Source organism: Papaver somniferum, chromosome 1, assembly GCF_003573695.1.
Source record: "Papaver somniferum cultivar HN1 chromosome 1, ASM357369v1, whole genome shotgun sequence".
Classification (NCBI taxonomy): domain Eukaryota; kingdom Viridiplantae; phylum Streptophyta; class Magnoliopsida; order Ranunculales; family Papaveraceae; genus Papaver; species Papaver somniferum.
In genome coordinates, this window is record NC_039358.1 from 129,327,081 (window position 1) to 129,398,896 (window position 71,816).

At 36.7% G+C, this 71,816-nt stretch overlaps 5 protein-coding genes and 1 long non-coding RNA gene across 10 annotated transcripts; 5 read left to right on the top strand and 1 right to left on the bottom strand.

The window, feature by feature from the left end:
• Window positions 1–18,507: 18,507 nt before the first annotated feature.
• LOC113300333 (serine decarboxylase 1-like) lies at window positions 18,508–22,267 on the top strand. Of its 2 annotated transcripts, XM_026549554.1 has the most exons (6): window positions 18,508–18,643; window positions 18,843–19,258; window positions 20,246–20,477; window positions 20,573–20,766; window positions 20,933–21,069; window positions 21,597–22,163. In XM_026549554.1, exons 2-6 carry the CDS (start codon window positions 18,943–18,945, stop codon window positions 22,161–22,163), a joined length of 1,446 nt encoding a protein of 481 aa, XP_026405339.1. In that variant the 5' UTR covers window positions 18,508–18,643; window positions 18,843–18,942. The 2 variants fall into 2 exon arrangements, with proteins under 2 accessions (XP_026405339.1, XP_026405348.1); XM_026549563.1 differs by lacking the exon at window positions 18,508–18,643 and having other exon boundaries at window positions 18,943–19,258; window positions 21,597–22,267.
• Window positions 22,268–22,835: 568 nt separating this feature from the next.
• LOC113332738 lies at window positions 22,836–26,972 on the top strand. 2 transcript variants are annotated; one of them, XR_003351702.1, is made up of 10 exons: window positions 22,836–22,992; window positions 23,068–23,124; window positions 23,274–23,331; window positions 24,268–24,313; window positions 24,517–25,113; window positions 25,211–25,429; window positions 25,817–25,942; window positions 26,170–26,284; window positions 26,437–26,528; window positions 26,662–26,972. It is a non-coding gene; the product is annotated as an uncharacterized LOC113332738 (long non-coding RNA). The 2 variants fall into 2 exon arrangements; XR_003351703.1 differs by having other exon boundaries at window positions 23,068–23,106.
• Window positions 26,973–28,398: 1,426 nt separating this feature from the next.
• On the top strand, window positions 28,399–30,133 carry LOC113300342 (actin-1-like). Its single transcript, XM_026549570.1, has 4 exons — window positions 28,399–28,642; window positions 28,730–29,408; window positions 29,652–29,848; window positions 30,064–30,133. Exons 1-2 carry the CDS (start codon window positions 28,583–28,585, stop codon window positions 29,132–29,134), a joined length of 465 nt encoding a protein of 154 aa, XP_026405355.1. The 5' UTR covers window positions 28,399–28,582; the 3' UTR covers window positions 29,135–29,408; window positions 29,652–29,848; window positions 30,064–30,133.
• A 1,314-nt stretch (window positions 30,134–31,447) lies between these two features.
• On the top strand, window positions 31,448–34,263 carry LOC113300351 (actin-like). The gene is made up of 5 exons (XM_026549573.1): window positions 31,448–31,604; window positions 32,332–32,400; window positions 32,493–32,886; window positions 32,979–33,592; window positions 33,729–34,263. The coding sequence occupies exons 2-5, from the start codon at window positions 32,341–32,343 to the stop codon at window positions 33,792–33,794; spliced, it is 1,134 nt and encodes a 377-aa protein (XP_026405358.1). The 5' UTR covers window positions 31,448–31,604; window positions 32,332–32,340; the 3' UTR covers window positions 33,795–34,263.
• A 786-nt stretch (window positions 34,264–35,049) lies between these two features.
• LOC113300356 (protein WHAT'S THIS FACTOR 1 homolog) lies at window positions 35,050–38,321 on the top strand. 3 transcript variants are annotated; one of them, XR_003335755.1, is made up of 3 exons: window positions 35,050–36,490; window positions 36,892–36,969; window positions 38,185–38,321. XR_003335755.1 is itself a non-coding variant. In XM_026549580.1 (2 exons), the coding sequence occupies exon 1, from the start codon at window positions 35,193–35,195 to the stop codon at window positions 36,477–36,479; it is 1,287 nt and encodes a 428-aa protein (XP_026405365.1). In that variant the 5' UTR covers window positions 35,050–35,192; the 3' UTR covers window positions 36,480–36,490; window positions 36,892–37,303. The 3 variants fall into 3 exon arrangements, 1 of the variants encoding a protein (XP_026405365.1); XR_003335748.1 differs by having other exon boundaries at window positions 36,892–36,973; window positions 38,173–38,290; XM_026549580.1 differs by lacking the exon at window positions 38,185–38,321 and having other exon boundaries at window positions 36,892–37,303.
• On the bottom strand, window positions 38,179–38,955 carry LOC113300367 (RING-H2 finger protein ATL78-like). Its single transcript, XM_026549591.1, has one exon. The coding sequence runs from the start codon at window positions 38,900–38,902 to the stop codon at window positions 38,192–38,194; it is 711 nt and encodes a 236-aa protein (XP_026405376.1). The 5' UTR covers window positions 38,903–38,955; the 3' UTR covers window positions 38,179–38,191.
• Window positions 38,956–71,816: the final 32,861 nt, after the last annotated feature.

Below are 71,816 nucleotides of genomic sequence, written 5' to 3' on the forward strand. Positions count from 1 at the left end.
ACAAAGGGGATTTGGACAAAAACATCGCGATTCTCATGACCCAAATACACGTGGGTTCTTTTTCACCGAGAAACTCTCACATGAATCTACTGTATAGGGACACCGTAAAGATACGACTTGATTTTGAATCTTTATTGGACCCATTAGGAAAGAATCTACAAGGAGCCCACTGTTGATAATCTTTTTCAAATTCATCATATCTGCCACTAGGGGTCGATATAAAATAGATATCGATAAAATTAAAGGATAGCCAACTGCAACGGCCGACATACTGCACTTTGACGAAACTAGACTAGAGTCACTAGACTATACCCTATAGTTATGGGTCCGGATCATGGGACGTCTCAATTTGACACTATATATGAACACATGATAAGGGCCCTAAATTGACAATAATCCAATGGCTAATAACATGTTTTGGAGTCCACGAGTCTAGCCGAGTCGAAACAATGGAATTTCTTGTTTGGTCCTAGGTCCATATAGTTATTTATAGTAGGATCCAACCGGAATTTTTTTTATCCGGAGGTCCAAAATTAATTAAAACATGGAAATGTCCATAATGCCCATTACTACCAAACGTGTGTGTCTACACTGCTTACAAATTTGAGTACATATCTGGTACACTGCTTAAAAATTCGAGTACATATTTGCTACACTGCTTACAAATTTGAGTACATATCTATCTGAGTACATATCTGTCGTACTGCTTACAAATCAAATTATATATCTGAATGCTTACAAATTCGAGTACATATTTGCTGCACTGCTTCCAGGTAGAGTACAAATCTGTAAGAATCAATGATAAATAAATTAGAAAACGTATTATATCACATACATTGTAGGATCATACAATGTAGCAACCCAACCTTCTATGTTCCTCCAAATCCATTTGCAGCACACCTTCTTTCAAACACACGTCACAACCAATTTGTAACTTCATCAAGACCACCACCAATTTCACAAGCTTGCAAATCTGAACCAACAACAACTCCTGTTCCTATCATTCAAAATCTGTCATTTCTTGCAATAAGTTCTGAATTGCAGCTCCAGATCATCTCCATATCCAATTCCAGTACTGAATCAAACGTAACAAAGAGCATCTATTTCAGTATTTCATATACGTACTGAATCAAACATAACAAGGAGCACTTCCTATCAGTATGCGATATATGTACTGAAGATTCATGAACTACAAATCAACAGTATGACAACAACAGGTGACAGATCTATGAAAAATAAGAGAATCGAAAGACATATTACAGTATTTCACATAAGTACTGAAGGGTAAGACTAAAAAAGGAGCAAAAACAAAGCAAATAGCACTTCCTATCAGTATTATACATACATACTCATGGATCGAACCAAAAAAATTGGAAAAACTTCAAATAAAACAAAATTAGAAGAGTTTTGTATCAGTACGCCATATATGTACTGTCAATTCATACACGAAAAACAACTGTAACAAACCTAAAAAATGTTATAATGTTGAACCAATGATAAATCACAAATAACCGCTACAGTTTTAGTTACCTGTAACCCTGGGAAAACAGCATTGTTAATCGCAGATTCCATATCAACCCAAAGAACAGGATCTTTCTTGAAGAAAATCATGCCACCTCTGGGACCTCGTAATGACTGCAAATTGAAACAGAAGACATAGTAAACAACAAGACCCTTGAATCTAAACCAATAAAAACAAATGCTGCTTGTGTTGGTGTCAGTAGTTGCAGTCTTGCAGACTTCATGAATGTGACTAGGTGTACCTTGTGAGTGGTGGTTGTTACAACATCACAGTATTCAAATGGGTCGGCAAGTACAGATGCAGTAACGAGACCACTTATGTGAGCCATATCCATCATGAGAAAAGCCCCAACAGAATCTGCAATATTCAAGAAACATAGCAGGAAAGGGAATTAGGTGTGCGTAATGGGTTAACTAGTCTGATTCTCTGATCACTAAGAATAACAACTGTTGACAATCAAAATATATGTGTATACCTTTCTCATTCGAGGATAATCGAAATCACGAGGATAAGCACTAGCACCAACAATGATGAGTTTTGGTCGAAAGAGGGTGGCAGTTTTCTCAAGCATATCATAATCAATAAGGCCTGCAAGTGAATTTGGTAATGAATGCAAATTATCAACGAATTATAAATGAACAACAATAGACCACATAATCATTACACAATATAAGAATGCAGAGCAGCACCTGTTGATTCATCAAGATGGTAGGGCATCGATTCAAAATAAATCGAAGTCCCAGATACCCGTCTTTTAGGAGTCATAAATCCATGTGACAAGTGACCTCCATGAGGAAGATCCAGACCCTGTGCCAGTTACATGAACAAAGCCCTTTGTTGAAAAAGTGTCTCTAGCTCATCAATGTACTCATTGCCACCATAATACCTACATTGCAGAATGAAATGATAAAATGCATTTCAATACAAATACAGGGAAAAAATACAAAATTAAGCACCATCTTTACCTTTTACCAGAAAGCCCCTCTGAATACTTGTTTGTGAGACAAGAACCCACAGCTTCCATCACTGCGCGAGATGTAAAATTCTCTGAAGCAATGAGCTCCAAGCTGTTAAACTGACGATTCTTCTCACTATCAATTATTGAACGTACTTCAGGGTCTGCCTAACTTGAGAAGGTAATCTATCCGCAGTAGTAGTACCCAACTTGGGAAAAAAGTTGAAGAACCTTTAGTAAAAAGATTGGGTTGTTGTACAGCAACACCCATTATTGCAGCTCCACTGTATGCCTGCATCTACTTCACTTCTCCTTAAACATAACAAGGAGCACTTCCTATCAGTATGCGATATATGTACTGAAGATTCATGAACTACAAATCAACAGTATGACAACAACAGGTGACAGATCTATGAAAAATAAGAGAATCGAAAGACATATTACAGTATTTCACATAAGTACTGAAGGGTAAGACTAAAAAAGGAGCAAAAACACAGCAAAGTCAGCAATCACAGGCACTTTGACACCATTCTCAACATAAGTGATGATAATCTCAGAAGGGTTCAAGGTTCTCCAGTTTTCACAAATAAGAAATTTCAGGTCATCAATACTAGACTTAAAAGTAACCAGGTGAGCAAAATGATGATGATTATAATAAATGTATGCATAGCAGTAGGTATTTGGATTGGAACACTCTGCATCAGACATGTTTTGAACCTGCAAATGTCACAAAGATGTAACATTATTAAAATACAGTATTTCACATACGTACTGATGGGTCAAACTAAAAAAAGTGAGAGATCTATGAAAGAAACAGATTCTAAGAGCAGTTTCTATGAGTATGCCATATATGTATTGCAGATTCATGAACTACAAAATCAACTGCATGACAAAGAATAATTAAGAATCTAGGAGAAACAACAGAATCGAAGCACGTAATACGGTATTTCACATACGTACTGATGGGTCAAACTAAAAAAAGTGAAAGATCTATGCAAGAAACAGAATCCAAGAGCATAAACAATGAGTATGTCATATATGTACTGCTGGATAATACGATCTGAAAGTGAAAACAAACCTGATTTTGAAAAGAAAACAGAAATATAATCAAATCGAACTAAAATAAGCTAAAAACTTAACAATCTAACCAAATAACTGAATAAATACGAACAAGATTCATAAAAAACAAACAGAACACAACCGATCTCCATGATCTATGCAAGAAACAAATTCTAAGAGCAGTTTCTATGAGTATGCCATATATGTACTGCAGATTCATGAACTATAAAATCAACTGCATGACAAAGAATAATTAAGAATCTAGGAGAAACAACAGAATCGAAGCACGTAATACGGTATTTCACATACGTACTGATGGGTCAAACTAAAAAAAGTGAAAGATCTATGCAAGAAACAGAATCCAAGAGCATAAACAATGAGTATGTCATATATGTACTGCTGGATAATACGATCTGAAAGTGAAAAAAAACCTGATTTTGAAAAGAAAACAGAAATATAATCAAATCGAACTAAAATAAGCTAAAAACTTAACAATCTAACCAAATAACTGAATAAATACGAACAAGATTCATAAAAAGCAAACAGAACACAACCGATCTCCATGATCCAAAATTCAAATCTTATAATGATTCAAAAACTGTAGCAGAAACAATGAGTATGTCATATATGTACTGCTGGATAATACGATCTGAAAGCGAAAAAAAAACTGATTTTGAAAAGAAAACAGAAAGATAATCAAATCGAAAGCTATAATAAACTAAAAACTTAACAATCTAACCAAATAACTGAATAAAAACGAACAAGAATCATAAAAAAAAACTGAACACAACCTATCTCCATTAAACTGTAGCAGAAAGAAGAAAACGAAAAGATTAAGCAACATACCTGTTAAAAATCGCAGAAGAAATCTTCAGAAACCCTAGTCCCAAATCCAGAAGAAGAAAGAGAGCAGAATTTTCCCAAGAATAATCGGCTGAAATTTTTTTTAGAAACTTTGAAATAGACTGCTTTAATATATGTAGGATTGGAAGGGTAGTTTAGGTATTTAGAAATTTCGCACAATTTGTCCCGCACGTGTACAGGACCTGGGCTTAAAAAATTTGGTCCAATTTCATGTTTTCTCTTAATTATGGACCTCTGATTAGTGGGCTTTAATGGGTGGACCTGCCACTAACTAAGAACACTATAATGGTACCTATTGGTAATTCCTACTACTTAAAACAATGACAATAAACCTTGACATCTTTGTCTTCCAGTTTTCTCTGGTTTTTGTTTTCCAACCATAAAACTGCGAAGCACATTCTCAGTTCCTAGTTGATCTTTTATTTATTTCAATATAATTGTTTACATAAGATTTTTTAAGTTTTAGGTCATCGGTTTAGATTTTTGAAAACCCCAATTTATCAGAAGACAAATCCAATTGAGCATACAGGTAAATCCACACCAATTGAGTGACATTGGCTTGTAGCAATTCTCCGTGTAGAAAATAAATAATGATTCTCACTCTGGTAACAGTAGAACATATGGTTTATAAACAGAACTAGTCATAAAAATCCAAGGTGATCAAACTTGTGGTACAAAAACCCCATTCAAATGTTGGGATCTATTAAAACTCCATCTTAAACAAAATTGATACAAAAATCCAAATTTTTTAAAAATTGATACAAAAATCCCAAATTTCAAAATTGGTTTCATCAAATTCTTTGGGGGTTTTTGTGTTATTTTTGTTTTTTGGAATTTTTGTGTTACTTTTATTTTGATGGGTTTTTTTGTGGATGGATAGTGACATCTTTGGGGTTATAACTCACGAACCGTAACAAGTTAAACATAAAAATCACCCCATCAACCAACAATGTCGTTTTCCATACAAAAAACTTTCTTTTTGAAATGGTACAAAAATGGAGATCTTCTTTCTTTGGAGAAGACGAGTTAGTGTATTGACTCGGTTTAATAAGAGTCCTCAAGTCTATGGTGAACTTGAAACACGTCAGCAACATTTATAACGGTTGGATGGTTGTCAATCTAGGGCCCTTATCATGTGTTCAGATATTTTGTCAATTGAGACGTCCGGTGATCCGGTTATTATGTACTTTTGAGTTGTTTTATTGTTATTTCCCACTGTCTCACAATTTGAGCATTATTATTATCATTTTTATAAAATCAATTTTTTTTGAACCATATATATCAAATGATGATGAGATTGAATCTAAATATTCTTAAGCAAAATATGAGACTTCTAATAACATCTTTTACCATTTTGAAAATCGTTCATGGGAAATCATCGATTAAAATTAAAACTAGCGGATAATAAAATTTGGCATTTCGTGATACATTAATCTTTAACAGAAATATAAATTTTGATGCAAGATAAGTATATTATTAGGAAATAGCGGTGATAGGTTACCAATCAAAAGCTTTGTATAATTCTATATATACAATAAACCCAAAACTTAATTAATTAATTATGTTTGTTAAATATAATAAGAAATTATTTTTTAATTAGAAATCGTTATTATGGTTGTAAAAATTTAATGTAACCATTCACTTGCTCGACTGGCCATGTAAATTTAGCTTTTATATTTTTTTTACTTTTATATTATAATTTTTTTTATTTAAAAAAAAAGTCAAACCATAAAACTGTATTAGTTAAGTAACTGCAGCCCCATTTTGTGTGGAGAGAAGAACACCTCACACTCTTATATTCACATTATCTCATACTTTGAGTGATATTTTTTTAATAAAATTTGAACGGCGACAGATTTGAAATTGATAATTGGGACTCAAATAAAGATCTATGTTTTTACTAAAAATGAGCACATTCTGAGATGTACAACACTACCATCTAATACGTTGAAAATTAGCCGTTGAAAATTAATGGATTTTCAACCATTAAAAGATCGATAGATAATGAAGTTTGGTATTTCGGAATGTGCTCATTTTGGTAAGTATGTAGAGTTTTATAAGTGGAGCATATCCCGAAAATATTAACTTTAAATTCATTACGGTTTAGGTTTTATTAGGAAAAATATCGCGAAAAATGTCAGATAGTGTGAATATAACCATGTGAGTGGATCCTCCCTCTTTTTTATATGATATAAATTTTGCTATAATTTTGTCCAGTTCATTTTTCTCTTTCTTTTTTCGATATTCATATCACTATTATTTGATCTCGATGAGAAACATTTACGTGATGGTTTTCAAGAAAAACAAGTACATCATAAACATTAAACAAATACAAGTAAGATGCAAAACACAAAAAAATCGCGAAGAAAAAGAGCTATCTGTGATAAGACCCAATTCTTGTGCATAGAAATCGGAGATATAATGGTTTTCGAAATTATAATTCGACCATTTTGATTTATTTTTTTTTTCTGTTTTTTTTTTGATGTAGATGAGTGATTTGCCAAAAAATTTCCACATGTAGTGAGTAACTGGAAGCCCTAAATCTATTATTCTGATGAAAAAGAACTTGATCTTGGTCGCGTCGAATCGCCCATGTACTTGTATCCAAGATAACAAATTACGAACAAATCTAAAAAAAGAAACGCTATGAAAGTGTACATAAGAATCGCTTTAGAGCATTGCTCTGTCGAACTCACAAGTTTTCTTTATCTCAAATTTGTTGTCAATGTTAGATGCACAAAACTATATCTAGATTCCTGGTCTACTAAAAGCCAAGTCTCAAACTAGGATTACGGTAAAATAATTGAGGTTCAAACATCACTGAATACCTCAAATATTAAAGACTAAAGAACAAACGAATACATTTGGAGAACTTCATCGACAAAGAGGTATGTGAAGACTGACCCATCCTATTTACTGACGACATTTAGCATTTTATCTTATGAGACTATGTAATATGATTTAAGTAGATTTAATATTGAAAAGAAAATTTTTTGAGTCAAACTTGTCTTGATAAATCTCTTGAAATATGATTTAAGCAATGGATGTTCATAGATCCTTAACAATCTTGGTTAAGAACAATTTATTGTTCATGAACTATTTTGGTTTCAAGTTGATCATTTGAAAATTTCCCAAGCAATTACATTTATTATCAATGGCCATTTGGAATGTTTCAAATTGCTTAAGTAGAGTTTCCAAAACTATCTGAATTCTGGTTACAGAGTATGTACGCAGACCCAGTATGCGTACCCTATTAAACTGAGTTCGGGAAAGGTATAAATACCCAGTACATGTACCTCAAGGGCCTGAGTTTGTGTACGACCAAGTTAAGCATACAAATGTACCCTTGGAGCATGTGTTCGCGGAAGGATCATAGCGCATACCGGCACACATACCTCCTTAGTCTGAAAATAAGCAGAAGCTCGCGAACAGTTTTCCAAATATGTTTATCTTTGCTACAACTCTCTTAAACACTTCTACGACAACTTTTATAACTGAATCACTATGTGTTTGTGAATCATGGTTTAAGTCTCTAACGTTGATGAACATGACTTTTGCTTGAGAGTTCAAAAGACATATTTTTCAATATGAACTATCATTCTACATGGTTCCAGAACCCTGAACCATAGTACATATCCTTTTGTGTACTTTCAAGGCGGTCTTCTCACATGCTTACATGAGTATCTAATAAGAATTTAATCTAAATTGAGAAAGTGTTTGCTTCTCATGTTATCTTAGCTTGAATTTAAAGCTACCTAAAGTCTTGAAAATCTATAAATATAGAGACTCATGCAACATGATTTTTCAATCCCTAGCACTTTTGCGTCCTAGTTCATGATTTAGAGTCGTCCTCTAAAACCTAGGTTTCCTATGTGAAACATAATTAGGTTATGACTTAAATACTTAACTTAGGGATTTGTGAAGCCAGGTCATACTATCTTTTACCTGATAGTTCTTGTATTCTGATCTTGTTCTTATTAATCTTTGAGGCTTTCGAAATCTTAGAACATAAACGAGATAGATAGTAATCACAAAATTCTCTTAGTCTCAGACATTGTAATTCCTCAAGATAAATATTTAAACTCTTCTTTGATTTGTTTGGATTGTTCTTGAGAGATGGTTAATAATATAAGTTTCTCATCTAACCGGGTGTAAGTGTTTCGAATTCGTGAAGTTTGCTGGATTTTGTCCATTGAAAACAAATTCCAAACCTAAATCGGCATGTCAAAAGGAAAATCAAATAGTATCAAAAGTTTTCACTTAGGTTAAAGCAACTCTTAGGATGTAAACGATGTCAGCTAAGGGAATCAATTGCGTAGACCCTTGCGAGGTTCAAGAGACGTAAGGAACACGATTATAGCTAAACTGCTTGGAGGGTTAATTCGGTCCCAACTACATTCTAGTTCGAAGTCTGATAGTAGGATAATGTCTGTAGCGGCTTAATACAGTTTGGTGTTCAAAGATGGACGAGGTCCCGGGGTTTTTCAGCAGGTGCAGATTTCCTCGTTAACAAAACTTCCGGTGTATTGTGTTCTTCCTTTTCCGCATTATACTATTTTATCTCTGTAATAGGAATATCACAAGTAGTGCATAATCAATCTAGATAGTTAAGTCATAATTTATTTAGATAAAAAAACAAGACTCGTTTTTGTTGAATTTGTACCTTGAAAGATAGATCGCAAGTTTTATACTTGTTTGAATTCGGATTCTCTTGATATTTGTATATGACTAGATGGATCTTGGATATTGATTTGTGAGATTGTCCAAGAACTCTTCTACACAATCAGGTTCATAGACTTCTTAGTTTAGACATATTTATTGTGGAAGGGAAGAAGAAAACTCTATATTCATATTGTTATAAAGGATCTTTTATCTAGATATACTTGCAATTGTATTAGTATTTGTCCATACAAGTTGCCGAACGAAAAATTTGGTGGTGTACTTGGTGCCCTCTCATTTTCAATCGCCTAATAGCGAAGACAATAATAGGCCTAAGAGGGAAGAAAATTACTAAAAATTAATGAATAACTTCTAAATCAAAATTAAATATATAAACACTAATTAAAGATAAGTAATATATGCTCAGCAAAGGAGGAAAAAAATGAACGTTTTTTTCTAGGGTTTTTGAGATGGCAAGGATAAATAACTTTGTAAATGTTTCACTCGACTTATTTGGGATACATCTATGGGAAAAACTTTACAAATGAACTTTCAAGATAATGGAGACAAAATCATTGAATCTGAATCCCCATGACACAAGTCAGTATTACCCAGCAATAAGGCAAGGTTGAAAACAACCGTTTTTTCCTCTAGAAAAACATTACCTTGAAAAAAAGTCACGGCCTATTGTTTGCACAAATATATATATATATATTTGTTTTTGGAAGTTTTCTTAAAAAATTGTTCCCAATCTGACTCTTGAATTTCCGACTTTATTACCTCAAAGAGTTACTTTTTAAAGATAAATGAAACTGCTGTAAGTTTTTGAAAATCGCCTTTCAGTTATGCTGTAAGTTAAAATAATTCGACATTTGGTAAATTATTATATATGAAATGCAGTGGAACTAATAAACTTTAGCTTCTGTTTGGTAAATTATCACGTTGAAATGATGATTAATTTTTCTTTTTAATATAATAAGAAAATTAAAATAAAGATTCAATTAACTAGAATATTGTTTTTGGAGAAAAATACTTTCGAAAAAATGTACCACACCCAATTTTGCGCTAAAATTTGTTGCAAGTTTATTACAAAGTGTTTTTTGTGGGAAAAAAAGGCAAATCCAAACGGGCTATACTTCAAGCGAAATGCACCAAAGAATACCAACATCAATGCTGCGACAATGCCAGATGCTTTGAAATATAGCCGTTCAGCTTTTTTTAATGCTATAGGTGTTTTCCTCCCCTTTCCTTATGGGGTAGGATCCGTTGATATGGTTATATTGACATAATTTTCACTTTCTACTGAGCCCAACCGGTAATGAAGTTGAAGCTAATTTTTTGGTGACATGTTCTTCTTATAAGCCTCTACATTCCAACCAAAAATGAGAGCATTCCGAAATGTATAAAACCACCATCTACGATTTTGAATATCAGCCGTTGAAGAGCAGGATTCCCACGGGTGGCCATGTCATGGCGCTATTATTAGGGTTTCTTGGGTCTTGTACGGTTCGTGGCATGTTGTGGGGCCCGAAGTGGCATGATTTGCACCACGAATAGAAATTAGGGTTAGGACTAACGCCACTAAAGCAGAGTCGTGTTTAGAATACCCTAATTGAATATGTTAAGGCGTTCGGCTATGAACAAGTAGTGGGTTAGCACATTGGCGCGCTATTTATGGTAAGTTGCCACGTTCGGCATGTTTCTGTGGCAAAGTGGCGCGTTCGGCATGTTTGGCATGCCAATTAGCGTATTGGCGCGACTTTTGGAAAGTCAATTTGGCATTGTGACCATCTGGCGCAACTTTGCCTCTTTTAATACTGTGGCAGGTTTAGAGCGACCTGATTGGTCGATTAAAAGAGGGTCGGCCAAACACGGGCGTGGCCACACTTCTGATGTGGGTGTGGCAAGTTTAGAGTGACCTGATTGGTCGATGGGAAGGGGGTACGGCAAGCAAGGGCGTGGCCACACTTCCAGTGCACCGTGGCGGATTTAAAGCGACCTGATTGGTCGATGGAAAGGGGGCCGACAAGCAGTATGAGGCCGGCCTCATTCTAAATGCATGTGGCGCATTTAGAGCGACCTGATTGGTCGATGGAAAGGGGGACAGCAAGCAAGGGCGTTGCCACACTTCCAGTGCACCGTGACGGGTTCAAAGTGATCTGATTGGTCGACAATGGAATAAGGGTTGTTTGGGTAGCATGGGGCGTGTTCAAGTGGCTCCGGCTAGCCTATGGCATGGCCACGCTTCCCTCGTTGTTGCTCCTACTCCGCGGCTCTGTTTATTCTTTGCTTTCTGACAGAGTATTTTGCGCAAAGGCCTTAACCTTGGTACTTGGAGGTCCGTGCTACTCTGTTGCGAGTGAACACAAATCCGTCATGCCATACCGATACTAATGGTTCTGCCGGGGAACATAGCACAGGAAAAGTACTCAGTGAATCTTATATTAATAAGTAATATAGGCAAGACACCGAAATTTACAGAAGATCTGGGATGGTTGCTACATGCGACAGTCTGGATAAATATCATGTATATATATTAAACGGCTAAATAAATATGTCAGTGGAGAGGTTAACACTCATGACTCTGTTTCCTTACGAAGTGACGTCACATCAGATGCAAGGTTTTACAATTTTAACCCTAAGCTAAAAACCACCATCAACATCAAGTCCCCTGCTTAGCTCGGAACAATGGCATTTTTGCGGGGTAAGCATGAGATGGTGACAGACAAGGATAAATTCGAAACGACAAGTCATGAAGAGATTGTCAGGAAAATTTGGCTAACCTTTGTCAGGAGGCATGAAGAATCTGTGATCCTTGCATTGCCGGCTTTGCATAAATTCGGTTGGCCACGGGGTGTTGGCATCAGTGCTGCAACTTTGGCTACTGATTGCCAGAGGTGGCACTGCAACTTGGTCCGCGGAATGGGGGCTGGCTGGCTAGGAAAGGTAGATTCCGCTGCTTTGGCTGGCTAGGAGCAAGCGCATATGACACATTTCACCACTACGATGAAGATGTGTTGAGGCAGTGATGTCTACAACACAGTAGTGACTGTTGAGGAATTTGCACGTCTCAACACTAAGAGAAAGGATGTGTTGAGGCAGCATGCCTGACAACACAGTGGTGAGTGTTGAGGAATTTACACGTCTCAACACTAAGAGAAAGGATGTGTTGAGGCAGCATGCCTGGCAACACAATAATGGTGTTGAGAAATTTGCACGTCTTAACACCAAGAAGAGGGGGTGTTGAGGAAGCATGCCGAGCAACACAGTGGTGAGTGTTGAGGAATTTGCACGTCTCAACACTAAGAGAAAAGATGTGTTGAGGCAGCATGCCTGGCAACACAAAGTGGTGTTGAGGAATTTGCACGTCTCAACACCAAGAAGAGGGTGTGTTGAGGAAGCATGCCTAGCAACACCGTGGTGAGTGTTGAGGAATTTGCACGTCTCAACACTAATAGAAAGGATGGGTTGAGGAATTTGCACCTCTCAACACCAAGAAGAGGGCGTGTTGAGGAAGCATGCCTAGAAACACATGGGTGAGTGTTGAGGAATTTAAACGTCTCAACACTAAGAGAAATGATGTGTTGAGGAAGCATGCCTGGCAACACAATAGTGGTGTTGAGGAATTTGCACGTCTCAACACCAAGAAGAGGGTGTGTTGAGGAAGCATGCCTAGCAACACAATGGTGAATGTTGAGGAATTTGCACGTCTCAACACTAAGAGAAAGGATGTGTTGAGGCAGCATGCCTGGAAACAATAGTGGTGTTGAGGAATTTGCACGTCTCAACACCAAGAAAAGGGTGTGTTGAGGAAGCATGCCTAGCAACACAGTGGTGAGTGTTGAAGAATTTGCACGTCTCAACACCAAGAGAAAGGATGTGTTGAGGCAGCATGCCTGACAACACAATAGTTGGTTTGAGGAATTTGCACGTCTCAACACCAAGAAGAGGGTGTGTTGAGGAAGCATGCCTAGCAACACAGTGGTGAGTGTTGAGGAATTTGCACGTCTCAACACTAAGATAAAGGATGTGTTGAGGCAGCATGCCTGACAACACAATAGTGGTGTTGAGGAATTTGCATGTCTCAACACCAAGAAGAGGGTGTGTTGAGGAAGCATGCCTAGCAACACAGTGGTTAGTGTTGAAGAATTTGCACGTCTCAACACTAAGAGAAAGGATGTGTTGAGGCAGCATGCCTGGCAACAATAGTGGTGTTGAGGAATTTGCACGTCTCAACAAAGTGGTGTGTTGAGGAAGCATGCCTAGCAACACAGTGGTGAGTGTTGAAGAATTTGCACGTCTCAACACTAAGAGAAAGGATGTGTTGAGGCAGCATGCGTGACAACACAATAGTTGGTTTGAGGAATTTGCACGTCTCAACACCAAGAAGAGGGTGTGTTGAGGAAGCATGCCTAGCAACACAGTGGTGAGTGTTGAGGAATTTGCACGTCTCAACACTAAGAGAAAGGATGTTTTGAGGTAGCATGCCTGGCAACACAATAATGGTGTTGAAGAATTTGCACGTCTCAACACCAAGAAGAGGGTGTGTTGAGGAAGCATGCCTAGCAACACAGTGGTGAGTGTTGAGGAATTTTCACGTCTCAACACTAAGAGAAAGGATGTGTTGAGGCAGCATGCCTGACAACACAATAATGGTGTTGAGGAATTTGCACGCCTCAACACCAAGAAGAGGGTGTGTTTAGGAAGCATGCCTAGCAACACAGTGGTGATTGTTGAGGAATTTGCACGTCTCAACACTAAGAGAAAGGATGTGTTGAGGCAGTATGACTGGAAACACAATGGTGGTGTTGAGGAATTTGCACGTCTCAACACCAAGAAGAGGGTGTGTTGAGGAAGCATGCCTAGTAACACAGTGGTGAGTGTTGAGGAATTTGCACGTATCAACACTTAAAGAAAGGATGTGTTGATGCAGCATGCCTGGAAACACAATAGTGGTGTTGAGGAAAGGGGGTGGTCACACTTCCAGTGCACCGTGACGGATTTAAAGCGACCTGATTGGTCGATGAAAAGGGGACCGACAAGCAGCATGGGGCCGGACTCATTCTAAATGCATGTGGCCGCATTTAGAGCGACCTGATTGGTCGATGGAAAGGAGGAGCAAGTGCGTGGACACACTTTCAGTGCACCGTGACGGGTTTAAAGCGATCTGATTGGTCGTCAAAGGAATAAGGGCCGTTTGGGTAGCATGGGGCGTGGTCAAGTGGCGCCGGCTAGCCTATGGCATGGCCACGCTTCCCTCGTTGTTGCTTCTACTCGACGACTCTGTTTATTCTTTGCTTTCTGACAGAGTATTTTGCGCAAAGGCCTTAACCTTGGTACTTGGAGGTTCGTGCTACTCTGCTGCGAGTGAACACAAATCCTTCATGCCATACCGATACTAAGGGTTATGCTGGGGAACATAGCACAGGAAAAGTACTCAGTGAATCTTATATTAATAAGTAATATAGGCAAGACGCCGAAATTTACAGAAGATCTGAGATGGTTGCTACATGCGCCAGTCTGGATAAATTTCATGTATATATATTAAATGACTCAATAAATATGCCAGTGGAGAGGTTAACACTCATGGCTCTGTTTTCTTACAGAGTGACGTCACATCAGATGCAAGATTTACAATTTTAACCCTAAGCTAAAAACCACCATCAACATCAAGTCCCCTGCTTAGCTCGGAAAAGTGGCATTGTTGCGGGGTAAGCATGAGATGGTGACAGACAAGGATAAAATCGAAAATACAAGTCATGAAGAGATTGTCAGGAAGATTTGGCTAGCCTTTGTCAGGAGGCATGAAGAATCTATGATCCTTGCATTGACGGCTTTGCATAAATTCGTCTTGGCCACGGGGTGTTGGCATCAGTGCTGCAACTTTGGCTACTGATTGCCAGAGGTGGCACTGCAACTTGGTCCGCGGAATGGGCGCTGGCTGGCTAGGAAAGGTAGATGCCGCTTCTTTGGCTGGCAAGAAGCAAGCGGATATGACGCATTTCAACACTAAGATGAAGATGTGTTGAGGCAGTGATGTTTGAAAACACGATAGTGAGTGTTGAGGAATTTGCTCAACACTAAGAGAAAGGATGTGTTGAGGCAGCATGCCTAGCAACGTGTTGAGGAATTTGCACGTCTCAACACCAATAAGAGGGGGTGTTGAGGAAGCATGCCGAGCAACACAGTGGTGAGTGTTGAGGAATTTGCACGTCTCAACACTAAGAGAAAAGATGTGTTGTGGCAGCATGCCCGGCAAAACAATAGTGGTGTTGAGGAATTTGCACGTCTCAACACCAAGAAGAGGGTGTGTTGAGGAAGCATGCCTAGCAACACATTGGTGAGTTTTCAGGAATTTGCATGTATCCACACTAAGAGAAAGGATGTGTTGAGGCAGCATGCCTGGTAACAGAAAGTGGTGTTGAGGAATTTGCACGTCTCAACACCAAGAAGAGGGTGTGTTGAGGAAGCATGCCTAGCAACACCATGGTGAGTGTTGAGGAATTTGCACGTCTCAACACTAAGAGAAAGGATGTGTTGAGGAATTTGCACGTCTCAACACCAAGAAGAGGGTGTGTTTAGGAAGCATGCCTAGCAACACAGTGGCGAGTGTTGAGGAATTTGCACGTCTCAATACTAAGAGAAATGATGTGTTGAGGCAGCATGCCTGACAACATAATAGTGGTGTTGAGGAATTTGAACGTCTCAACACCAAAAAGAGGGTGTGTTGAGGAAGCATTCCCAACAACACAGTGGTGAGTGTTGAAGAATTTGCACGTCTCAACACTAAGAGAAAGGATGTGTTGAGGCAGCATGCCTGGCAACACAATAGTGGTGTTGAGGAATTTGCACGTCTCAACACCAACAAGAGGGTGTGTTGAGGAAGCATGCCTAGCAACACAGTGGTGAGTATTGAGGAATATGCACGTCTCAACACTAAGAGAAAGAATGTGTTGAGGAAGCATGCCTGACAACACAATAGTGGTGTTGAGGAATTTGCATGTCTCAACACCAAGTAGAGGGTGTGTTGAGGAAGCATGCCTAGCAACACAGTGGTGAGTGTTGAGGAATTTGCACGTCTCAACACTAAGAGAAAGGATGTGTTGAGGCAGCATGCCTGGCAACACAATAGTGGTGTTGAGGAATTTGCACGTCTCAACACCCAGAAGAGGGTGTGTTTAGGAAGCATGCCTAGCAACACAGGGGTGAGTGTTGAGGAATTTTCACGTCTCAACAGTAAGAGAAAGGATGTGTTGAGGAAGCATGCCTGACAACACAATAGTGGTGTTGAGGAATTTGCACGCCTCAACACCAAGAAGAGGGTATGTTGAGGAAGCATGCCTAGCAACACAGTGGTGAGTGTTGAGGAATTTACACGTCTCAACACTAAGAGAAAGGATGTGTTGAGACAGATGCCTGGAAACACAATAGTGGTGTTGAGGAATTTGCACGTCTCAACACCAAGAAGAGGGTGTGTTGAGGAAGCATGCCTAGCAACACAGTGGTGAGTGTTGAGGAATTTGCACGTATCAACACTAAGAGAAAGGATGTGTTGAGGCAACATTCTTGGCGACACAATTGTGGTGTTGAGGAAAGGGGGTGGCCATACTTCCAGTGCACCGTGGCGGATTTAAAGCGACCTGATTGGTCGATGGAAAGGGGGCGGACAAGCAGCATGGGGCCGACCTCATTCTAAATGCATGTGGCGCATTTAGAGCGACCTGATTGGTCGATGGAAAGGGGGATCAAGGGCGTGGCCACACTTTCAGTGCACCGTGACGGGTTTAAAGCGATCTGATTGGTCGACAAAGGAATAAAAGCCGTTTGGGTAGCATGGGGCGTGGCCAAGTGGCGCCGGCTAGCATATGGCATGGCCAGGCTTCCCTCGTTGTTGCTCCTACTCCGCGGCTCTTTTTATTCTTTGCTTTCTGACTGATTAGTTTGCGCAAATGCCTTAACCTTGGTACTTGGAGGTCCGTGCTACTCTGTTGCGAGTGAACACAAATCCGTCATGCCATACTGATATTAAGGGTTCTGCCGGGGAACATATCACATGAAAAGTACTCAGTGAATCTTATATTAATAAGTAATATAGGCAAGGCTCCAAAATTCACAGAACATCTGGGATGGTTGCTACATGCGCCAGTCTGGATAAATTTCATGTAAATATATTGAACGACTCAATAAATATGCCAGTGAGGTTAACACTAATGGCTCCGTTTCCTTACAGAGTGTCGTCACATCAGATGTAAGGTTTTACAATTTTAACCTTAAGCTAAAAACCACCATCAACAATAAGTAAATAAATAAATGTTTTTTTTTTCTTACCACTTAAACCATCATCAATGACATGAATTTATAGTCTTTTATTCCATATCCCACACTAAGATCAAAATGAATTATTCTAGAGAATTTTGATAAAGTATGCCTTTCTCAGGAACCCAAAAAAAATAAATATCCCCGTTATTTTGAAATTTGTTAAAGTGCCCTCACGTTAGTTTTTCCATCTAGTGTTAGTTAAGACTAATTCACTTTACATATTTTCCCTTTACTTATTGCCACATTGAGTTTCTACATCATTTTTCAGGTTCGTCGAGTCCGGTTCAGGATCGTTACACCGCTTTCAGGTTCGTTACATCATTTCCCAAAAAGGGTTCATCATTTCAAGTGTTTTGGGGTTTTTGGTTGGAAGAAAATCGACTTTCAACAACATTTTTTAGGTTCGTCGAACCCGGTTCAGAATCGTGACAACACTTTCAGGTTCGTCGAGCCCGGTACAGGATCGTTACACTGTTTTCAGGATCGTCGAATCATTTATCCTCCCCACCAAGGAGATATAGTTCAGGGGTAAATAGGACTTTTAATTGGAAAGATAACTGCCACCTAGCACTTAACTGGATGAAATTTACCTTTTGAATAAAACGGAGAACTTTAGCAAATTTCTAAAAAACGGGGCACTTTTTTAGTGTAATGTAAAAAGCTGGGATACTTTATAAAAAAGCACATTATTCTATCCTTTCTCGGCTATTCACAGCAAAATTCTAACATTGCTAACGAGTGTACCAGTTTATATGCAATCTGGTACTGTCTCAGTGCATTTGGTAACATTAGTAGACATGCCAAATTCGACCTTGTATGGACGCTTGATGATTGATATGCCTAAACAATTAGTACTCGACACTAGTCAGACAAGGGCCAAATAACTCTCACAATAGTTTTAGATGGACGTTGCATTCCGAAGCTCAGCACTGACCTATGGTCTTCAATTATTGAACATGACGCATTAGAAAATCATGAAATTCATAACCCTGCTGCAAAATTTAACTTGTAGTCAAACGTCGTTCACATCACATATTCACATGGTCTCAGAGAATTCACAAGGGTAAGTACCAACTCACCCAGACGTGTCAGATATGTACTGAAAAATAAAACCCCCCCTCTTTTAAGAAATATCACACGATTCACACTCCTGTTACCCTGTAAACAAATAGTTACAGCTTCACGAACGGGATTATAAATACGAACCAGTGACCGAACTTGTTCCGTCTCCGCACCATTCCACACAGCAATTACAAGCCGTCTAGGTTTATTCTCATTTCCCTAAACCCTCTCTATGATCTTCCCCATTCTCTTTCTCAGATCCCAAATTTCTTTGACTCTGTTTTAATCATTAAATCTCCTTCTTTTTCTGCGCTTTACCTCCATTCTATATTTACAGTTTTGTGTATTTTTAATCAAATTTTTTGATTTCTAAACTTTTTCTTTCCGGGTTTTGTTTTGCAGATCACAATTTAGAAAACCTCTCTTTTGATTGATTCTGTGAAATTTGAGAGAGCTTGATAAAGGCGGTGAAGTAATTACAGATCTAGGGATTTGAAAAATAATGGTTGGAAGTGTTGGAGCTGAATTGGAAGTATCGCCATCTGAAATGAACGGAAAAGTTGAAATGAATGGCAAGGTTGAACCATTACCAGAAGAGATTTTTCCGGTTATTCCGATTGTTTTAGCTGAAAATGGAGCAAACGAGGATCAGAAAGTTGTAAGAGAAATAGTACTTGGAAGAAATGTTCATACCATGTCTCATGCTGTTACAGAACCTGAAGCTGATGATGAGATTACTGGTGAAAGAGAAGCTTGGATGGCTAGTGTATTAGCTAAATACAGAAGATCTTTAATTGAAAGGACTAAAAATCACTTAGGTATATTTCAAACATTAGTTCTTTTTAACTTTTTATACAATCTTAGTAAAAAAAAGTCAAAGAAGTGATTACTCTTTTGAATTTTTGACGCATGGAATTTGTTGGCGGGATTGGTAAATACCTTTTAAGGATTCCAGTAGGAATAATGAATTTTTATGGCAAATTGCGTATGTGGTTGGTTGTTTCTATTGATTTTGTTTACACCGGAGCAGCTTTGTGTTATCGAAACAAGTGCTTGGTTGGAATAGTAAAAGGGAGTTGACTTTGTTAAGTTGTGTTTGTTTTTTGTTAGCAACATGAAAAAAATGCATACTTATAGCGTCAGTTTGAAGAAGTGTGCATTTGAGCCATTATTGAAGATTGGTAAGCCTTTTAAGGTGGTTTGGTCCTGGGCTGCATGAACTTTCTGCAGGGTTTTTAGTAAATGATTCTAGCAACATAAGCCTCAATTGCCTAGTAAAATTGGTTGAGTTGTCCTAGTATATTGTACTTCTGGACTTGTAATTTGGTGGGATGCATATGATTTGAAGGGTGAGTCAGTATGGGCCTAGTCTATTAGATTATGCATGTTTCATTATCATGTGTCTAGCTGAATTTTAAGAATCTAAATGGCGATGCGAGGAAACGTTCTAAAACCATTACAAAACACTAGTAGTTGATATAATCGAGGAAAGACATGAACAATAAGATGAAAAAACATCTCTGTTCTTTATAATTTTTTGTTCTATACATTAATCATAAAATATTACCGTGTAGATTAATTATCTTACCTTTTCTATGCTGAACTTGCATCTACATCCATAGCCAACTTTACTATCCTCTCTAACAAATAGTTAAGATCTGGATTTAATAGAATGGTGTACCTTTACGTGATGCACACTATTTCTTGCATATGCTATTTTGTTTGAGCTTACGTGATGCACATTATTTTTTTCATCCGCTGTTCCACTTGAGCTGACGTGATGCCAAAATCTTAAATCTATACAGGTTACCCATATAATCTGGACTTCGATTATGGTGCTCTTGCTCAGCTGCAACATTTCTCCATCAACAATCTTGGTGACCCCTTTATTGAGAGCAATTACGGTGTCCATTCCAGACAGTTTGAAGTGGGTGTGCTGGATTGGTTCGCTCGCCTCTGGGAAATAGAAAATCATGAATATTGGGGTTACATTACAAATTGTGGTACAGAAGGCAATCTTCACGGTATCCTTGTAGGGTGAGTATTTCTTGTTAAATTATTTCAAATCGACTAATAATTACTTTTATAGGTTTGCTTGATGTAGTAATAATGAAAATTTTGTGCTTGTGTAGGAGGGAAGTTTTTCCAGATGGAGTTTTGTATGCATCTCGAGACTCACATTATTCTGTCTTTAAAGCTGCACGAATGTACAGAATGGACTGTGAAAAAGTTGACACTCTGATCTCTGGGGAAATCGACTGTGCAGATTTTAAAGCCAAACTGCTCCGTAACAAAGACAAACCAGCCATCATTAACGTCAATATAGGTGTGCCATTTGCTACTCTTTAAGGCTACTAAGAAGTTATCTGTATAGAATTAGTTGCTCAGTTTGATATTGTATATTTTTTCAGGAACGACTGTTAACTTTAAGGCTACTAAGAAGTTATCTGTACAGAATTAGTTGCTCAGTTTAATGTTGTATATTTTTTCAGGAACGACTGTTAAAGGAGCTGTTGATGATCTCGACCTGGTTATAGAAACCCTTAAAGGAGCTGGTTTCTCCGAAGATAGGTTTTACATTCACTGTGATGGGGCTCTATTTGGGCTGATGATGCCTTTCGTGAAACGTGTAAGTTTTTCTGTCTTTCTCGTGTTTTTTTCTTCTTGCACTCAGATGCTCAAAAGTAGGGGTGCTTACACCTACCTGTGCCACATATGAAAAGACTTGCAAATTATATTGGACACACCTGATTGTCCTCTTGAGAGAACTTCCAATTGAAACAATTTCAGATCAAAAGGAAAAATGAAATCTGTACAAAGAATCCCTGAAACGTAACTTTGTTTATATCTTGGTAGCGAATTTGTCATATAGAATAGAAGTTACAACTAATGAATGGGCAAAATATCACATTTTTCATTGTAGTTTTATATATGTTTGAATCTTGAAGTTGATATAAAGAAGGATACCCGAGTTAATACAAAAGTTAATTGTTGGAAATCCAAATCATGAGAACCTATTTCGAATGTTTTCATTGTTTACAAGTTTGTTTGCAAGTTCATTTCCATATTGCAAACTAAAGCACCTCTCTTCATTTCTGTTCTTCACCTTTTATTTTCTTACTACTTACTGCTTACGTTGTTTTTGACATTGAGTAGGCTCCTAAAGTCTCATTTAAGAAGCCAATTGGAAGTGTTAGTGTTTCGGGTCACAAGTTCATTGGATGTCCAATGCCTTGTGGTGTTCAGATAACAAGATTGGAACACATCAATGCTCTTTCAAGGAATGTCGAGTACTTAGCTTCACGAGATGCCACAATCATGGGCAGTCGCAATGGTCATGCTCCAATCTTCCTCTGGTACACGCTGAACCGGAAAGGTTACCGAGGATTTCAAAAGGAAGTCCAAAAGTGCCTCAGGAATGCCCATTATTTGAAAGATCGTTTACGCGCTGAAGGAATAGGTGCCATGCTTAACGAGCTCAGTAGTACTGTTGTATTTGAAAGGCCTCAAGATGAGGAGTTTATTCGTCAGTGGCAACTTGCTTGCCAGGGTAGCATTGCTCACGTGGTGGTTATGCCCAGTGTCTCAATTGAGAAGTTGGATGATTTCTTGAATGATCTGATTGAGAAACGCAAGACTTGGTTCCAGGTGGGGAAGGTTCAACCTTCATGTATTGCAGTTGATATTGGGAATGAAAACTGTGCTTGTGCTCAACATAGATGAAGCCCTTCTTGTACCGAGAGCTCTTCAGTTTTGTTATTGTTGTTACCTTGAGCGAACCATCTGGTATTTTAATTGAAGAAATAAAATGATTTCAGTATTTTGCATGCGCTTATGTTCTCCCTCCCTCCCTCCCTGTTTATACTTTACATATGTATAAGCCCAATATGGTGGATTCCTTGCAGACAAGCAGGTTTTGTTTGTTAGAAGATATCCATCCAACTAGGCTGATGACATCATCTGCTTCTCTCTTTGATTGGTGGTGTTTGCACCATATCTGTGTAGGTTGCATATAAAGCGTAAAGGCATACGATTGATGTATCTTCAAGGGTGAGTACCATGAATTTGGTGCATCCATCGTCCACAAGAAGTGCTTCTAAGTTGGATGATCTTTTGAATTATTTAATTGAGAGACGCCCAACGGGTTTCAGGTGGGAAAGGTTCAAGCTTCATGTATTGCAGAATCTAACTCCTTTAAAATCCTAAGCTCCTTAGGCTCCACGTTGAACGGTGACCCTCACCCTCGGACAGAAAAAAGAAGAAAAGAGGAGAGAAAAAAACGGTTTCTCCCCCAGAATTTTCCGAAAAAAAAACCCGAAAAAAGAAAAATACCGCTAACAACAAAATCTAATCTAATCTCGCTCTCCTCTCTTATGGAACACGGCCTAAAGAGTTCTTCTTCTTCCTGTTTCCTACGGCAAGAAAACTTGACAAGGGTTTAATCACTAATCAACTGATGTTCTTTTGTTCCTTTCACTCCTTCTCCGTCTCTCTGTTCATACCATCTTCTATCTGTTCACTTTTCTAATTCTAAAACTAATTTTTGTCCTTGGTAAACCCTAACCTTTTTATTTTGTCTCTTCGTTTCTCTGAATCAATAAGCCTTAACCCATGTTTTGTTTTGCAGGTATAATCAATAAACCTTAACCCATGTTTTATTTTGTAGGTACAAACTTTGCTCTTGGTAAACCTTAACCCTTTTCTTTCTGTCTTTTCGTTTCTCTTAATCAGTAAACCCTAACCCATGTTTAGTTTTGTTGGAGAATGATTTCTAAGTTAGTACTGATTATAATTTGTTTTATTGATTTGTTAATTATTATTTTAATCGTGCAGCTGATACTAGGTTAATGCGATTAAGGTTTTCCCCCGTAAACACATCACAATGTCAAAGGTGGGTATTTCTTTCAAGCTGGAGTTTTTGCTGCAAATTCTGTTTTGTGATATGTAGATGTAATCTTAGGTTATGATTTTGTGGTGGAGAAGGATAATCCTTTGCAGTGTCATATCATGGGTAAACATTTTTTTTTGCCTTCTATGAAATCCTGTTTCATATTAAATCATTTTTGACTTTTTTTATGGGGGTTAATAAAATTTCAGTTTTAAATTTTGGTTTGGTTTGTGTTTTTTAAACTTTAGTTTGATCCGAAAGTGGATCAGGGATAACTTTTGTTCTTGACAGCAGAAAATGACAATTGAATAGTGCAATGGGCTTCAGTTGAGGTATTCTATTGTGCACTTAATCATAGGTACCATGGTCCAATGAAATACCAGACTTACGTTAGAAAAGAACCAGGATTGCCAGGAAGCTCAGGCTTTCTATTTTGCTCCATAAGGCATTTCATATGCAATTAAGATCTGTTATACTTCGTCACAGTTTACTGAAATGGGGCTACTAAAGTTTTGATCTGGATTAGAGACGACAAGGGAATAACTGTGCCATTGTGTTTGCAGTTGTTGATTGAATTGGTAAAGCCATGAATATGAAAGTTAAGATGAATTTTGCCATCGACAATGTGAAAACGTGTGTGTGAATGGTTGAATATGGAAATCATTGCAGGGAAGGGGAAGTTCAGTATTGGAGTGTAATATGCTCTAATTTCTTCTTTCCTTCGCGGACAAGCAAGTTTTTATACTAGAATAACGAAATTACTTTCATATCTCACATAATTTTCTTAAAACAGAATATGGTGGGTACAGATTGTAGCAACGGTGGAGAAGTTCTGCCAGTAATCATAAACAGAAACAACTGTATACTTTCTAGAGAAAATATATGTTGATGTTCAAGTACGTTACACACTATCTATTAAATTGGGTTTCTTTTGTGCAGGTGTTAATGTATTGAAGATGTTGCAGGGTGCTAATTCAACCTATAGGTCTTAAACAATTTTATCATTGCCAGTATGAATTAGATTTTTTATTGCTAAGAACGTGTATGATGTTTATGATTTTTTCTTGAGTTTTAATCGCTACAAGGTTGTTGTAATCCTAAAACCCACCTCTTACGTATATAATTATAATGCTTTGGTTATGCTATTTAAAAGTTGAATCCTCTTTTCTTCTTTGCTTTTTTTTTCAGGTCCAAAAGCTGCACTAGAGTCGCAGAATCTTCAAGGTGTTAGGGTGGGAGATTACAAGTTCGTATAAAAAGTCATCAGAAGTACATTAACCTGATGCATATTTGGTACTGAAATCTAGATGGTGGGTGTGGTGAATGATGCTGGTGTTGGGTGGTGCTGGTGATGTTGGTGGAACTATTCTGAAACACCTTATTTTTGTGATAATGAAATGAAAATTCTGCTTGGAGATTTGGTACTACAGAATACTTGGACAACAGACTAATATGTACTCTCTAGGTATCATGCGTTTAGTAATAATAACAGTGAAGCCACCTATGTTTTAACTAATTCTGTAGAGCGGGAACTAGAAAGGGCACACGGTTGAGAGATGTTGACGCTTACATGTCTATTTGGCCTAGCAATTGAAGTGGTGATTGCCAAGCTTGCATGTATGCGGAGTATAAGAGACAAAATAGTCCAGAATTCCGGAAGATTGTCTAACCTGAGCTCAATAAATTGGGAGAACTTGGTGAAAATAACATGGACCACATAATGATTGTTGGAACTGGAGGAAGAGACTCATTATCTTGCCACACCAAGTTTTCTCCATTCGCAAGGTAACTCCTTTTCTGATGACTTTTTATACGGAATTGACACTATATTGTTTTCTTATGTCCATTTTCTTCATTATTTACTGGCCGCGAATATTTCCAGGCTCTGATTTTTAGCAAGGGGGTTCGTTGGAGCTGAAAGTGACACAGACAATACTCATACTCAAACAGATGAAGCACCCAAACAACATAATGAGTCTTTCGAACCTGCTGCTCTGGTGGTTACTGACATTCATGGTAATGGTCATTACTGTGCCTAATCAGCCGACTTTGATGAAATAATCAGTTATGCCAGACATTTTCATGCTGATTTCACTTCATGGTAATGGTCATTATCGTGCCTTATCAAACGAGTTCCTTAAGCTTTTACCGTTACTGTAAATTTTCATAATCTCATTCTATTTAAGAAAATGACTTTATCGTGCTAAGAAATGTAAGAAATACTTACCACTTACAAGAAATCTCTGTCATAGTTCAGCTCTAAAATTACAGTTTAGCACAGTTACAGTGCATATAAAATTGTTTTTAGGATAAACAAGTTTTGTTCTAATCTAATAAAACAGTTGAAAATGCGGGTGTTCTAACTGTTGACAAGGAGGTGAACAAGATAGATACAATTTCAATCATGGTAATTGTTATGAAAGACTTTTAAATTTTAAATTATGCGATGCTATGTATATTTGCTTATTTAATAGTTATCTTGAACTAGAAAATGATAAGTGTTCTTACGGGACAAGGAGTTGGGCAGAATGGGCCAGTACATGCATTGCAAAAAGGACACGGAAAGTCTGCTTTGGAGTCCAGCGTGTAACACAGATTGCATGACGGAGCCAAGGTAAATGGGTCCCTACTAGAACTCAAATATATGGCATAGTCGTAACATTATCAAACATGCAATGGACAACATTCATCTGTTAACTGTTGCTAACCCAATTCAAATCATTGTTGATGTAGTTATTAATTGGTATCTCGAAAACTGCAAAGTAATACCTCATAAGATGAACTTCAATTGGTTTCCAGTTGTTGATTGTCTGTTGATAAACATTTTCAATCAATTTGCAGCATAATAAGGGAGGATGGGGGTCGTGGTTTTATACGAATAGCTGAGTATGAAGATGAATTTGGTAATTCATCTAAAGGGTGAAAACTATGTAAGCAGTGAGACTCCTATGCAGTGGTAAGAACCATTATGATCTACTCCGAGAGAGTTTATTAGATGTATTCAGGAAATAGTGTACTCCTTGAATTGTTCTCTGCAGGAAATTGCTTGAGATGTACTATTTGAATTTCTATATGCGGGAAATTGCTTGAGATGTTTGCTTCATCCAGGGCATGATAGTTCGCGTTGAATTGTCTGCGTGAGAGAAACAAATGGATGTACCCGTGATTGTCTTGGGGTACTAGAATGTTAGTTTGGCCAGGTAATATATCCTTCCCCGTGTGTTGTTTCTTAAATATCATTCCCTATTTGCCTGTTTGCATGCTGCGTGCTTCTATTCGAGCATTTACATTCATGTAAGGAAAACTAATTGGGTTACATCCATTTTTTATCAGTCGTGAAAAGCAAGTCTTGATATACAATGGACAGAGCACAATCATCATGAGGACAACGAGAGAGGAAGGAGAAACTGAATAAATTTCGGTTTATATATACTGGAGCATTTCGACAAGGGGAGATATTTAGTTTACCATGTGGATTAATACTGCATTAAGGGCTTGGTATGGTATTATCCCGTACAAGAAAGGTGTGTTTAGTGTAATTATTAAGATCTTGGACTACCAAAAGATTAAATGGAACTCTGTAGTTGAATGTTGTAATTCGATTGAAAATTGGATTTAAATGTAAACCTCAATATTGTAAATTAATATTTAGCTGCACGATTTAAGTTCTTGGTTACTACCCAATAATAACTAATAATATTGAAAGGTAGCCAACAAATTCGACAGTCTTGCACTTTTCAGTTTTATGTAATTTTTGAAATTTTCAGATCATTGGGTGGATCTAAAATGGTTAGTATTTGACCTCTTGCTTATTTAAATTTTTTGGTTGATCATTGGATTTGGTAGTAACTCATTTTGTAAGTAGTAACAATATTTCTTTAAATCCCGTGTTGTTGCGGGAACTCTCTACAATTCACCCAGATGAGCATCACGACGGGATGAGACGAAGCCACGCCACACCAAATTAAAGATTCTAAGACCAAATCAGAAATCCAAGCTAAATTAAAAATCCTAAACGACGGGGCGAGGCGAAGCCGAGCCATACCCAATCAAAAATGTAACACGATCGAAAAAGAAAAAGTCCCGCGACATCAAATTAAAAATGCAGACGGGACGAGGCCAAACCGAGCCACACCAAATCAAAACCCTAAGCGACGGGGCGAGACGAAGCCGAGCACGGGCACAAAATCTAGTATCTCTAAATCTAGTTGGGAATGAAAACTGTGCTTGTCCTCAACATAAATGAAGCTCTTCTTGTCATGGGAGATCGTTAATTTTGTTACCTTCAGCAAACTATCGGGTACTTTAATTGAAGATATAAAATGATTTGAATATTATCTTCTCCCTCCCTCCCTCTGTCTCTGCATATGTATATGTTTATGCGATGAAGGCTTACGCCTGATGTAGTTCCCAAGAAGAGATGCAGCAAGATAATTATACAAGTGTTAAGTGGTGGCATTGTGGTTAACGTCTCTCTGTCACGTAGTTACCTGCCTAATTGTAAAATGTGATCTTGTATCTCTAAAATGTTACGGCTGTGAAGGAGATTTCAGGCAGCACTCAGTTAGACAGTTGTACTGTTAAGAGCAGCTTATCTCGAAGGAGATTGTCAAGAAGCTTAAACAACAGAGAAGTCGGTCGTCGACCCACTCTAGATTGCGAAGTAGACGTTATTGATTGGGGAAGTTGTATAGCAGAGGGGTGACTGGTACAAAGTATTACTACTAGCATCCAACTCTACATAGTACATTGTGTAGCGTGTTGGGGATAAATTTGACCAGAAAAAGTCATCGATTACGAAAAGTGAAATCTCAGGAGAACGTTTCATTAACCAGCAAATACAGGAGAATGTTTCATTACTGAAAGTCAATACAGAGAAGTCTTTCAAAGCTTTCCTGTTTGTTTCTTCATCATCTCTACTAATCACAATGTAAGTCTTTTTTAAGTCTTCCTGTTCTTGCTTGTTTGTACTCGATTGGTCAATGTTGGTATTCTAGTACTACCACATTTCTTAGTTATGCTAGTTGATGGAACCAATTGTTTTTTCCTGATAATTTAGGATCACTTGAATGGAGTCTAACCAGCCACCTCTCTCTTTACGATCACCATCTAATCAGTAAAGCACGCATTCTGACTATTACTTCAGAATTATGTATACCAAAAATACGAGTTTTTTTTCCTTTCGGTTTATCAAGGCCTTAATTTTTTATATTCTCATTTCATCTCAAGCTCAACCCTTGTGTAAATATAAACGATGGCTGATGCTGAGCGGATCCAAACTCTTGTTGTTGATAATGGAAGCGAAACAATTAAGGTAATTCTTCCAACACGTAGAAACGATTTGTGGCGATTCTTAACAATGTTTTTTTTTTTTGTTTTTTTTCTGTTTCTTTATTTCCAGGCCGGATTTGCTGGTGATGATGCGCCTAAGGCAGTGTTCCCCAATACTGTTGGCCGACCTCGAGGTGCTCGTGTCGAGGTTGGAAGAATGGGTTATCAGGATCCCTATGTAGGAGATGAAGCCCAATCAAAGAGAGGTATTCTTACCCTAAAGTATCCAATTGATTGTGGTATTGTGATCGATTGGGATGACATGGAAAAGATTTGGTATCACACCTTCTACAATGAGCTCCGTGTTGCGCCTGAAGACCACCCTGTTCTTCTCACCGAGTCACCTTTCAACCCGAAGGGTAACAGGGAGAAAATGACTCAAATCATGTTTGAGACTTTCAACAGCCCTGCTATGTACGTAGCCATCCAGGCTGTTCTCTCTCTATACGCCAGTGGACGTAGAACCTGTTTGTAATGGATCACCAGCAAAGTTCGATTTCAGCAACTCTTTTAAGTCGTTTACTTTCTTTTACTCAGTGATTTGTTTGTATTTCCTTTAGACAACAGGTATCGTGTTCGATTCTGGTGTGAATATGAGTTACGCAGTGCCTATCTATGAGGGTTATGCTCTCCGCCATGCAACCCTTCGTTTGTTTCTTGCTGGCAGTGATCTCACATATTCTTTAATGAAGATCCTTACGGAGAGAGGGTAATTCTTACGGAGATTAGAAACTAAATTTCAGAAGACGGTAATTCTTTTAGGAAAACTAAACTTGTTTTTTGAGTTTCTACTTGAATTCAAATTCGAAAGTCTTCACAGTTGAGTTTGCAAAAGAAAGTATTAGAAATTAGCAAGCCGTGGTCTTCTAATAGTATAAAACAAGTTTATGTTAATTGTTTTCACTCATCTAACACTCTGTCTCATTCTTTTGTTATTATGACATAAAGCCTTGACAGATTTTTGTTCCAATTTGGCTCTACTGTGATTGCAGATGTGGATTACCAAGGGTGAGTACGATGAGTTTGGTCCATCCATCGTCCACCGAAAGTGCTTCTAAGTTGGTTGATAAAGGACAGCAGGTGCTAATGGTCGGTTTCTATTTTTCTGATGGCTTTCAGAAGTCCTCTTGTGTTATGTGAAGTTCTTGCTTCCCAATTTTAGTGTTGGTTCTAGAGCCTAAACAAAAAGGTTAGTGTGCTAGCTATTGCTAGATTTCACGAAGAGCAGATAAATATACCTCGTAGGATCTTGATGTTTCTTGTTTGTATTCTAAAGATATGGCGCGACGCTTATTAGTCATGCCTTAGTTGGGGAAATGTTGTGGACTTATGTCTAATGTTATTACTGAAATGCTGGACGATTTTTTGAATGATCTGATTGTGAAGCGCTCGATCTGGTTTCAGCTGGAGGGAACCATCCTATTGGTATTGCAGTTGATATTGGTTGGGAAAATTGTGCTGGTCTTCTACACAAATAATGCTGTTTTTCTTCTGGAGCTCTTCAGTTTTGTGGTTCCTGTCATCTTTAGCGAACCGTCTGCTATTTTAGTAATAGAACTGTACGAATTTGAATGTCTTCCATGCGTTCTCCGGCTTGATCTTCTTTGTCTCTGTATAATAGATTCGTTGTTCTTTAAGCAGACAGAAATGACTTGTGTTTTCAGACTTCGGCTAATAACCATCCTTCCTGAGATATAATTGCTGGTGCTGTTTCCACCAAAGGTTACAACGTCACATGGTCCTCTACTGACTTTAGTGACACACAGGGTTCCCAAGGGCTATAGGATGAATGTAAATTGCATGCTGTAGAAAAAACGAGTCAAGTTATCAGGCTCATAAGAAATTAGAAACTCTAAACGAGGAGATCACCAAATTTGTTGTCATAAAACCTTCCTTTTTTTGGTCCTGCAAATTTATGTTTATCTCATCATTTCTTCTCACGTTTATCCGATCTTTGTAAAGAAGTGTTAGCCTGTTAGGTGGTGGCTCTGCTGTTGCCAGCTCTGCTGGATTTGCCACATTTTTAGTAACCACTTTCACAACTGTATTATTCTGTTTTAACATGAGGCAACTTTCCTACAACCTGTCTTATCACATCATAATTGCTCCAAAACAATTCTCAAACATGAAACGCAACAATTTTACCAGAGAAGAAATAAAATACAAAATTGAATACACGTCTATGATAATTCACGTCAGCGACTTATTTTCAACTGATCGATCAAAAAAAAAGTCGTAGGAGACATGATCATGGAGACACAGTCATGGAGACATGGTCGTGGAGATGTAACTAGAAGAATAACAATTTAAAAAGCCAGTTCTTGGTCCAACTATACTCGGACAACCTAGCAATTGCCCAACGGTTTTGGAAACTAGTCGAGAACACGTAGACGGCGTGGGTGCCGGCTCACGTGCTATTGAAAGCCGGCCAAACGACGTGCCAAAAGATAAAAGTCAAATCCAAAGGCGAGGAATCTTTCATGCCATCCGATCTAACGGTGATGATTTGGCTATGGCTGTCAGCCAGGTCATCCAATCTTTTATCGTGGTTGAAATGATTCTACAACTTTAATTATTTCAGATAAATTATTGCCAACAATTATTTATGAGTCATCATCCCTCGTTTTACAACCACCTCCAATCTGTCATCCTTATTTACACACCGTCAGTTCATCCTCGATTGCTGTACGATTCAGTGATCAAACGTAATCGACGGGTATTAGTTAAGGATGACAAAAAAGAAAGATATTAAATTCCCTCTAAATTAAATTTGATTTTTCATTTTCCATTTAGTCGACTTGTATATAAATTTGTCCGTTTCATTCGATCTCTCTCTCTTACATCGTTTTCTTCAGCTAGAGGTGGAGATTCAAAATCTAGACAAACAAAGTCTTTCCTCTTAGAAGAGAAGATCCTGTTTTTTCACCATCTCTATTAATCTCAATGTAAGTTTTCCTTTCAATTTCCTTCAAGTTTAATTGATAATTGAGGTTCGTAATTTTGTTTTGAAAGTATAGATTCTCTGTGCTGATCTTAAATTTTTGTTGTGTTTACTGCTTAAACTGGATTCATTGAGTTCGATCTATACAAATAACTTCAAAGATTATATATACTGTTGTATTTCTTGATGTTAATTAGATTTGTTTATTGTATATGTGAATCTGATGATCTGATTTAGTTCTTCTTTACTTGTTTGTATTAAGTTAAACGATTTTGTTATTGGAATTTAGTACTTCTAGGTTTCTTTGATCATCTGTAGTATTGATCCATATGAATCATGGCAGTAGTGTTGTTTGCTTGGTGTATGAGGCTATGCGTTATCCATGAGACCTCTCAGCGTTGACCATCCAACTATTAAAACTATCTGATTTCTGCGTGTGATAGACGTTTTCAGCATAGCTGACTGATCATGTTATTTTCTTTTATGTATATATGTGTGCCGATGATGAATTTAGCTGGCTAGGGAATTTTGTAATTGTAGATATATAGAAGTCGTTGATCTGGTCGAGAATCTGAATTAAAATTGGTTAATGAACCACAATATAAAGCTAAGGCTCAGATTTGTAACTCAAATGATCTTATTAATCTTGAATTATAAAAGACATGAGATTTTGCAAGGCTTATAGAATTCATAAATTATTTTCGTCTCATTTCATCTCAACTCATGTGTAGATATAAACAATGGCTGATGCTGAGGAAATCCAACCTCTCGTTTGTGACAATGGAACCGGAATGGTTAAGGTTAGTTATTTTACGAATCGGTACTGATTTGACGATTCTTAATGGGAAAGAGATGGCTGTTTCTTATTATTATAATTTTTCTTCATTTCCAGGCCGGATTTGCTGGTGATGATGCTCCTAGGGCAGTGTTCCCCAGTATTGTAGGTAGACCTAGACACACTGGTGTCATGGTTGGAATGGGTCAAAAGGATGCCTATGTGGGAGATGAAGCTCAATCAAAGAGAGGTATTCTTACCCTAAAGTATCCAATTGAGCATGGTATTGTCAGCAACTGGGATGACATGGAAAAGATATGGCATCACACCTTCTACAATGAGCTCCGTGTTGCTCCTGAAGAGCACCCTGTTCTTCTCACTGAGGCACCTCTTAACCCCAAGGCTAACAGGGAGAAAATGACTCAAATCATGTTTGAGACTTTCAACAGCCCTGCTATGTACGTAGCCATCCAGGCTGTTCTCTCTCTATACGCCAGTGGACGTACAACCGGTTCGTATTTGATGATCAGACAAATTAAATTGTAAAGAAAATGTTATGTCCTTTCTTTTTTCTTATGGCTTGGTACTTTCTTTTGAAAACAGGTATTGTGTTGGATTCTGGTGATGGTGTGAGTCACACTGTGCCAATCTATGAGGGTTATGCTCTCCCCCATGCAATTCTTCGTTTGAATCTTGCTGGCCGTGATCTGACGGATGCTTTGATGAAGATCCTTACGGAGAGAGGGTACTCATTCACCACCACTGCAGAACGGGAAATTGTCCGTGACATAAAAGAGAAGCTTGCATACGTTGCTCTTGATTATGAGCAAGAGCTTGACACTTCCAAAGGCAGCTCGTCTATTGAAAAGACTTATGAGTTGCCCGATGGGCAGGTAATTACAATTGGGGCTGAGAGATTCAGGTGCCCAGAGGTGCTTTTCCAACCATCAATGATCGGGATGGAAGCTGCTGGTATCCATGAAACTACCTACAATTCCATAATGAAGTGTGATGTCGATATCAGAAAGGACTTGTATGGAAACATTGTCCTCAGTGGTGGAACTACTATGTTCCCTGGGATCGCAGACCGTATGAGCAAGGAGATTACTGCCCTTGCTCCCAGCAGCATGAAAATCAAAGTGGTTGCACCACCTGAGAGAAAATACAGTGTCTGGATTGGTGGGTCCATCTTGGCATCCCTCAGCACCTTCCAACAGGTGAGTTGTTACTGCATGATGTCCAGAATAGTTTACTTTAATGGTGCTCAATTAGCTAGTCATATGGTTCAGTTTGTTATAAACAAATTAAGCTGTAACATGCTCGTATCTTTTTTTATTTGAAATGTGATTGCAGATGTGGATCTCCAAGGCTGAGTACGATGAATCTGGTCCAGCCATCGTTCACAGGAAGTGCTTTTAAGTTGGTTGATATAGGAACAACAAATGATAATGGTGGGTTGCTATTTTTATTTGGTTGCCATTCAGAAGTCTTGTGTATGTGAATTACTTGCTACTCAGTTTGGGTTGTTGAAAAGAGAAAACCAATTTGTTTGTGGTGTTCGGGAAAATGGGACTGACGTTCGTCAATAAGTGGGGGAGGCGTTATGTTAAACTATTACATTACAGATTTGCTGCATCAACATCGTATTTTGAGAGAGCCTGATGATTCTTTTTTGTTTCCTTTTCTTTTGAAAACTTTTTAGTGTGCTAGCTAGCTTATTGCTGCTAGATTTCATGAACAACAGATGAATATACCTCGTGCGATCTTGTTGTTTCTTGTTATTTTATTTTTCTTCAAGATATGGTGGTGATGCTTATTAGTCATTTTATAGTCGGGGACAATTCTCTGTTAATATTTATTTGTATGAAAATTTGATTTAAACGCCAAAGTTCTTCTTATTTTTCTTTCAGACTGTTATTTCTGCTTTCCCCGAACAAAAAAGAAGGGCATTTGAAATGTATAACATAAACTTACCAAACAACAAAGAGTTCGTCATAGGGACAAATCCGATCTCGCTATTTTTCATTCCATCTCGTTGTATATCATGCTGCCTTAAACTGGCGAGCACAAGATATTCTCTAGTCTCTGCCCACTCGGTGCCAAAATCAAATTAAGTTTGGCTTGTCCAAAAGAAGTCAATCTTAAGACCTAACTGGTATCCAGTTCCAAGTAGGGCATTTTAAGGAACGCTTTTCATGGTTTTCTCTGTAGCTGTACAAATCTGTAACCACCATCTGCCATTTGAATCACCATAGCGAAGACAATCCTTCAGTAGGACAGTGAATCAGTGATCTCAAGCCATCAGCAATCTCTTGATAAATTAGGGCAAGTATTCTCTTCCATATATTTGCTTAGTTCTTTTCACATACTTTTTCATCAGTGTGGTGTACAGTACAATCTAATGGTCTGAACTTCCTTCCACAAAAATCTAATGCAACAAACCAAACCAAAGTAGAAATTAGAGTTTTGCACAATCTTTTGCATGTCTACGTGTGGTACAGTACTATTTTTTAATGCACATCTCATGTATGTAAAAATTCTTCACTCGAAAAAGTCACCATAGAATTGTTTCGTTTGATGTTTTATCATCTGTCATTAAACTGGCTCTATAGTAAGTCAAGTTTCAATAAGAATCTATTTTCTTAATGAAATCTTTGTTCTGCAGGTGTAGTTCCAGATAGAAGTCTTCAAAGTTTGGCCACACTGAACATCATTTGAACTAGTTCAAGATATTGACAACACTGCTCTATGTGAAAAAAATATTTGTAGGCGTTGCATCTCAAGTTTCCCGTCACATCATTAAGTTTGTAGAGAGCTATGCACAGAGCTGGTAAAATGGTGATCAAGAAATTTTTCCGAGAGATATCTAGAGCACCTGTCATTTTCTCCGCACCTGCAAAACTTCTCATTTTCGGGAGAAGCTTCTCCTTACTGTCATCGCAAAAGGATCAAGCTCTAGAATTGTCTCTCACTCGGAGGCGCAGATGGATTGTCAACAACCAGATCAAGAATATCATTCTCCGATACCCTAACCAGGTTGTACCAACTTGGTTTCTCCAAAAGAAGTTTAAGACTCTCGACCTTCAAGGTAAGGCTCTCAATTGGGTTAAGAAGTACCCATGTTGCTTTGAAGTGTATCTAGAAAATGGTGATTACTATTGTAGATTAACAAAACAAATGATGTCTCTTGTGGATGAGGAATCTGTTCAGGATGAGCAGGAACCAGTCATTGTTGAACGGCTAGCTAAGTTATTGTTGATGAGCTCCAATAGGAAGCTAAATGTTCTGAAACTTAATGAATTAAAGAGGAATTTTGGGTTTCCTGATGATTTTTTGGTTCGGATTTTACCCAAGTACCCAGAAATGTTTCGACTTGTTAATTATAGTGGAAGACAGAGTTCAATGGAGATAGAACTTGTTTCCTGGGACCCTGCTTTAGCAGTTTCTGTGATAGAAACTTTAGCCAAGGAAAGGAAAAGTGAGCCTTCTTTTACTTGCTCTTTGCCTTTGAGTTGGGTCAAAACTTGGGTGAAGTTTCACGAATTTAATGCAACTCCATATATTTCACCTTATTATATGAATGTTAGGGATTTCATGGAGGGATCACATGAGATGGAGAAAAGGGCAGTAGGTTTGGTGCACGAGCTGCTTTCATTGATGCTGTGGAAGAAAGCGTCTATTATGAAATTGGCTCATTTTAGAAGAGAGTTTAAGTTGCCTGAGAACCTAAATGTTATACTGCTTAAACATCCTGGAATTTTTTATGTTTCCAATAAGTATCAGAGTTACACCGTTCTTCTTAGAGAAGGATATAATGGTTCAGAACTGATGAATAAGGATCCACTTGTCATTGTGAAAGAGAAATTTGGTGACCTGATGCAGGAAGGTCTTCATGAATTTAATCGGAGGCACCATGCAGTAAATTTGGAAAAGAAAAAGATTAAAGATATGGTTTTGCTAAGATCAAGTAATAATGGGAGTAGAGGTACTGCTAAAGCGTCTGAACAGGATGATCCAATAGGAAAGCAAGGAACCCTGTATGATCCAAAAGAAAGGGAGAGGTTCTATAAAGATCTCTTTGAGGACGATGAGACTCCACCGTGACAGTAAATTAGGTAATGCATAGGCAAAGCTATCATCCATGCTCCCGCTGGTCCGTTAATGGTTAAGTTTTCTTTTGTCATCTATTCTATATTATGTATAGCCAATTTGAGCGGTTTTTTCGATGGTTTATTTGTTGGATGTTCACACTTGATGACATTTATTCACCTTTTGCTCATTCAGTTAAATAATAATTACACATGCTGTCAAATAGTTAAAAATCAACAAAAAAAAACAGACTCATCTCTTAGCTTTTTATTACTTGTAGTATTTCCAGTTTATGCCCCACTGGATTAATTCCTCAAGTTATTTGATTCAGATTTCATTCTGTTAAAAGCTATCGTTGTTCATTTACATTTTTGGTTTCCAGAGACTCCATGCATGTGATAATATAATTTTTGTACTCTTTTTGCAGCTTGACCTCAAAGCAAAAGAATGATGTAATTACTGTTTGGCTTACATGATTGCTTGGTGATTCAGTGGAGGCGGCCTGGTGTGTAAGTTACCAACTCTTAATTTGCAATAAAATTTGGTTACTAGGAAGAGTTGACTCTAAAATTGTGGGTTAGCTACAAGGCTTCTAGCCGGGGGCTTAAATTGTGAAGGACTTAAGCTGTAAGTAAGCGGAGCTTCACTTGACTTATGAGAAATTGAACAAAACCGCTTACCCTTGAGCTCGTTGTCTTCTTTCTCCTTTTGTGGGTACAAAATACTTGAGATTAGGAATAAAGACGAACTTAACCAAATTATGATAAAGAAAATGATGTTTAAAGATTATCTTCTTTACAGTTTGAAATTGTATGTTTTCTCACTAGTTTTGCATATTTAGCTCTTTCTTGGGCACCATTATGTTTCAGATACTGCTTGCTCAAACTCATAGTTTCTCCTTTACATACTCATTAAACAATGGAACTCGGAGATAAATGAAGGAAAAAATCCGAAGACAAGAGTTAACTCTTAAGGATGAACATGAGGACTAGCAACCGACACGAATAAATGGCGGTTTGGCATAAAGACTTTCCAACTATCCATACTAAGAGTGTTTGCTTTAATTTTTAAGTAATGAGAACAAAATGTTTGAGCAGCAATTCGGTTCTCAGAAAACATAAAATTTGAGATGAATAAGAAGATGAATGAAATAAATGGCACTATAAACCTAAACCAAAGATCAAAGAAAATGCCACTTGAAAAGAATCTCTCTGGTTTGCTTTTCACATACAGGGTTAATGTGGATGCTCATGCTCTTTATCGTCTGATGTGTTCACATTGTCAATCAGCCAGTGTCAAGATGGATGCCGAAAGAGTTTTTGGTTATCCCTTGAAAAGTAAAACATGCAGGTCCTACAACCATTATAGATTATGAGTTGGCAGATGACTAGCTAATTAGGACTAGCAAAACCTTGCTTTATTGATATGAAGTTGGAGAAACCACTAAAATTGGGGTTATACTAAACTTAGTAAAATCGTGATAAGAAACATTTTGCTTTTTTTGCTTTTCATTTTGAATGGTATACACGGAATCATTGTTTAATGTTGATTTGCTTTCTTGTTCTTTCTTTACTGGATTGAAAGTCAAAATGGACCACTATATTAAAGATGCAAATATATAAATCAAAAAGTTTCATATTTTTCAAGTTTCTGTACAATGGTGTGTTTCCTGGGTCCTTTGAAGCATCTAGTTAACATCTGTATACAGTTACAATTACAGGTACATTTTAGCAGATATCAGCCAGATTCCTTATCATACCTTCACGTTCTGATGGAAGAATGGTTGATGGTGTCGGTATGATACCTTCATGTTCTGACGGAACCACTCTGCTGGATGGTGGTGGTGGTGGTGCAGGCGCTTGGGGAATTAAAGATCTAGGTTGGCTACCCCCATTGATAATTTTCTCGCATGTCTCAATCAGACAATGCCTGCAAGTTGGGCATGATGAGTGTGAACTGAGCCATTTATCGATGCATTTAATGTGAAATCCATGGTTGCACTTGGGTAGAATTCTAATACGCTCTCCTTGAGCAAACTCTGAGAGGCAAATAACACATTCAGTGTCCAAACCTTGTAGCTTCAACCCAGATAAGTATGTAACTACAGGAAATGTCTTGAGGGCTTTTTTCTTTATTCCAGTATTAGCTGACTGAACTGGGGTGGTGTCTCCTGAATCATGTGCAACCCGGTTTGAGCAACTCAAAACACATCGAATGATGGAATTAAGCCCTAGTGCACAAACTAGAGCACATAAAAGAATTGAAAGAACCATAACTACATTTGTATCGAAATTACTCTGGTGTGTATTGGAATCTCTACCAGGATGTGACGGAATTGGGGAATCGGCTGATAGGTGAGGTATAGCATGTAGTAGCAGCTTCCTTGAGTAAAGTGTTGAGGAGTAAGACGAAGAAGAAAAAGTAATGGGAGAAGCCATTGTTGGTTATTTGAGTTTGTTACTGGTTTTCCTTAGATTTTTTTTTTTTTGAGTTTATTGGAAGTTGGTTATGCAAGATATATATAGAGCTAGAGTGTTAGCTTTTTGATGTTTAAAATACTAGATATCAAATCGACAAGTAATTGAATATTCACAGCATAAACAATTCTTAAGATCAAACTAAGGCTAAGCTTTTCATGTATAAAAATACAACGAATTTGCATGATTTGGATTTTCCACTACCGTCTTCACTGCTAAGTGGAGCCTAGATTTAAGACGAGTGTGGAATGAAAAGTGTTTAATTAAAGACTAATCTTATCGGATTAAACTCTTTAGCCAGTGTTTTCTCTCGGAAAGCTCCACTCAGAAGTCTTAGATTCCATTTGTGTCTTATCCTCTCCATGAAAACAAGTGGAATGCCCGTGCATTGTATCCCTGCTCCAACGTCTAAGTTTAAAAATACATACACCAAAATGGTGTATAATCCTTTCTGCGATCTACTTGCTGATTTTAAGTTTGTATAATCGAGCGAGTGAATGAAGGGCCACGATATAAGTTATTTGATTTGTTGAATTTCTTCCCAACTTGTTCTTGGGCACGTGAGAAGGAAAAAGGTAAGCTGTGTAGGTAATTAATGTCCTTTTATCTTTTTTTTTGATTGACCAAGGAAAAAATTCATTGGAAATGGGCAGCAATGAGAAAAGGGAGCCGAAAGGGATTCAGAATCCAAAACAAAAATAAACCAAATTCACGAAGGCCGGAATAAAGAGTCCCAATGTGCTATCATCGTGTTCACCGTTAGACCTAACATCCTTGTGCTCGATTCCGCCCAAAAGAAGGCTTGGAGTTTAACATTTCTTACCAAATTTTTTTCGAAGACTCTTGCATTTCGCTCGTTCCATATACACCGCTATATTGCAACCGGGATGTTGTTCCATATTCTACTAAGTCTTTCATCTCCCCAATTAAACTTCCAAGATCTCACCGTTGTGGTGACATTCGAACCATAAAAGCAGTTCCTGTGGACTCAACAAACTTGAAGTTTGTTGATTTTGCTCCCATTATGGACTCAACAAATATGAAAAATGGATGTTCAAACCAACAAATTTGTTGGTTTGTTGAGCTAGTTAAATAATGTAGCGCGCACTTGATGAAAGGCCGGGCGATCTTGTCTTTAGCGCTGGCGCTTGAGCCAAAAACGTTGGCGCTTGTCTTTTCAACGCTCGCTCTTACTTAAAGCGCCAGCGTCTTTCCTGAAAGCGCCGTGTTTTTCATAGAAGCGCCAACGACGGAATCTGAACGGCTGAAAACTCTTGTGATCTAACGACTATAATTTTTGAGTTCTATAAATACTCCTCATTTCAACTCTAAATTCACACATTCTACACATTCTTCACTCTCAAATCATCTACAAAAATGCCTCCCAGAGTTCGTGGTGTTAGATTCACTCAACAAGAAGATTTAGCTATTTGTAGAGCCTTTGATTTTCACACACAAGATGCTGTCTTTAGTAATGTAGCCGAATCGACGTTGACTTTCTGGGAGAAAGTTTACAGAATGTTCACCGCTGAAACGGGGAACATTAATGGGCGTGATTCTCACGGATTGTCGCATCATTTTAGTTCAATTAGTAGGAAAGTATTGGAGTTCGTCGCTTTACTAATTGAGAATCGCAAAAATAAGCTCAACAGTGAAGCCGAACATGAAGTGGAACCCAGAACTCTAGCGATGTGGCCAACATCTCACCGCGGTCGTCCTTTCGACTTCCATGCTTGTTTCAACATTCTTAGGGTGCTCAACAGATACGATCCCTACATCGCCCTAGGAATTCCACCACCCGCCGAGAATTGACGCCTATGTAGTAGTTGTTTTAATCTAATGTATTTCTTTTATTCTCATGTATGATGTGGTTGTTCAATGCAGTATATTTTTATTTATGAGATTGGTGGTGCAATGTTTAATCGAGGAAAAAATTAAATTACTTATGATATTGATGGTGCAAATATGAAGACATCCACATGTTTGGTTTTGGATAATCGTAATAACACAAAATAAACAACAAACTAAATAACATAATACCATAGTGAATCGATTTGTCCTTCAACTTCAATCAGCCCACTCCACCAAAAAACACTTAAGACATTCCCAGAAATGCCTTCCATATGTATCTTCTTCATAAGAAGTCCGCAAATGCATAAAAGTCTTGCAATCGGGCTTTGAGCATCCACTGATTCTCTGTGGACAATGTTTGTATTCGTGATTTCCATATCCACAATGCTTGCAGTGTAATAACTCCTTCTTCAGTTTGGCTTTAAGTTTGAAGTTTTTGCAGAGTGTTGCAATCTTTTCTTCTTCTTCTTTTTTAATCTTCATAGCATCATCTAGCATATGTGGTTCCTTTGGACAATTGGGATCTTGACATTGCAAATACCTGAGCTATTTCGTTGTGATTCAATCACCATTCTGATGCGTGAACAACCTTCCCGCGGACACTTTGAATACATCCAATGGCATTGCATAAGACTTTGGTTTTGTCTGATGTTGTTCTTCTTTTGTTTTTGTTGCAACTGTGTTGTGTGCTTTAAATTATTTCTCTATGGAGATATAAAATTTATTGAACCAAAATATCTTGTGATAATTTTCACATAGCTGAAATTCTGTCTTTGTCGTAAAAAATACGACCAGTTGCGTACTTTTGTTGTTGGGTCAAGATTGTGTTCGTACGAGTACCCATGTTACTGTCACGAATCAATTTTTAGAAACCCTAAAAGTTATCTTCCCTAAGAAACCATTTAAATACCAAAACCCTTGAGTCTCGTACGCATACTCTAGGATTTTTTTTGTGGTTTGTCAAGAATGTCTTCTTCTAACTCTAGCGGTTTTGCAAAAGGTTTTCTTGACAAAGGTATTGGTTTCAAGTCCAAGGGAAGGAAGAAAAGAACCCTAGTAGAAGATGATCATCCTAATTCCTCATGTTACTATGCCTATACGCATCAGGATGTTGAGAATGAGGATATGGTTTCTGCTGAAGTGGTTCATGATTTTTTTAAATATTTTGAGGACGCAAAACTGTAGCTCGTTGATACTTTAAAGAGTCTTGATGTTTAAGAACTGAGTTGAAAAAGGTTACTTCTGACCTTGGTCTCATAAAGACACATGTTAAAGATCTTCTCAATGAGGATATATTCTCTGAAGAAGCAGTAGATGCTGTCAATCACAAGCTCAAAGACCTCAAGGCTCGTGAGGATTCCGAAACGTCTATTTGATTTCAGTTCGTGTTCGGTTTTGATGGTTTAAGTGTCTGTCCTTGTTCTTTAGCTTGTTGATTTTATTTTGTCTAGTAAATCTTCTTATGATAATTTTATTCTTTTGTTTTTAGGAAGAATAACTAGAGTTTGGAACAGCCATTATTGTGATTACACCTAGCTATGTCCAACGTTTTTATCTTTATTTTTTAGGTTTATTTAGTTAATTTGTAAAATTGTTTGAAAGATGATTTTTGCAGTATTAATCTTTATGGTTTTATATATTGCAATGTATTATGGGATATGTGTGTTTGCGTCCGTGAACTATGATTGTCCCATACTTTGTCAAAAGTTAAGTCTTTCACATGTCGATATGCAACAAGAATGAATGAACTTTTGACATTACAAAAGTTAAGACTATTGCATGTAATTATGCAAATATTGATGGAAGATAGGATGAACTTTTGTTTACGAGGATTATGTCTATTGTATGTCATTGTGCAAATAGTGATGAAAAATAGAATGAATCCTTGTCTATTCCGCAGTATTGATATTCCCTGACCCATATTTTTATGTGCATCTAAAAAGTTGATATGTGCTTTCTTTTGGTCATGAAATGTCTCGATGGAAATTTCATTAGGATCCCACTAGTTTTCGTACCTTTGCCAATTTTATTGACAAAAAGGGGGAGAATTAATGTGTAGTTTACACTACAAATACATATGGTTTTCGGATCATTATGTAAGGGGGAGTGGTTTCCATGTGAGATGGAGTATTGACTAAGGGAGAGTGATACATATCACCATAGCATTGTTGTCGAAGTTGTGATACAATTGAACTTTGATGTTGTGTAATAATACTATGACACTGTGTAATAATACTATGACACTGTGTAACAATAATTAAGAACTCTTGTTTTCTCATTGTTATAGCTACGGATTTTCAACAATGATGATGCTAAACTTACAACCTTTGGAATCATTGGAGTACTTGGAAGTGACGAAGATTTCGAGTAATGTTGAAGAACCAAGGAGATCATGCATGTGGAAGAGAAGCTACAAAAGTTTATTTATTTGTTTTGTATTCCATATGTATTGATATTTTTGTTACTAAAATTTACAAAGGGGGAGATTGTTAGAGCACTGCTCGGTCGAACTCGCATGCGTTGCTATCTCAAGCATGTTTGTCAATATTAGTGATCAAAACTATAAGTCTTGATTTCTAGTCTACTATTAGCTAAGTCTCAGACTAGGATAGAAAGTGCAGTTGAGCTCTAGACTCCATGGATATCATCATACAAAGACGAAGAACTACTCAAGAAACTGGTGGAACTTCATCGACTAAAAGGTATGTGGAGACTTGAACTTATCTATCACTCAAAAGTCTATCTACTCTATCTCCTATCTTGAGATAAAAGTCGTATTGCTATATAGACTATGATTATACACATTTTCTATTTCGAGCGAAGTTTATCTCGCTTATCTATTTCTCGGAATATGTGTTGGTAAGCTTTCGTTTTGGCCAAGTTCATCTTTACTAGTGACGAAAGTCATATTAGTTTCAATTACTTGAAAATCGCTTTAACGAGAGATAGCTTATGAATAACAACTATATTACGTCCTCTAAGAATGTTTCAATGATTGGAATGAGAGTTTAGAATATAATGTTGAAAGGATATAAACATTGTGTGATAACTCATACGTGTGTAAGTCCTTATTCCTTGAACCAAAGTATGCGTACTTTGCTGCTCAGGAAAACCAGAACTAAAGTCCGCGTACCAGTACACGCACTGTCGGAAGTTCACATCCCGTGAATTTCTGCTGGAGTTTGTGAACTGAAAACAAACTTATTCCGGGTACTTAAGTCCGCGTACCAGTATGCGTGCTTAAGTGGGTTAGTTTCTAAAAACGATTATTCATGAACTTAAACTTATATAAACTAAGGAATACATACTTGCAAACCGTGGCTATAAAGTTCATGAATTGATTTGAGTGAATCAAATCGTTTTTGCTTCGATTATGTCTTATATACTTCTATGAGATCTAAGCAATTGAACAACTCTCTAACTAGTTCTTTTGATATTTGAACTAGTTATGGTTAAGATGAATATGGTTGATATGAAAGTTCTCATATGGCTAACTATTTGGTTAACTACTTGTTGATGGTGGTTTTTAGTTCAGGGTTAAAATTGTAAAACCTTGCATTTAATGTGCCGTCACTCTGCAAAGAAATGGAGCCATGTAAAAGTGATGAGTGTTCAACCTCTCTACTGGCGCATTTATTGAGCAACTCAATATATTCACATGAAATTTATCCAGAATGGTGCACGCAACAACAATCCCAGATATTCTGTAAATTTCGGCACCTTGCCTATATTATCCAATTAATATGAGCTTCTTTGAATGATTTCTGTGCTATGTTCCCTATTTGAACCCTTAATATTTATATGACATGACAATTAATGTTCACTCGCAGCAGAGTAGCATGAATTTCCCGAAATATCAAGGTTAAGGTCTTTGCATAAAAGTACTCAATAGGAAAGCATACTGCTCTCCAACAATAAATTTAAAGAACTCTATGCAGAGTTCGATCAATTTTGTGATAAATCACGAAAATCAAATCTCAACCCTATTAATTTGCGAAATTAGGGTTTTGCGCCCCGCGCAGTATATCAGACCTCGCTGGTCGAAACTAAACCTAGGAAAGCTAGGAAATTGATCCGCCATGGATTAGTAGGTGCAAAGTCCTACCCAAAATCAGAAAACAAGGGATAAAAGAGGAGCCACGAAAAATAGGAGCAGTAGCAAAGGGAGGTGTGGTTGTGCCATAGGACATCCGGCGCCACTTGCAGATGGCCATGCCCCATGCTTCTTGACCGACCCTCCTCTTTCCCATCGACCAATCAGGTCACTTCAAACCCGCCACACGCACACTAGAAGTGTGGCCACGCCCATGTCTGGCCGGCCCCTTCTCTATTGACCAATCAGGTCGCTCTAAACCTGCCAGAGTATTAAAAGAGGCAAATTGCACCAGATGTTCACAATGTCAATTGGCTTTTCGAAACCGCGCCAACATGTTAATGGCATGCCAAACGTGCATGCCAAATGTGCCATTCCGCTCCAGCATGCTAATGGCATGCCAAACATTCCGTTCAGCGCCAATGCGATAATCATCATGCCAAACATGCCAAACGTGCCACTTGCCGCAGTAACTTGCCAAACGTGCCACTTTGCCGCAGTAGCATGCCGAGCGTGTCAACATGCCATAAATAGCGCGCCTACGTGCTAACCCACCTCCAGTTCGTGGCCAACGCCGTGAAAAGTTCCAATTAGGGTATTCTAATCAAAAACACGACTTTTTTTAAATAGCATTAGCCGAAACCTTAATTTCCAGTCGTGGCCCAAATTACGCTACTTTGGGCCCCACAACATGTCACGAGCCATGCGGGACCCAAGAAACCCTAAGAATGGCGCCATGCTATGACCACTCATAGCCACCCTTGCTCCTGTGGCCATCCCCATGTTATGGATCTATCATAATTCCTTTGGCGTGGCCATGGTGTCGTTTGCACAAAAAACGTCATTGTGCCGCGGCCACATGCCACACGCGCAAATTAGGGTTTCGATATTCCAAATCCTAATTTAGCTAAGGTTGCCACGCCAACCAAGCCAAGTAATGCTCCCTAGGCATTAAGTTTTATATAACCACTGAAGCAAATATTGCCGAAGCCATATTTGGGTCTAGCACCAATATGCCAAAATCCTAGTCTTGGCCATGCCGCCAATCCCTAACTTTGGCCACGGCGCCAAATCCTAGCCTTGGCCATGCCGCCAAACCCTTAACTTTGTCCACGACGCCAAATCCTAGCTTTGGACATTCCACCATGCCACAGGCGCGGCTATGCCACCATGCCACAGGTGCGGCTATGCCACCATGCCACCGACATGTGCCAATGGCTCCACTATGCTATTAAAAGATGCCAACGGAATGTGGCCATAATCAATGACCACCCTCTCGCATGAATTACAATCTCAGCCGTCCAAATTCGCCACAGAATTAACAGGCCTATGACAAGTTTTAGGCGACCAGCCAAGACAAGCCTAATAGCATCACATACTATTCTTCTGCGGCAAGTCTCCTGACTTTGACTTGCCACGCATGGCTATCTGCTACTTAGTTGGCACACAATTAATAAGAATATCCAGGTCTTGCATACAAGACCCACTCAGCAATTTGCTGCATATTTTCCACGAAAATACTCGAGACATCAAACATGTCACAAACTGGGGGATGTTCATCAGGGTATTGGTCTGGCGGTTTACAGCGTGCGGCGTGCAACACGTCCATTATAAGAAAGTGTCAGAAAGCAGGGCAGTTAGTGGAGGCAAGAAGTAGTGGGTGTAAACTAATCCGTTTCCTTCACAGTGGGAATGTGGTCTCTGGAATTTACACATTACCCCACCTCTCCATCACTCAATCACTCCCACTTTCTATGAGATCAGTGTGCGTTCAATTATGACTTGTATAAATAGGTTTCTACCCATTTCTACAAAACAACAGGGGTTTTCGTTAACAATAACACAAGTATCCAGAAAAACACCAAAGAACTGATAACTTACATTCCGCAAGCCAGTTCCATATTCTGATACAAGTCATAAAATAACCACACCTTCAGAATTAACCATTCTGGTCTCAACACCTTCTTTGCTTCCCTCCCTAAGACCAACCCTTCTCCTTCACTTTGTGACCGAAACAATACTGGAACGACCATTTCTTGGTTTATGCCAGGATTGTATAGATTGATCTTTCAAATCTAAAAATACTCTCGTGCAGTGCATTTTTTTAGGGTTTAGATTCGTTTCTCATCAACACACTCAAATTTACCAAAACCAACAGAAACATTTTTTATCCCAAAAAACTACTGTTGAACCAACTAAATGTACATGTTTGGGTACGGTTACACAAACCTAAATAAACGTGCATTTCATTTGTGTGTAACAAGCTAAGTTCGATCTAACGGTTGAAACATATTATATTGAATCTAATCAGGTTTTCATCTAACAGTGAATATTCAATGCTTTGTTACTAAGCTAACATTGATTGCAAACCCTGATTTGAAAGACTATATAAAGGGGAACTCTAGCAACTGGGAAACCTAATCCTCACACCTCATGTGTGATACTAGTTGTATAAGCTAGAGTCGATTCTCCTTTAACCTTAGGTTTCTATCGAGACCCTGTAGGTTAACGACTTGAAGATTTCATTGGGATTGTGAAGCCAGACCCAACTATTTTCTCTGTAGTTGTGTGATATGATCTTGATGGCTCCATCGTATTTGAGTACAATCGTAAGATTGGCTTGAGATTAATTTCTCCGATAAGCAAGATAGAAAAGTAGTCACAAACACCTTCGTATCATCGTTTGTGATTCCACAATATCTTGTTTCACTAGACGATTAAGATTATTGTGAGGTGATTGATAATACTAGGTTGTTCTTCGGGAATATAAGTCCGGTTTATCAATTGGTTCCTGTTCACCTTGATCTATCAAAAGATGGAACAAAATCTTGTAGGTATTTCTGTTGGAGACAGATTTTTCTATTACCGTAGACTTTTATGTGTGATACAGATTTGTTTATTAAAGTCTTCGACTTTGGGTCGTAGCAAATCTTAGTTGTGGGTGAGTTCAGCTAAGGGAATAAAGTGTGTAGTATTCTGCCGGTATCAGAGTCGTAAGGAGCACAACTGTACCTTGGATCAGTGTGAGATTGATTGGGGTTCAACTACAGTCCAGACCGAAGTTAGTTTGTAGTAGGCTAGTGTCTGTAGCGGCTTAATACAATGTGTGTTCAATCTAGACTAGGTCCCGGGGGTTTTCTGCATTTGCGGTTTCCTCGTTAACAAAACTTCTGCTGTTTGTGTTATTTCTTTTCCGCATTATATTTTGTTATATAATTGAAATATCACAGGCTGTGCATTGAATCGATCAATTGGGAAATCTAACCTTTGGTTGTTGATTGAAATTGATTGATCCTTGAACATTGGTCTTTGGTACCGTTCTTGTATTCAATTAGACTCGCAGATTTCTATTTGCTTGAGTAAGTATTGAATCGAGAAAGAGAGATATAACTCTTTGATATACTTTTATTAAGATTGAGTCTGACTGTCTAGTTGATTCTCTTTAAAAGTATATTGGAGTTTTTCCATACAAATTGTTAAGCGAAATATTGGGTGTGGTTGTTAGACCCTTGCTTTTTCAATTGGTATTAAAGCAGGCAAACACGTTTAAAGACCTTATAAGTCTGTGTTTGTAGCGATCTGACTCTATGGAAATGAGTACTATCTCTGATAAACGCATCACAAAAAATAAAAGTTCTGTCTCGACCGTATCTATTAAAGAGAAAGATTTGTCAATCTCAAATATAGAGGAACCTAGTGTTTTGACGAGACAGACAGACACTGACATGTGTTATTCCGATTACCCTTCAAAAGAGTCTATCTCAATTAATGAAAGGGAAACAAATGAAGAGAGTGAACTGATTCTAAATTTTGTTAGAAACCAAGCTGATAGGTTTAATCGGTTGAAAAAACATGTCAATGTTCTTCTTGGTGTAATAAGAGACTGTAAATCCAAAGAAAACACTGCAGATCATTATTCATGCATATTACTCGAAGCGATCCTCAAAAAGGATGCTTTGGAAATTGAACATCGCTTGAGTAAACTCTCAATTCAAGGATGCTGTAAGTAGTCTAATATACCATGTACTTCTACCATAACTGAAGGAGTTCCAGTTCTAGAAGTAAAACTAGAATCCCTTCCTATTGGAAAAGATGTGTTAGTCACCTCCTCTAATCAAGGTTGTTCCACATCACATGGAAGGAATAAATCTCCAAACGAGGTTGTTAAGACTGCACTATCTAATCACTCTGATGATCAGAAAGTATGTTTCTTTTGCAAGGCAAAAGGTTCTGTTAAACAAAAGGGAATATCTAGGTTGAATAAAAATTCCTTTGTTCAACTTCAACACACCTTAGATTTAATTCTCAAAGGTGTAACTAACATTCGTATGTCTAAACCAATTGGTTTTCGTACTTACCCTGTGTATGCTACCAGGAAAGTCAGTCCAATGAGTTTTTCGAATGCTCAGAAGCAGAACACACGTCTTAACAAAAATCGTCTAAGGAAAGATTAAGTGTTTTCTTCTGATAAAAGAGGAGATAATGTTACCTTTGATGTGAACAAAATTCCAGGAGAAAGGAACAAAATTGATGATATGAGAAATAACCTGAAGGATATAATTGAAGATTATAAAGAAATTGTCAACATATTGTCAACCTCCTCAAATCAAAATACTTCTGGTGAGAACTCAAACTATGTCTCATATTTGGATGACAGTAAGTTTTATGATAATTTCTCACATCAAAAAGAATTCTTTCCTAGATTCGAAAGGAAAAAGAGACTCAACCGTAAACACGGTTCATTTAATGAGCTTAGAGCTCATACTTGTGTCAATTAATCACAAGGATTGAAAACTTACTCATAAAAATACTGTTGAGTAAGATGTGTTAATAATCAGGTATACTGTTGGAAAAATTTCTTTCTGTTTAGTTCAGCTATTTTCTTATCGTCCATAGCTAAACTATTGGCTGCAAACAACTTTGATTAAAGTTTTGGTTTTATCTGATGTTGTTCTTCTTTTGTTTTTGTTGCAACTATGTTGTGTGCTCTAAATTACTTCTCTATGGAGATATAAAATTTATTGAGACAAAAAATCCTGTGACAATTTTCACATAGCTGAAATTTTGTCTTGTCATAAAAATACGACCAGTTGCGTACTTTTGTTGTTGGGTCAAGATTGTGTTCGTATGAGTACCCATGTTACTGTCACAAATCAACTTTTAGAAACCCTAAAAGTTACCTTCCCTAAGAAACCATTTAAATACCAAAACCATTGAGTCTCGTACGCATACTCTGGGATTTTTTTTATGGTTTTTCAAGAATGTCTTCTTCTAACTCTAGCGGTTTTGCAAAAGGTTTTCTTGACAAAGGTATTGGTTTCGATTCCAAGGGAAGGAAGAAAAGAACCCTAGTAGAAGAAGATCATCCTAATGCCTCATGTTACTATGCCTATACGCATCAGGATGCTGATAATGAGGATATGGTTTCTGCTGAATTGGTTCATGATTTTCTTAAATATTTTGAGGAAGAAAAACTGCAGCTCGTTGATACTTTGAATAGTCTTAATGTGTTAAGAACTGAGTTGAAAAAGGTTACTTCTGACCTTGGTCTCATAAAGACACATGTTAAAGATCTTCTCAATGAGGATATATTCTCTGAAGAAGCAGTAGATGTTGTCAATCACAAGCTCAAAGACCTCAAGGCTCGTGAGGATTACGAAACGTCTGTTTGATTTCAGTTCGTGTTAGGTTTTGATGGTTTAAGTGTATGTCCTTGTTCTTTAGCTTGTTGATTTTATTTTGTCCAGTAAATCTTCTTATGAGAATTTTATTCTTGTGTTTTTAGGAAGAATAAATAGAGTTTGGAATAACCATTATTGTGATTACACATAGATATGTCCAACGTTTTCATCTTTATTTTTTAGGTTTATTTGGTTAAATTGTAAAACTGTTTGATGATTTTTGCAATATTAATCTTTATGGTTTTATATATTGCAATGTATTATGGGATATGTGTGTTTGCGTCCGTGAACTATGATTGTCCCATACTTCGTCAAAAGTTAAGTCTTTCACATGTCAATATGCAAGTATTGATAAAAGAATGAATGAACTTTTGACATTAAAAACGTTAAGCCTATTGTATGTCATTATGCAAATATTTATGGAAGATAGGATGAACTTTTGTTTACGAGGATTATGTCTATTGTATGTCATTGTGCAAATACTGATGGAAAATAGAATGAATCCTTGTCTATTCCGCAGTATTGATCTTCCTTGATCCGTATTTTATGTACATACTGTGTGGCTCCATAAGTTCTCTTATGTTGAGCATTTCCGATTAAATTAATCATGGGTTTTCTTGTGGTTAATTTAATTGAGTATTTTGGATTCAAATTCGTATTCGTATGTGATTTGTTATGTCCAAAGAAATCCATCTTTTCTTATGAAAACAAACTTATTTTAATCGTTATGTTCATGTTAGATTAAAATTGTGGTTGTACTGTGAATTTGATAAATGTTGTCATAGTTTCATTTCAACTTCTATCCATTACGATCAATCTCATGTATGACTTACCTTCCCAAAGAATCAATTTTTTTTTCTGAATCATACTTAGCCAGTACACGATTCAATGATTAATTCATCCAAGTTTTTGGTAGAAAAAATTTTCTTAGTCTTTTTAGAATTCGAAGATGAGATCTTGCAAGTGCTACTTACTACCTTATCCATTGATCCATTAGTTGCTTGCTTTGTGATTAATATTGCATACATAATATATTAAATATGAATATATCATATACCGATCTTTGGCATATTAATAGATTGTGAATTTTCGTTTTATGACTATCTACGATCTGATACTTAAAAATAGGAACCAGTCACTTCCTGGTTCGCGATTTAAAAACATTGACCGTCGGACTTATACTTTTGATTATTAGATTAGATTTGGTGTAACTATTAGATTTTTAGTAGTTACGGTGATCTTATTGAAAAGACGAGGATATCAAGTGCACAATCAATTTTTTTATCTTAACCTACATAGACACTCCTTGAATTATCTTGTGGGAAAAGAAAAGATGAACATAATAGACAAGAAGATTCAGCTATTTTTATTTTTACTTGCAATTATAAAAACACAAATAATATAATGCGAATAGAAAGTAAAAAAACACACAAAGAAATTTTGATAACGAGGAAACTACAATTTTGTAAAAAAAAAGCTGGAATCCTCGTCCACATTCAATATTCATCGAACTTAAATGTTACATCTGTCCATGCTGTCCAACTTCGTTTTAGAAGCATTTGAGACAAGATATACCCTCCATGTAATCTTGCTTCAATAGTGGTCCTTGCGCCATAACCTTTTTGAGCCCGTGTATGTGAGTTTGCTAAAAAAAAGTCTATTAATTCCTTAAGATTTTTCCCCAGTCTGGCAAGAAGACTATTGATACTCTGCCTCCAATAAGTCAGCAAGTTTTTTTATTCTTTTGAGATTGTACCACACGGTTTTGGAAATCTTTTGTGAAGTTGGTTTTAGCTGAAACATGTAGAGTTAACTAAGCCTAATCAATATTGGTTTTTATGCTCAATACCTTTTTAGAACTCCTTGATTGATATATGTTCATGTCTCCTAGATCCTAGTATTCCCTGATAAAACTTCTAAATTTTTCTTAAACGATTTTACTGATAAAGATAAGATCTTAGAATAAAAAACAATGCCTATGGATTATTTACGAGCAATCTAGCTTTTGATTAAACTCGTTGATTCTCCTAAATACATATTCAAAAACTATGAAAATAATAGTTCTTAGTTGCGCTTCTCGGTCCCAAAAGAAGTCTTCATAGTCTCACCCTTGAGGAGAACAATCTGAATAGTTGGAGAACGACCTTCCAGCAACTACTGCCCAAAGTGTAACAAATGAAATATTTAATACAAAAGGCCCTCTATTCATAGTGAAGGACCAATGCTTTGCGCTTAGATATTAAGATACTTAGTAATTTATGATTGTAAACTAGTTTTTACTCATGTAATTTAGTGCTAATATGTTTGAGATTATGTATGATTGCACTAGAAAAAATGAGTATGGTAACATAAAATGTTTAATTGTTACGTGATAGAATATCATATATACATACACACGTGTATATATATATATATATTACAGTAGCAGTTTAATATATTTCTTTTGCAATGGAGGTTTTATCAATCATACTAAGAATCCTAGTATGGAAAAATTGGCAAAACATTAAGGTTTTCGAAGTGAACCTTATATACAGAAATAAACTATCTGAAATGTTTACCATTATCACATCAAGGATATCACAATGCTGATTTTGATATCCTTCAGATGAATCACCTAAGGGATGGAACATGTTAGAGCACTGCTCGGTCAAACTTGCAAGTTATGCTATCTCAAGATTATTGTCAATGTTAGATACACAAAACTATATCATGATTTCTAATATACTAAATTCAAGTCTCGCACTAGGATTGGAGTATGGTGGTTGAATATCATACATCACTTAACCTTCAAAGATTGAAAACTGAAGAACAAACGAAAATGTTTGGAGAACTTCATCAACAAAGAGGTATGTGAAGACTGAACCATCTTATTTACTTATGGAATTTACCATTCTATCTTATGAAACTATGTTGTATGATTTTAGTAGAATTAATATTACAAAGAAAAAATTTCGAGTTAAGCTTGTCTTGATAAATCTCTCGAAATATGATTCAAGCAATGGATGTTCTTAGATCCTCAAAAATCTTGGTTAAGAACAATTTATTGTTCATAAACTATTTTTTTTCAAGTTGATCATTCGGGTATTTCCCAAGCAATGATATTTATTATCTATGGCCATTGGGAATGTTTCAAATTGTATAAAGAGAGTTTTCTGAACATACTAAATTCTGGACACAAGGTAGGTACGCATACCCAATACCCTAGTTATCTGAATTCTGGAATTGGGATGATAATACCCAGTACGCGTACCCCATGGCTTTTAGTTCGAAAATGGGGATGGTACACATACCCAGTCCACTGGGATATGAATTTTTGAATATCTAGGGTAAACATACCTGGTACGCGTACCCCAGAAGCATGAGACCGCAAACTTCCCATAGTTAGCCATACCTACCCAGTTCTGAATTAAGCAGATGCTCATAAACTATTTTCACAGATATGTTTGGAATTATTACGATTCTCATAAACACTTGTAAGACAACTTTGTTCACTATATCACTATGTGTTTGTGAATCATGGTTTAAGTCTTATGTGTTATGGAACACCATTATGCTTGTAAATTCAAAAGGCATACTTGCCGACATGAACTATCATTGTACATGGTTCCAGAATGCTGGACCATAGTGTATATTCTTATATGTAATTTTAAGGCATACTTCCCACATGCTTACATGAATTCCTAATAAGAATTTCATCTAAATAGAAAAAGTGTTTGCTTGCATCTCAAATTATCATAACTTGAATTCAAAGCTACCTAGAGCCTTGAAAATCTATAAATAGAGAGACTCTTGCAACACGATTTCTTAATCCCTGACACTTCACTTTCCTAGTTGCTAAGCTAGAATCGTCCTCTAAAACATAGGTTCATCATGAAATATATTATAGGTTACGAATTTGAAGATTTCACTTAAGGATTCTTGAAGCCCAGTCAGACTATCTTTTACATGATAGTTCTTATATCCGGATCTTGTTCTTATTGATCTTTGAGGTTTTTCTAATCTTATACCACAAACAAAATAGATAGAAATCACAAAGTTATATTCGTCTCAGAGTTTGTGATTTCTCAAGATGGACATCTAAACTCTTCTTTGATTTATTTGGATTGTTCTTGAGAGGTGGTTAGTAATCCAGGGTTCTCAACTAACCGAGTGTAAATGCTCCGGATTCATGAGGTTTTCTGGACTTTTTCTATTGCAAATAGCTTTCTAAACCTGTAAAAAAATCAGATAAGAAATATATAGGCTTATTTGTTACATGCATGAAAAAGTTATTACTGATGGTACTCATGTTCACTTAAAAATATATACTTCAAAAGATCATGCTTGAAGTGTCTCTACTTCCTTAAGGAACAAATAGTTGAATTTCTTTGATCAAGAAAAAACTATCTCTCTAAAAGGACAAAGTTCCTATGGTGATTCTTATGCCAAGTTAACTCATTCCTATCCCATGAGAAATCAGAAGTTTTGCTTCTTCTTTGATACATAAGGACACCTTCGTAGGAAGTGTAAGCTTAGGTTGGAGAACAGACGATTAAATAATCTACATTATACCTTGAATCTCTTCTTGAAAGGTGTAACTTATATTCGAAATTCGAAACCTCTTGGTTCAATAATAACGGGTGTTGATCCTCACATCAAGGAAACATATCCCAAAAATCTCAATTCTGCTTACTCCACTAATAAACAGGCTGAAAATAAAAGTATTGCTACAAATTACTCCAAGAAGAACAAAAAGAAACTTTTGAAAATATGGGTTCCTAAAAGTATTAATACTATTTCAAAGGAATCCAAGGAGCTACCGACTAGGGAAACTGTTCAACTGGCTAACATGAAAATGATGTACAATGATCTCATTGACAAGTTATCTTGCAACCTCAAGGAAACACATACGAACTCAGGAAAATGTTCCAACTTCTCTTTCCTTGATAAGAATGAGTTTTATGATAACTTCTCTAAACTTAAAGGTATAATCTCAAAAGGAAGATTCATGCATAAATTTAAATGTTAGCTTGTATCTCGTGGAGAGTGTGAAAATACTCACCCTTGTGCTGTCTAAGCAACATAAATTTAGATTCTCATCATCTCCAAAAATCCTGTAATATGAGGATTTATAAATAACGTGTGTTATATTTGTCTCAAATATTTCTTCTATGTGTCTCCTAACATTTTCAGTTCTTGAATTGCTTGCAATTAAAAGCTCGAATTACTGTTTGAAGATGTTATGTTCCATCAGCTTCAAAGAAAACTAAAAATTAACATCCCACTCTATTGAGCCTCTGCTCCAAAGAGATGTATCCACTCTCAAACAGTCACGTGACTGATTGGGTGAAATGGTCCAATGATTAAATAATTATTTATCATCATTATCTTGTATGCACCTTAATATTAAGTCATTATTTGAGTTGGCGCGACCACATCATCCATAGAGTCCAAAATGTAATGACTTGATATGGGTATCAACAAATCTTATGCTCTTTATATTAAATTCTCCCTGCTTATCTGACTCCTAAGCAATAGACGAGAAAAGGATTCATGAGAATTTTTACATAACAAGCTAAGATGTAAGCTATGCTCTTAGATCCTATGATCTCTAAGTTGATATTTAAACTTAAACTAAATTGATATATTATTTACATTGGTCTATAGAAAAGTGAACTTCATATATTAATTTTGAGCTCTGTGTAACACTACTCTTTAGGAACTTAAAAGTGTGTGTGAGATTTTTTATATGCTGTTTATGATTTGTTAAAACTCTTCCACAAGAAAAAAAGTTGGCGAATTGTTTTATTCAAAGGGTAACTCTTTAGTTTCCTGCTTTGAATCAATTTACAAAAATGATTACGGAACCAGTCTTATTTTTGGAAATACCTTGTTGAGTTTACCTTTAACCACTACATACTTGAGTTGAGTCCTCTAATTCAAGCCATTCTTGCAATAAAGCATGTCTCGATTGTCTCTCAAAAACATGGAAGAATATATTGATAATGATTGCAATGATATGTGGTTAATAGGGAATAAGAAAAGAACTCTTGTTAAAGATGGACTTGAAAATCCTAATACTACTGAAGATCATCCTGAAGTAAATTATTATTTTTCTCATGATCATCAAGATGTAAAGCAAGAAGAGATGATTTCTACTAATGTTGTTTATAATTTTCTAAAACAATTTGAGGAAGCTAAAATTCAACTAGTTGAAGCCTTAAAGGAGTCAATACATGTCAAGAACTGAGTTGAAAAAGGTTTTTTTTCTGACCTTGTTCTAATGAAATCTCATGTCAATAATCTTCCCAATGAAGAGATCTTCCCAGCAGATTTCGTGAAGGCTATTGAAGAAAAACTCAAAGGTCTTAAAACCAAAGATGTTTGTTCCAGCGGTAGCTGATTAAATTTTTTCCTTTTGTTTCTAGTTAACTCCTTGTAGGAATTTTATTCTTATTGTTTTAAGGAGGAATACTATCTTTCGAAGTAGCTTATCTGTTTCACATTAATAACTTCAAATACTATCATCTTGTAATTATTAAAGTTTATTTAGTTAAATTTTACTTTAGAGATGATTGTAGTACCTAATCTTTAACAATTATTATGTATATTGCTTATTTTGTGATATTTGTTCTTTGCTATCATATTTCTGGTGATTAGAACATATATCTCATATGTTCTCATAGATTATACTCGTAACTCTTTGTGTTGCTCACTGGATAAAGAGGAGCAAACTATTTTGAGAATTGCAATATTGATCTTCCCACGATTACACTTTGAGAATATATACAGGGATTCAACAAGATGTTCTTAGTTGTCGCCTTTCCTTCCCGAAACCGCAACTGGCAGGGAATAAGATTGAGAAATTTAACCTCTACTTTCATACATGGCTAGAGAAGATATAATTCTTATGTTGAGTCGTAACTTGCATATAGAATAATTTTTATCGATGATTATTTTTCACATGGAAGTAATGCTTCTTAGTACATCTAACATTAAGATCATTGGTTTTAACTTCTTTGTTCGTAACTAGTGAGAAGAGAGAAAAATATTTGGGATACGTTTTGAAAAGACAAGGGTACCCAAATACACCACAGTCTTTTAAATATCAACCTATAAGTGCGGTATCTTAAATGACCGTCTATGGACAGAGTTGAGAGAATACAACTTAAGTCTTATACCTTGTGTGATTGTCTATGGACGAGGTCGAGACAATACGACAACAAGATATTTATTTGACAATAGTTACAGTAATAAAACCAATTGACTATAAGATCAATGTCAAGTAATTCGGATTAATATACAATAGTGTTATTTACTTAATAATAATAATAATTATAATGCGGAGGTAAAGTAAATAACACAACACAAGATTTTGTTAATGAGGAAACCACAAATGCAGAAAAACCCGAGACCTAGTCCAGTTTTGAATACTCTTAGAATTAAGCCGCTATACAAAGAACATAAGGAAACTTCGTATAGTTGAGACCAAGTAGACTACCCCTAGATACTTAGTTTCCTCAGTATCCCTGCGTCTTCGACATTTTGGTCACACACGTGAATCTCCAGACAAAAGTATTATCTCAAGTTGCTTTACCCAGTAAAGTCTTTATGTACCTCAACTCCTTTAGATCATATTCCAAACAGTAAAGGAACAAATCTGTTTGGTAACCAATTCAATTATCTTTTCTATAAATATATTATGAGTTGTCAATAAAGGCTCTTCCGTTTAATCTAATAAACTCCTTTGTCTGGTATGATCAATCCAAATCCGAAATTTCAGATCCATATTCATAACTATCAAATCGTAGTAAACCACCAAATGATAGTTTCCAATCAATATGACTATATGATCAAATCTATCTAAAATAAATCTAATCTAAGTGGGATCCCATCCGTCCAAGATGTGTGCACAAATTCACAAGATACGAAAACTAATAAGAAAATCTTCTTCGTCTTCAAATCTTCAATTGACTTTTTAATAACCAGCACAACACAAATTGAATCCTCTTGTGATCAATCACACACAGAACGAAGTCTGTTAACAATGGATTATCACAAGATGTCTTTAGATTTACAAATAGTTCTAAAAATCCCGTCGATACTTTGATATAGTTTGAGTGGATCTTGTGCCAGAAGAGAAGGCTCTAAACAACAGTTGGTCAATCAAATCAACAATGGTAAACTAAATAAAAATGCAATTATCTAGTTTTCCACCAACGATACTCGTAGAGCTTCTTGATCCCACAAAAGTCTTTAAAGGAGCGGTCGTAAGAGATTTCGCCTAATTAGGGTACTTTCCTCTCCAGATAGACGACTCCACTAGAAACAACACAATTGAATTTTTCCTGGCTCTTAGGGTAGTTTGCAAGAAATGAAAACTCGTGTATTTATATAACAAGGTTGTTTGGACAACAAGGAAATTCCAAAACCGAAAATATTCTCAAGATATGCAATAAAGTACCTAATTTTGGTTTTCCTATTTCCAATAAATGTCAACCAAATACTCTGAAATCTCTCATAGAATTTTTTTATTAAAGCAACTCTTAGGCTGTAAAGGACGTCATCTAAGAGAATCAATTGCATAAACCTTGCGAGGTTTACGAGACGTAAGGAGCACCACTACAACTGAATTTCTTGGAATTAATGGACTCTCTTACAAACCTACGACTCTCTCTACTTGCAATATAAGAGAGTCCATATTTTAAGAGAGTTTAATCAATAATATGTGTGTTCAAATCGTTGAGATTGCTTACACGCAACCCTATATATTCTTGCTCAATGTTTTAAAAGTATAAGTGGATGATTTTTGGAAATATATGTTTAAAACAAATATATTCCTGTTCACTGTTTTTATTAAAATGAATTTAAATTGTCAAAATGTTTTCATAAATGAATTTTATTTTGCTATTAATCTCTGAGATTATTCATGTTTAATGGGAGTTCATTGTGTTCATCGTAACATAATAAATTCTCATTTAAGTCTATTAAAATGCCGACTATAGATTAGATTTTTGGTTGGAAAAAAGAAGAAGATTTTTTCTGTTATATTTTAAGTTTAAAAGAAAGTAATGTTTGTTTGAAAAAAATAACAAATGTGTGATCGTCCTTTGATGTTTATAAGTATGACGCTGAGCAAAAATAAGAGTGTAGAACTTGACGTTCTATCATAGTGCAAGAATAATTAGGAAGAAAATTTTATTCGGATATTTTATGCTGGGGATAATACGACATCGATCAACTGTTTGCATAATCTTGACGAGATCGCGAAAGGTCTTAAAAGAACGATCTGATCCGTACCTATGACATAATATTGTTATTTGTTTGTTTGAGATTGTTTTACTCGCGAGATTGGGGTATACTTGGATTAATTGGGGTATAACAAATAAAACAAAATAAGGTCATCAGGAAGTAAAATTTAAAGACCCTTAGCCAAATAATTTTGAAAATGGCAAGATTATCCCTAAGTGTTTAACACTAATTCAAACTTATGAATCTTGTTAGAAAAATTTAAATCTTATGAATCTTGTTAGAAGAATTTTTGGAACTTTTTTTTGTTTTTGTGAATTTTGTAACGAAAATGAATTCCTCTACTCAAACACTTCTCGAGATGGAATTGAACAGGGTTTGTTGGTTTAGATCGTCAAATGATTGCAGGAAATCAGATTTTCAGAATTCAGTCTATGAAAAGTAGGCATGCTCGAATGAAAAGAATCACGCAGACTAAGCACTTTCAGAATTCAGTCGATGAAAAGTCGGCGTGCTCCACTAAAACAAAGCATGCCGACCAAACTTAGTAGACATGCTCGACTGAAACAGAGCACGCCGACCAGATTAGCCGGCATGCTCAACTGAAACAAAACATGCCGACCAAACATTGGTTTTTCGCATTTACAGTCGTCATGGTCGAAAATGCATCACACTGACGACTGTATATTAGTCGTCATCTTATTTTTATAAAACCATGACGACCAATAGCAAAATTGTTCATAGGAAAACTTATTTTTTGGGAGTTACTAATCGTCAAGGTTTAGATTTTCAAAACCTGACGACTATTCATACTACATCGCTAGTCGTCAAGGTTTAGGTTTTCAAAACTCTTTGAAAATTCGTCACGCTATTTATCCTATAATCTTGACGACTGAAAATAAATACAAAAAATCGTCATGCTCGACCAAAAAATACCACGACGACTGTATAACTGTAATTCAACAATTTCAAATTTTTTAACCTAATATGCTATTCAAATAACAAAACAAAATACTAGATAGAGTTTGGAAGAATTAATCGACAATAAAAAAAAGTTTAGTCACTAATTTTTTACATTTGAAAATGATGAAACATAGAGAAGGAGAAAGAAATTAATCATTAAATTGATGATGAAGGAGAAGGAAAATAATAAGGTTTTGATCTAAAACCAAAAAGAATAGTTTTAATTATTATCAAAGAAAGGGTAATTGAGTAACTTTACACACGTTATACATTCCGTAGTCTATTATCTTGGTTGGGATCAAAATAAGTATACCCGATTAATTTGGGTATACCCTAATCCGGCCAGTATTGTTTTGCAAGATACTATCAGTAATTGTTGCAACACTTTGAACATGAAAAATTGAATGTAATGTTTTTGAAAAGCTAGCAACCAAATGATGCTTCCTATTATTATATTACAATTACAAAAGATACGGAGACGAGGTCGAAAGCTCAAAGGATTAGATGCATAGTTGTCCTTTCAAGTTTTGATTCATGTGAACGGGAAAAGCAGCTCTAAAACCTCCAAAGATTTACTATCTAAAGACTTAAAGGTCTAGACAAATAAAGCTCTCACGTTGAACGGTGAGGAAACCCTCGCTTCCTATTGGTCGAAATAGTATTTTTTTGGGCTTTGTGAAACGAGTGTTTTGGTGATGACACTTGGCAACGTACTATTCGCTTGAAATTTATGGAAGTCCAACTCAATTAAGAAATTGTTAACCTACTATATTAGGACCTCCATGAATATAGTAAAATCGTTAATCCTAAGATAAATTAATATATAATTGGTACTAATCATTAACCACGAGCCCCACTACCAACTTCTCTAACGGCAGCTATCCTTAATCTTCCGGTTAAGGTGTTTTTTTCTTCTTTTTTTTTGGTATAAAGTTAAGGTGTTGGATGTGGTACCCGGTGACTACATGAACTGCACATGAGCACCGTTTTGTACCGGAGTTTCCCTAACGTCTGGAATTCTTAATCTTCCAGTTAAGGTGCTTTTTTTCTTCTTTTTCTTTCTTCCTTTTTTTGATATAAAGTTAAGGTGTTGGATGTTTGGTGATGGTATATGATGAGCCGGTGCTGTTGTGAGTAGTTGACATAAGAATTTTTGTTTTTTCACAAGCTTATATCCGAATAAACCGGAGTTACTTACAAATTTATCATCGTTATGTTGTAAATTTTTTTACATCATCATTTATGGTCTTTTGTACTCTGCTAAAATAATGTTTTTGATCATTAATTCCTTTACGACCTAATTCCTATCCGTCTTTTTTATTTTTTGTTGCACAAGTTGACAAAAATTTCTATTATGCTGACCGTTTAAGTAAATTTAACGAGATTTAATATATAATATCGGTTGAAACTGGTACACAAGTGATACTACATGGGTATCCAAAGACTAGACCGAGACATACAAGGTATACTATATGGGTATCCGAAGACCCAAATAAAGCTCCCACGTCAATTGGTATAGGGATGCTTTCCTTTTATTGGCTGAAATAAGAATTTTTGAGTTTTGTGAAACGAGAGTTTTGGTGAGGACATTTGACAATATGTGACTGGTTCAAAAATTACAAACTTAAAAAGGATAACTTTACTTATTGTGTTTGGAATTTTATGGAAGTTCAAATTCAATACGGAAGTCGAATACCTAGCATGTTAAGACTCTTTTTTTATACATACGGGAAAAAACTCACATATTTCACATATATTTTGTGCAAAAAGATAAATAAAATCCGTACATATTTCATATCTTTAATTTATCTACCTATTTAATGTATTCACCATGCAACAACAAATCGAAAATGCATAACACGGGGAGAGGCGAAGTCTCGCGCTTACCAAATCCGTAATGCACTGTCACAGGGTGGGGCGAACACACCAAATTAAAAGAAAAATAAAAATGTCGGTGTGTAGCAAATAAAAACATATTCACCTGCAATACCAAATAAAAAATGCATCGCCACAGGGAGAGTCGAAGGCCAACACACACCAAATCAAAAATGCATCAGCACAGGGTGGAACGAAGCCGCACACAAACCAAATCAAACGCGCAATGCTATAGGGGGTGACGAAGCCCCGCACACACCAAGTTAAAAGGGAAAAAAAGACCCGGTGCGTAGCACGGGCACAAATCTAGTATCTATTGAAAGCGAATACGAGGAAAATTAAAATAAAGAGAAAGTGTATCTTAGCTCTTGTTAGTGAAGGAGACTTATGAATAAAGAAACCAATCTCTTAAATTCTTGATATTATTATAATTTATATAACTTACAAGCAAAGTTGGTCATATGAAATACTATCAACGTCGGTTGTGATATTATTTCCGTTCGGATGTTTGCTTCCAATTACTCCTGTTGAATACGTCTAGACTGTTTAGTGTATTTTTGCTCCTTCGTTTTTAGTTTGTTTTTTTGTTCTTCTATTTGCTTCTAATAAGTTTGGTTTTGCCGATAACAAAAAATATCGTTTGTACTTCCATGTATTTTGCATATAGTTATATAAAGAAGAGATTGAAGATAATCTAAACTAAAACTAACATTACGACTTGGATGGAACATATCCATCCGCCACTGAGTTGTATTTCGCTCGAGTTTATCTATGTCTATTATGAAAGCGAGTGAGTGTAACATACTAGCTCAAACATATTAATTCGTACGGTACTGTAAACTATCTATATCTTCTTCACTGATTAATTAAGTAATTAGGCTCTCTCTAAAATATATTAACAATCACTCCAAAGTCTGCTTCCTTGTCAACAAAGATCAGAAAAGTACACCAAGAAAGTACCTACGCAGATAGCTTTTTATCCAAATGGACCAAATCTCAACCAAAAAGTTCCCAAGTAGATAAGCTTTATATCCAAATATTCCTTAGATATGGTAGCAACTACTCCTAGTCCTAGCAGCTTATGAACAAACTGAGTCAGTGCTTACACACTTGAAACCAACCTCGAAATAGTTTTCTTAGATTGAAACCAAGGAAATTGAATGTAACCTTATACAAAAGGCTGTTTGCGAAGGCACGACCAATCGTGCTCTCATCAAGGTTTATTTTTCTAAGAAGTGTCATTGTCCAAACCAATCGGCCTCGTATTACTTTTCTTTTTCGAGTAACCTTGCTCGTGCTGTTGCATATCGAGTTTGCATCTGCCGTACCTGCATTAGTCCACATCATAATTCCTATCTTCTTCCTTGTTCACTTTGGCGGAGTCTCACTCACTCGCATGCAAAATACTTGGAATATTTTCAGATTCCAAGATCTAAGTGTTTTGTCTATAATACGTATCCACTGGAAGCAAGTTGCATATGTTTAGTATATCTCTATCAAAGATACTTGTAGGTACTACTGAAGATATTCTATTCAAATAAAAACTTCTTCTTTTTTCCCTCAGATTCTTGGAGTCGAAAGAGAAATTCTATTTATACGAATTTCATGACTTGCCTGGCAGTGCCAAGGTGATTCACGTCTGATACAGACACAATCATTAGTTTACGAGAATTTTAATGTACGATGTTTGTATAAAGCACTAAAAAAAAGCGCTCTTACTATAATGAAAAGAGTAAAAAGTGTTCTTACTATATTAAAAAGAACAAGAGAGGTTTGAACTTTTGAATCACCAAAAGGTTTCGCGGTATCTTTAATAATAGGCAAAAGACTACTGGTTTTGTAATCTTTATGACCACATCCATAATTGATATTTCGTCTCTCCCATGAGATTTAACTAGTATACTACTCATCCGTCCCACTATTAAGTGACCTAATTTTTATTTTATTTTTAATAGGAAAGGAAACTTCTATTGAGAATCAAAATTACAAATTGTTTTTTATCCCGTTGGATAAGCTGATTGATCCATCCGGGAATGTTATTTAGCCAGCAAAAACAAATAACTTGGGTTCTTGCGTATTTAGCTACAGAGTCTGCAATGTGATTTGCATCTCTATGTACATAAGTGCATGCCTAGTAATCGAAAGAATTTAATAAAACCAAAGTATCTTGGACTAGATTAGCTGTTGTCCATTTTATTATTGTGGAAATTCCATTAACTGCCGCTATCACATTCTTACAATCTCCCTCTAAGTGAATCTTTCTCCAACCATTCCTTAACGCCCAATGTACTGCTTCTAGAAGAGATTGTGCTTCAGCATGTTCAGGATCAATGGCTAGATGTGCACCTCCTCGCAGTCCATAGCTGTTCCCTGCAAAATCTCTGCATATTAGACCCCATCCTGAGAGTACTGATTTATCAATATGGGAGGCATCAAAATTTATTTTGAGTGTTCCATTTACTGGTGCTTTCCAAATATTTTCTACTATTCTTACAGAGCTACTACTAGTTGCTTGTACAGTTTTAGCTCTTGTCCATTCTCCAATCTGCATGATAATGTTGTTAGCCACATAAGTACTATTAAAATCTTTATTATCAAAGATTTTATCACATCTGTCTTTCCAGGTCATCCAGAGGATAAAACTAGAAATTTCATACAAGCTAAAATCCTTATGCATAGACATGTTTGCTTTCAAGAAAAAATTACAAATCCAGCTATGTATCTCTTTATTTTGAAGATTTCTAGATAAGTTCAGATTAACAGTGTCCCAAACCTGTCTGACAATAGGACAATCATAAAACAAATGTTGTAAGGTTTCAGTGCTATCATTGCAGAGAGCACAACTACTATCCTGATGTCTAGTGAACCTAGAAAGTCTAGACTTAGTAGCAGTACAACCATGGAGAAATTTCCACATAAAGTGTTGGGTTCTTGGGGGAGTTAATATCTCCAGAAAGATTTCCAACAGATATTAAGATTGTTCTTAGTAGGCTTATTAGCTAGGTTATCCTTCAGAATATAGCTGTAAGCAGACTTAATAGTAAAAGATCTATTACTAGATGGCTCCCACCTTAGATTATCCTTACCTGCAATAGGGATTCTAATGTTAGTAATCTCTTTCAAAGTGTTTTCATCAAACAGGACATTCAAAGTTTCAGATTTCCAGGTCTTAGAATCATGGTCTATAAGTTGACTCACAGTTGTCATATTAGAAGAGTAAAACTGGCTAGATGGTGGTTTATGCATATTAGGAATCCAAGTGTCCTTCCATATGTTCACTGATGAGCCATCTCCTATTTCCCATATGAAATTTTTCCTAATTATATTCAAACCTGTACAAATACCTTGCCAAATTCAAGAGCCTTGTTTGCTAACTGCACCAGTTAAAGGATTAGTATCATGGAAGTATTTTTCTCTCATAATAACAGCCCATGGTTCATCAAGATTAGTAATCAACCTCCAAGCTAGCTTAGTCAACAAGGACAAGTTTAACAGATCAGTTCTTCTAATATTGAGACCCCCTAACTCTTTGGGTAAAGCAATATCCCTCCAACCCTTAGGATAATAACCATTTCCAGACTCTTTTTCCCCCACCAAAAATTCATCTGAATGCTATCCATTTTATTTGTAAGATCTTTAGGCATTGGAAAAACAACTAAATGGTGGCTAGCCAGGCTACCTAACACAGATTGAGCCATCACATTTTTACCTGGTGTAGCTAGGAAAATAGACTGCCAGTTGTCTAGCCTACCATCATAGCTATCAAGAAGGTGAACAAAAGAATCATATTTTCTTTTCTGAAGGAATAAAGGAACACCTAAATACTTCTCATTTAGTGACATTCTCCTTATTCTAAGAATGTTAGCTATATCATTCTTCACAACAGTTGGCACCTTACTACTGAAGGCTAAAGCAGATTTATCAAAGTTCACAGCCTGCCCAAAAAGTTTACTAAATTGATCAATCAAAGAAGAAAGATTTCTATCATCCTTACTTCTAGCCTTAATAAAAACTAAACAATCATCAGCAAAAAATAAGTGAGATATAGAAGGGCACCTGTTATTTGCTTTATAGCCATGAATCGGACCATTTTGTTCAGCTAGTATCAAACTTCTAGAGAGACATTCCATACAAAGGATAAACAGATTGGGTGACAAAGGATCACCTTGTCTTAAACCCCTTTGAGGCAGATAAACATTACCTGGAGATCCATTTAGAAGAATGGAAGTAGAGACAGTTGTGATACACTGTTCTATCATGATGCACCAATCATTAGAGAAACCAAACTTCTTAAGACAATCAATAAGGAAACACTGTTCAATCCTGTCAAAAGCCTTAGACATGTCCAATTTTATAGCCACACAACCATCTCTAACTTTGGTTCTTTTCATAGAATGAATTAACTCATGTGCAATAATGATATTATCATGGATAGATCTACCAGACAAAAAAGCAGTTTGAGCAGGAGAAATAATCTTATGAAGCACACATTTGAGTCTAGAAGCAAGTAACTTAGAGATGATTTTGTAAGAAACATTGCAAAGACTTATGGGTCTAAAGTCTATAGCACTCTTGGGACAAGAAATCTTGGGGATGAGGGAAGTGAAGTTGTGATTTAATTCCTTTAAGAGATGATGTGAGTGAAAAAAATATTGAACCATTTTCACTACATCATTTCCAACAGTTTCCCACGTAATCTGGTAGAAACCAGGAGGGAAGCCATCTGGACCAAGGGAGGTCCATGGCTTCATCTCAAAAACTATTTTCCTAATCTTCTCAGCATTTGGGATAACAATTAACCTAGCATTGTCATCATCATTAATTTTGGCATGCATATTACTGAGATAGTCCCTATAATTAGGGGGATTAGAAGTCTTACTCATGCTGCTGAAATGTCTTAAGAGTTCACATTATATGTCCTTTCTATCATCAAGCCAAATGCCTAAATTAGATTGCAAAGAATCAATTTGAGTTTTTTGCCTGATGGAAAAACGCAGTGCTTCTATCATCTAACAAGAGGGCATCATCCTTACCTTTCTGTCTCCAAAAGTCAGATTCAATATCATACCAATACTTAAACTTTTGAGTCAATTCTTCAACCCTGGCATCTGTGTGAGAATTCCTGACACTAGTAATGATAGACAATTGAGATTCAAGAGTATAAATCTGATTTTGAATATTTCCAAAGTGATGATAATTCCAGTGTCTGAGACTTACCTTAGTGTTTTTGAGGCAGCTAGCAAATTGAAAAGCAAAAGAACCATTATTTTGACATTTCCATTCAGAATTTATAAGATCAGTGCAACTAGAGTCTCTAAACCAATATTTGTTAACTCTAAAAGGTTTCTTAATATTTTTTTCATTCTTACAAGTTAACAACATAATGGGGCAATGGTCACTACCAACTACAGTCAAATGATAAAGAGCAGGATTTGGATAGTTTTGAGACCAGTCAATGGAATAAAGAACTCTATCTAATCTTTCTAGAATCAAATCTGCACCACTCCTTCTATTTGTCCAAGTGAAAGGGTTTCCTATATAGGACATACTGAAAAGATTATTGTTCAAGATAAGTTGCTTATTTTCATCTATAGTATTTTGGTTTGAAGCATTACCTCCCTCCTTGTCATTCCTGTCTAAGATGAAGTTTAAATCCCCTATTACTATCCAGGGGTTACTGTGAATATGCCTGTCAATGGAAATCCGTTAACCGTTAGCCGAATCCGATTACCCGGTTGCCGTTACGTTTAGTTCCATTATATCCATTATCCGTTATCCGTTACCGATAATGTAACGGTTAATTTTATCCGACGGTGACGGCAACGAAAGACCTATTTCCGTTAGCCTTAGTTCCGTTAACCGCTAACGTGTGCCTAGCACGTGTAACATTCATCTATACCTAGGTTACTATACTCGAATGAACATCATTTTCATCTTCTTCTGTTCTTCAACTCACAAACGAGAGAAGAAAAACTCACCCCTCAGTCGATTAGAAAACTAGGGTCATCTCCTTCCTTTCAATTCGAGCAAAATCATCATCTTCATTTGATTAGAAAACTAGGGTTATCTTGTACTTTTTATTTCGAGTTTAATTTCAATCCTAAAAACTAAATTTTCAATTTAGGGTTTCTGAAAATTGAAATTAGGGTTTTCAATTCGTGAAATTAATCATGAACCAAAGCGAAAGAGGAGCATCCAATTGCGTTGGTTCATCAAAAAGAAGTCATCCCTCTCAATCACTTTCAGTTGCATCTGAATTACCTTCTGCATCTCAAGTTCAACAATCAGGAATTCAATCAACACCTGATGCTGTTGCAATAGAAGAAGCAATAGAAGAAATAGAAGTAGATGAAGATCCAATTATAACTGAAGCAAAGAAGAAACTGCGTGCAGTAAGGTCTGATGTTTGGGATGATTTTGAAAGGTTAACTGAAAAGAAGATGGTAAAAGGTAAGGAGATTGGGATACTTGTAGCTAAATGCAAACATTGTAATAAGAGAATGACTTCACCCAGTAGCCAAGGAACCAGCAAATTGCATTACCATGCCAAAACTTGCCAAAAAAAGCCTGCAAACAAGAAAGGAGAAACAAAGATTACTAAAGTCAGAACAGGTAATGCACAAACTAAGCTTGCTAATTGGAAGTATGATGCTGATGCTACTAGGATACTAGTTGCCAAAATGATTGCTAAACATGGTTATCCAATCACTATAGTTGAGCATCCATATTTTGTTGAGTTTGTGAAGTCTTTAAATCCTGCTGCTAAACTTTACACTAGGAATACAGTTAGGTAAGATATCATGAAACTAAGAACTGAGTTCAAAAAAGAATTACAAGACCAATTTGAGACAATTACATCTAAGTGTAGTTTAACAACAGATATGTGGTCATGTAAGCATACAAAGGATGGTTATTGCCGTGTGACAATGCATTACATAGATGATGATTGGAAACTGATTAAGAAAACACTTGCGTATACTTTAGTGCCATCACCACATTCTGGAGAAGTTCTAGCATCTGTAGTGAAATCAGTATGTCTAGATTGGAACATAGATACTAAGCTTTTTGGTGTTGCTGCTGACAATGCTAGCTCCAACAATGTTATGATGGACCATCTGAAGAAATGGCTTGATAGCAAAGACTGTTTAGTTCTTAATGGGGATATGTTCCAAATGAGGTGTAGTAATCATGTATTACACTTGATTGTAGGGTGTGGAATGAGAGTGGCTGCTCCATTTATAGATGCAGTTAGAGAGTGTGTAAAATATGTCAAAGCAAGTCAGGATAGAAAAGAGAGATTTGAATTTTCTATTGCTCAAGTTAAGCTTCCTTCTTCAAGGTCTGTGGGTTTAGATGTGGATACCAGGTGGAACTCCACCTATAAGATGCTAAAGGATGCAATCTTTCTAAGACAAGCTTTTGTTAGGCTAGCTGATTTAGATAATGACTTCAAGATACTACCAACCTCTAAGGAGTGGGAACAAGGAGTACACATATATGAATGTTTGGAATTGTTTGATGTCATTTCAACCAAATTTGCTGGGATTAAGTATCCCACAACAAATTTATATTATAATGGGGTGCAAAAAGTTAATAGATGCATTAAGATATGGGAATCAAGTCAGCATGAGTACATCAGAGACATGGCCAATAATATGAGGATGAAATTTGATAGATACTGGAAAGAAAGTAACACTTTGATGGGCATTGGGGTTGTTTTAGATCCTAGGTACAAAGCTAAATGGGTGGAGTTTGTTATGAAGAGAGTATATGGTGTGGATCACTATAAAAGTCACTATAACAATTTTGAGCTTGCACTCAATGCTCTTTTCTGTGCTTATGAAACAAACACTACAGCTCCAGATTATTTTGATACTGCAATGCATTCAACTGCATTTGAGAGCTGTGCAGGTACAAGTACAACAACATCATATGGATTTGGTTATGATGATTTCATTATGGAAAACAATATGTTTGAGGTTGAGAAGTCAGAATTGGAGACATACTTAGCAGAACCAGTTCTTCCTAAAGGCACAGCTGCTGAAGAAATGAGGTTTGATATCTTAAGTTGGTGGAAGAATCATTCTACTAAGTACCCAATTCTCTCAAGGATTGCAAGAGATGTATTGGCTGTTCCAGTGACAAGTGTAGCATCAGAATCCATGTTTAGTATTGGTGGCAGAGTTCTCACATCTCACAGGAGTTCATTAGCTCCAGATCTTGTTGAAGCTTTGCTTTGTTTGGGTGATTGGCTGCCAGATCTCACTCTCAGTGAGAGCAATAGTTGTGTTACTGGTAAGTTTCCTTATATCTTAATATTTTACTAGCTTTTACTAATAGTTGTGACTGCACTGACATTGCCACTTTTATTGGCTTATTGCACTGACATTGCCACTTTTATTGGCTTATTGCACTGACATTGCCACTTTGCCAACTTAAGTTGCTTCACTGACATCACTGTCTAACACTTTTCATTTTCCTTTCAAAATGCAGAAGTTGAGGACTAAGGAGGAATGCAGTTGGCATTGGCAGTGGAGAATTTGGAGATGGAGGAATGCATTTGCAGTTGCAGATGCAGTTGGCATCCCTTTGTCTTTTCTTTTGCAAAAACTTGGTTTTTTTCTTTTGATAGAACATGTGATGATCTGAACATGTAATTTGGTTTAGAACATGAACATCTGTATTTTTTTTCTGTGTGTCATGGATTTAGAACTTGTTTGCTTGGATTTAGAACTATTCTATGTAATTGGTTTGTGTTTTAAACCTGCTTTTGTGTTGTCCTGTGACATACCGGTTAATACCGGAAAATTAACCGTTAGCCGATAAGTCCGACGTAACGGCAATGGTTTTGGATTTTACAATTCCGTCGGCATTTAACGGATAACGGTTAACCTCTAATTTAAACGGCAAAGGTAGCGGCAGAGCCATTATTTGTTACGTTAAGTGCCGTTGACAGGCCTAACTGTGAACAATTCTAAGATCTATAAGATGGTTCCATTGGGCCTCCTTATCATCATTATTGAGAGCACCATACAAACAAGTAAGCAGGGAATAGTTATTTTGACTATCAAATTTGACTATACAATTAATCATATTCAACTGCATATCCACAATTTTCAAATCAATTTTGTCCTTCCACATCATGCATAGGCCACCTGACAGACCTATTGGGTTTAAGAAAGTA

Bases quoted from the DNA above. Each gene is read 5' to 3' on its own strand.
- LOC113300367 (XM_026549591.1), bottom strand. From the start codon at position 38,902: ATGGCTTCTCCCATTACTTTTTCTTCTTCGTCTTACTCCTCAACACTT.
- LOC113300342 (XM_026549570.1), top strand. From the start codon at position 28,583: ATGGCTGATGCTGAGCGGATCCAAACTCTTGTTGTTGATAATGGAAGC. The intron at 28,643-28,729 runs GTAATTCTTCCA...CTTTATTTCCAG, and splicing joins ATGGAAGCGAAACAATTAAG to GCCGGATTTGCTGGTGATGA.
- LOC113300356 (XM_026549580.1), top strand. From the start codon at position 35,193: ATGCACAGAGCTGGTAAAATGGTGATCAAGAAATTTTTCCGAGAGATA.
- LOC113300351 (XM_026549573.1), top strand. From the start codon at position 32,341: ATGGCTGATGCTGAGGAAATCCAACCTCTCGTTTGTGACAATGGAACC. The intron at 32,401-32,492 runs GTTAGTTATTTT...CTTCATTTCCAG, and splicing joins ATGGAACCGGAATGGTTAAG to GCCGGATTTGCTGGTGATGA. The intron at 32,887-32,978 runs GTTCGTATTTGA...TTTTGAAAACAG, and splicing joins CGCCAGTGGACGTACAACCG to GTATTGTGTTGGATTCTGGT.
- LOC113300333 (XM_026549554.1), top strand. From the start codon at position 18,943: ATGGTTGGAAGTGTTGGAGCTGAATTGGAAGTATCGCCATCTGAAATG. The intron at 20,478-20,572 runs GTGAGTATTTCT...GTGCTTGTGTAG, and splicing joins CTTCACGGTATCCTTGTAGG to GAGGGAAGTTTTTCCAGATG. The intron at 20,767-20,932 runs GTGTGCCATTTG...ATATTTTTTCAG, and splicing joins CATCATTAACGTCAATATAG to GAACGACTGTTAAAGGAGCT.